At 43.4% G+C, this 72089-nt stretch overlaps 2 protein-coding genes and 1 long non-coding RNA gene across 4 annotated transcripts in view; 1 reads left to right on the top strand and 2 right to left on the bottom strand.

Annotated features, from left to right (window-relative positions):
• Positions 1–24945: 24945 nt before the first annotated feature.
• Positions 24946–48536, bottom strand: zbtb22b (zinc finger and BTB domain containing 22b). Of its 2 annotated transcripts, none has more exons than XM_060904985.1 (4): positions 48117–48536; positions 42842–43068; positions 38255–39136; positions 24946–29228 (listed from the first exon to the last, which is right to left on the bottom strand). In XM_060904985.1, the coding sequence occupies exons 2-4, from the start codon at positions 43064–43066 to the stop codon at positions 28284–28286; spliced, it is 2052 nt and encodes a 683-aa protein (XP_060760968.1). In that variant the 5' UTR covers positions 43067–43068; positions 48117–48536; the 3' UTR covers positions 24946–28283. The 2 variants fall into 2 exon arrangements, with proteins under 2 accessions (XP_060760968.1, XP_060760969.1); XM_060904986.1 differs by having other exon boundaries at positions 48127–48536.
• Positions 48537–49354: 818 nt separating this feature from the next.
• Positions 49355–51095, top strand: LOC132870957 (uncharacterized). Its single transcript, XR_009651235.1, has 2 exons — positions 49355–49664; positions 50078–51095. It is a non-coding gene; the product is annotated as an uncharacterized LOC132870957 (long non-coding RNA).
• A 19528-nt stretch (positions 51096–70623) lies between these two features.
• Positions 70624–72089, bottom strand: part of ctdp1 (CTD (carboxy-terminal domain, RNA polymerase II, polypeptide A) phosphatase, subunit 1) — an 86682-nt gene continuing 85216 nt past the window's right edge. Inside the window, exon 13 of the mRNA XM_060904984.1 lies at positions 70624–71763. Coding sequence (XP_060760967.1) covers positions 71601–71763 — 163 coding nt within the window. The 3' untranslated portion in view covers positions 70624–71600. The remainder of the gene's footprint in view (positions 71764–72089) is intronic.

Here is a 72089-nt window from a genome sequence, read left to right as displayed (position 1 = left end):
CTTCTCCAGTTTTCCTCCAGTCTCAAGGTCACAAGGAAGAAATATCCCTGCACCTGATTCCTTCACCTGAGTTCCCAGTTATTCTAGGCCTTCCTTGGCTTACTCGCCACAACCCTCGCATAGACTGGGTAACAAGCCAGGTTGTGGAATGGGGCCCTGCATGCCATGCCTCTTGTCTGCTCTCTAGCTCTCCTGTGTCTCCTGCCGAGCCCCCTGATCTCACCGAGTTATCTCAAGTTCCCACAGAGTACTGGGATCTCAAGGAGGTATTCAGCAAGAGCAGGGCCGCCGTTCTTCCTCCGCACCGGGCCTACGACTGTGCCATCGACTTGCTCCCTGGGACTACCCCTCCTCGTGGCAGACTGTTTTCACTCTCTCAGCCAGAACGCAAGGCCATGGAGGAATACCTCAAAGATGCCCTGGTCTCTGGGTTTATTCGACCCTCCACTTCACCTGCTGGAGCCGGCTTCTTCTTTGTCGGCAAGAAGGATGGGGGGCTCCGACCATGTATTGATTACAGGGGCCTGAATAAGATCACTGTGCGCAACCGATATCCCCTTCCGCTGATGTCCACAGCTTTCGACCTGCTCCAAGGCGCCACCGTCTTCACCAAGTTGGACCTACGGAACGCATACCACCTCATCCGTATCCGACAGGGAGACGAGTGGAAGACTGCCTTTAACACCCCGTCTGGGCACTACGAATACCAGGTGATGCCCTTCGGACTCACCAACGCACCAGCTGTTTTTCAGGCCCTAATCAACGACGTCTTAAGGGACATGATTAACCTATACGTTTTTGTCTACCTCGACGACATCCTTATCTTTTCCAAGACCGTGCAGGAGCACCGCCACCATGTCCGCCAGGTTCTCCAGAGGCTGCTACAGAACAATCTGTTCGCCAAGGCCCAGAAATGCGAATTTCATGTTCCCGAGGTCTCCTTTCTGGGATTTATTGTACGGACAGGCCAACTCCAAATGGACCCTGCCAAGACCCTGGCCGTCTGGGATTGGCCTACTCCCAAGTCCGTTAAGGAGGTTCAGCGGTTCTTAGGATTCGCTAACTTCTACCGCAAGTTCATCAGGAACTTCAGTTCTGTGGCAGCACCCATGTCAGACCTCACCAAAGGGACAGGTGGATCTTATGGCTGGTCTCCTCAGGCAGAAAAGGCGTTCAAAGACCTCAAGGACCGCTTCTGCACGGCACCCATTCTGGTTCTCCCGGACACCTCCCAACCATTCATCGTGGAGGTGGACGCCTCGGACAGTGGTGTCGGCGCGGTGCTCTCTCAACGTTCGGAAGGAAAGCTGCACCCCTGCGCTTACTTCTCCCACCGCCTGAGTCCTGCTGAGTCCCGGTACGATGTGGGGGATCGAGAACTGCTAGCGGTCAAACTGGCCCTTGAGGAGTGGAGGCACTGGCTGGAGGGAGCACAACATCCATTCCTGGTTTGGACTGACCACAAGAACCTGGAGTACCTCCAGCAAGCCAAGAGACTGAACCCTCGACAGGCTAGGTGGGCCCTGTTTTTCAGTCGGTTTGACTTCACCCTCTCATACCGCCCCGGCTCCAAGAACACCAAACCTGACGCACTGTCCAGACTGTTCTCTGCCACTAACAGGGAGAATGAAGTCGGGCCTATTATCCCTGTGTCCCGGATTGTGGCCCCTGTCCGCTGGGGTATTGAGGAGGCTGTCCGACGAGCCCAACGCCAGGACCCCGGTCCTGGGACGGGGCCACCAGGCCTCTTGTACGTCCCACATCAAGCCCGGGCCAAGGTTCTCCAGTGGGGTCACTCTTCCTCTCTCACCGCCCACCCGGGAGCTCGGAGGACCCTGGACTTCCTGAAAAGACGCTTCTGGTGGCCTAACATGGAGAAGGAAGTAAGGTCATTTGTCCTGTCCTGTGAGGTTTGCACCAGAACCAAGAACCCACGACAGCGTCCCCAGGGTCTCCTGCATCCTCTGACCATTCCCCGGCGTCCCTGGTCCCACGTGGCAGTCGACTTTATCACGGGTCTCCCTGAGTCACAAGGTAACACGGTCATTTTGGTCTTAGTTGACAGATTCTCCAAGGCCTGCCGCTTCATACCACTGTGCAAACTCCCCTCTGCTCTTGAAACTGCGAAACTTTTGTTTAATCATGTCTTCCGAGTCTTTGGTCTTCCACAGGACATCGTCTCAGACCGAGGGCCCCAGTTCTCCTCCCGAGTGTGGCACGGGTTCTGCAAGGTCATCGGAGCCACTGCCAGCCTCTCCTCTGGGTTTCACCCACAGTCCAATGGTCAGACGGAGAGGCTCAACCAGGACCTGGAAACCACCCTGCGAGGCCTGGCTATGGATAACCCGACATCGTGGAGCACCTGGCTGCCATGGGCGGAGTACGCCCACAACACCCTGCAGTCATCGGCCACCAAGCTGTCGCCATTCCAGTGCCAATTCGGGTTCCAGCCACCTCTGTTCCCGGACCAGGAGGAGGACGCGGGGGTGCCCTCGGTCAACCAATATGTGAGACGGTGTCGCAAGACCTGGAGCAAGGTCAGGAAGACCCTCATACAGACCTCCAGAACCAACCAGACTCAGGCCAACCGCCATAGAAGACCTGCACACGCTTTCCGCCCTGGGCAGCGTGTTTGGCTGTCCACTAAGGACCTTCCACTGCGGGTGGAGAACCGCAAGCTTGCTCCTCGCTACATTGGCCCCTTCAAGGTGGTGCGCAGGGTGAACCCTGTCTCCTACCGGCTCCAGTTGCCCCGGACTCTGAGGATCAACCCCACTTTCCATGTTTCCCTGTTACGGCCCGTACTGACGTCTACGTATGCCCCTGCCCCTAGGAACCCCCCACCCCCCCGCATCTTCCAGGGGCAGACTGTGTTCACTGTGAATCGCCTGCTTGACTCCCGCCGGGTCCGCGGCGGGTTGCAATATCTGGTGGACTGGGAGGGCTATGGTCCTGAGGAGCGCTGCTGGGTTCCTGCTCGGGATGTCCTTGATAAAGAACTATGTCGGGACTTCCATTCGGCCCATCCGGATCGCCCTGGGAACGTCAGGAGACGCTCCTAGAGGGGGGGGGTCCTGTTAGGACTAGGACTGTTTTGGCCTCTAGAGGCCGCTGTTATTTCCTTTTCATGTCGTGTTTATTTTGGCCTCTAGAGGCCGCCACTGTTCCTGTGTCTTGTGTTTGTGTTAATTGCCTAATTATCTTCACCTGTGTCCTTAATTAGTTTGTCTATTTATACCCCTGAGTTCAGTCCTCTTGTCACGGAGTCTTTGTGCTGTTATGTTTTTCTCCAGTTTCCTTTGTACTGTGTTTTTTGATCTTCTTAGCTTTTGAATTTTTGCACTTTGCTTTTCTTTTGGATTATACTCTTTGGTTTTTTTTTTGTCTTTTGTTTTGCCCTGTATATAGTGTATATAGTTTAAATAAACCTTTTGATTCTTTTTCTACTTCCGCCTCACGCCTCTGCATTTGAGTCATCCCCCTGGTGGCCTAGTGGGGGTTTGCTGGATTATCACACCAACGAACCAGGTTCGAATCCCAGCAAAACCCTAACACGGCCCACAGGATGAATTGAGACCAGTCCCCATGGTTCCTCATGCAGAAAACCTGCATGAAACAACCAATCCCCTGGTTAGCCCTCTCCACCTGGCCGTTGGACTGGGGGTGATATCCAGACATTAGGCTCACTGAGACTCCTAATCGTTCTATGAAACAAGTCCATAATCTCAAAATGAACTGGGGACCACGGTCGCTGACTATGTCCTCCGGGATGCCAAAGTATCTGAAAACATACTGAAATATCAGTTCAGCAGTCTGGAATGCAGTAGGGATGCCAGGTAGCGGAATGAGTCTCAGTGCCTTGGAAAATCTGTCCATGGTGACCATGATGGTGGTGTTACCTTAAGATGGTGGTAGGTCTGTGATGAAATCAATGGCCAGGTGGGACCAGGGTCTCTGAGGTGTGGGGAGGGGGCAGAGTTTACCAGAAGGAAGGGTTCATGGAACCTTTGCCTGGGCACACTCAGAACAGGAAGCAATGAACTGGTTGACCTCAGTTTGCATGTTCTCCCACCAGTACTTACTCTTTAGCATCTGGTGAGTCCGTTGGCTACTTGGATGGCCCGGGGCAGGAGATGTATGTGCCCATGTGATGAGTCTCCCTCGGAGATGCTTAGGGACATAGAGGAAGCCAGGAGGACAGTTGGCTGGACTCTCCCGAGGTTGGGAGGTTCTTATCTCTTGGTCCAAGTCCCAGGTGATAGTCTGGATGAAACAGTTGGGTGTGATAATCAGGTGAGACTCAGGGTTACGAGGTGACAGGTGAGAGAGTGTCCGCCTTGGAGTTCTTGGAACCTGGACGAAAGGATATTGTGAACTGAAAATGTGTGAAGAAGAGTGCCCATCTGGCTTGGCAAGGATTCAGTCATTGGGCTTTCTTGAGGTATTCTAGGTTCTTATGGTCAGTTAATATCACAAAGGGGTGTGTAGCTCCCTCTAGCCAGTGCCTCCACTCTTCAAGAGCCAGCTTGATGGCTAACAGTTCTCCGTTCCCAATGTCATAGTTTCTTTCTGCAGACGTGAGCTTTCTCGAGAAGAACGCCAGTGGGTGAAGCTTGGGTTTCTCACCAAAACGCTGAGACAAGACACCACTTACCCTGACTTCAGAGGCATCCACTTTGTGAAGGGTTTGGTCGGGTCAGGATGTTTCAGGATTGGGGCTGAAGTGAAGGCGGTCTTGAGTCTATTGAAGGCTTCCTCAGCTGCGAGGTCCCAGTGGAGGCACTTGGGTCCCTTCTTTAACAGGGCCATTAAGGGAGCAGCAATCATACTAAAACCTCTGATGAAGCGATGATAGAAGCTGGCAAACCCTAGGAAACATTGGAGTTCCTTCACTGACATGGGTACAGGCCAAGACATGACGGCAGACACCTTGGAGGAATCCATGCTGACTCCTTCTGCACCGATGACATACCCAAAGAAGGAAATTTGATGTAGATGAAACTTGCACTTCTCGGCTTTCACATAGAGGTGGTTCTCCAATAGACATTGGAGAACAGCTCTGATGTGTCCCAGATGACTCTCCTCATCTGGTGAGTAAATCAGAATATTGTCAATATAAGCAATGACAAATCTTCCCAACATGTCCCGAAGCACATCGCTAATGAGACATTGGAAGACACTGGGCACTGAAGAAAACCCATATGGCATTACCCAGTCCTCAAAATGGCCGGTGGTAGTGCTGAAGGTGGTCTTCCACTCATCTCCTTCCTTGATTCTGACAAGGTTATATATGTTGCGCAGATCCAGCTTAGAAAATATCTTGGCAGTTCAAAGTACAGTAGTTCTAACACAGATGGACTAGTGGAAGAAGATAAGGATACTTGACAGAATGCAGGGCTGAAGGCCTCCTCCCTTCTTTTCCACAAAGAAGAACCCTGCCAAAGCTGGTGACTTGGATGGGCATATGTACCCTTGCTTGAGGGCCTCTTGGATGTGATCCTCCATGGCAGTTTGTTCCTTTTGAGAAAGGGGATAAATACAGCTGCATGGAAGTGATGTACCTGGCAGAAGATCGATGGCACAGTCGTAGGGATGATGTGGTGGTAGGCCACAGGCCTTATCTTTACTAAATACTTCCTTGAGGTCAGAATAGCACTCTGGAACATTCTGTATTGAATCAGGCTGTGGACTCCCCACAGAAGTAGAGCTGAGACAGAGTTTGAGATGTGAAAGACAGTTCTGGAAACATGTGGATGACCATTGGAGGATCTCCTTATTCTGCCAGGAGATTAAAGGGTCATGGAGCTGCAACCATGGATATCCCAGAATGATATCGTGGTTAACAGTGGAAGTGACAGAGAGAGGAGTTCAGAGTGGAGTGCTTCCATCTGAATATGAACGGGAGCAGTTCTAATGGTGACCAGGCCGTCCCCTATTGGTCCTCCATCGATGGTCCTGATGCTGAGTGGACTTTGCAGAGGGATTGTGAGCAGATCAAACTTCTGGACAATTGAGCTATCAATGAAATTTCCTTCTGTCCCAAGTCTATAAAGGCAGACAGCACATGTGTTGAGGATGCCAGTTTCAGCAAAACAGGTACTTTGAAAGACTGAGAGTTAAAGTTTCTGATTGGACTCACCAGATCAGGGGAATTTCAGCAGGGCTGGCATGAGACGGACGAACTGGACACTTAGCGATATGATGATCTGAACTACCGCAATAGAAGCAGAGACCCTCTCTTCTCCTCTTCTCTCATTTGGAGCATTTTAGACAGGTTTGAGAAATTTCCATGAGTGTTGACATATCAGTAGTCTGAACAGGCTTGGTGTCTCCCCTAAGAGAGGGTCGGTTAGAGAGTAGATGATCCAATCGAATTGCTAGGTCAATGAGGGAGTCCAGGGTTAGATGTTCGTCTCGGCACGCCAGTTCACTTAATATCTCTGGGTGAAGACCTTGACAAAACACTGCTTTTAGAGCCAGCTCATTACATTCACTAGCGGCCACCAGAGTTCAAAAATCCAGAACATACTCTATGACTCCCCTGGAACCTTGTGTGATGGTGAGTAAGCTCTCACCAACTTCAATCCCCTCAGGTTCATGATCAAATACTTGCTTGAATAGTTCAACAAAATGTTCATACGATGTTGTGTGCTCCTCTCCCTTCCTCCATACTGCATTAGCCCACTGTAGTGCATTACTGGTGAGAAACAAAAGAAACTTTGCAATCTTGCATTCCTCTGAGATGTTCGGCATGGTCAAGAAGTACATGGAGCACTGAAGTAGAAATCCCTTGCAAGTGAGGGCATCGCGGGCGTATTTCTACAGAATGGGGAGCAGTGGTGCAGGGCTTGGAAAAGCTTCAGGGTGTGTTAGGAGGGCCTGTGATATCACAGCTGCTAGCTGTGCCATCCTGGTGTTGAGGTCTGCAAGCATCTGTTGATGTTCTCCCAAGAGGCGTCCCTGAGCGTTAAGAGCAGTCTGCTTCGCCTCCTCTGCTGCATCCATGTTTCTTTTATTTCTGTCAGGGTGCAGGCACTTATGGATGTAAATGCAGGGGAGAGCAGGATAGCAAACTGAAGACGTAGCCAAATCGTAAAACTAGAAGAGTAGTCAAAGGCAGGCAAGGATCGGTCGATCGGTAAACAAAGCAATATAGAGCAGACTAGAGACGTAGAGGGAAATAGCAATAGTGAGGGTCAAGAAACAGAAAAGCAGGTAGAACAGATAAGGCTTGGTATGACTGGGTAAACTCAGAACGATACTTCCCAGTGAGAGTGAGTGATAGAGGGGTTTAAGTAGTGTGGCTGACTAGATGTGAATGTGAGAGAGCTGACTTCAATAAGCTGGTGATAGGGGCACTGTGCTTCTTGGGCATTGTAGTTCTGAGAAGCCATGTTTGCAGTTTGGTTAGAGCTATTGCTCTTGATGCCATTAGTGACAAAGTACATCAGCCATGTTTGTCATGCAGAGAACATAGCACTGACTAAAATATTACTGTTTGCAAAACCAGAAAGAAAGTACTACTGTAACTCCTGGGTGAAGATATCCAAACACCTTGGAGGTTCCAGTGATCAGGCGAAAAGAATGACCCAGTCACGAAATGGGTTCACTGGCTTGATAAGGAAACATTTCAAGTCGCCTCTGTAATGGCAACGTCCGTTTTGTGGAGGAATCTACAGGTAGGTTGTTTGCTGCATCTTCTTTCTTTTCTGCCCATCATGTTGATTGCAGTTATGGATGAAATCTTGGAGCTCTTTTAAAGAAAAAGTTGAAATTGAAATTTTCAGGATATCATACTCTTGAGACAAATTTGTTGCTTTCTCACCCTGCTTTAGATGGTCCAGGATATGAAGTTTGTCTTTGGAGAGTATCTTACATTTACGAGTGTCATGTAATGGAGGCAGATAATGGATGTAATTGTAGGAAGAGTGTTTATTTAAAAATGGACAGGCAGACAGTTAAAAAAAAATGTAAGACAAAGGCAGGGTCATGGAAGGGGCAATGATCGAGCAAGGCACAAACAGAATATCAGAGGTAATCACAAAAGCAAGTCAAAACCAGCAAAGCAATACACAGCACAAAGGCTTGGTAATGTCAGACACTTGGTACAGCGTGTATAATTCACAAAATCTGTGTTTCGGGGGTCCTTATAAGCACGCTCTGTGATTGTGCTCTAATCCGGAACAGGTGCATGGTAATTAGTCCTAATGGTGCTGTACGCTCAGAGCACGTGGAAATGACGAGTAGCCATGAAAACAGTGCTTACGGAGTACAGACTTGAGTAAAACTGCTTTTAGCTCATACAGTAAAGTCCTTTTAAGGGATTTTTTAAAGGCAATGATTGCCGTTCTTGATAATTGTTAGTGATCGACACCTAAGCGAGGCTTGTTAAGCCTTTATTTTATGGTGTTAACACGTATTGTTAACTTGACTGCAGACTTGATAACTTATTGTTTGTCTCTGGGGGGAAGAGGAGCACATGGCTCAGTAATGTCTTTTGAAGACTCCGACTCATTGTCACTAAAGGTGGGGACATTAACTCAGTTCATTATATGCGAAAGTTCATAGTAAGATAGTTCATTATAGCATGGTTGCAGTGTAGTTCTTTCAGGAATAAGGTCCTAAAATAGTTTTATCTACAGCATTTTTGGTGGCTTTTATATCTTAGTGTATATTATGTAGTAGTCAAGTGCAAAAGTTTGCATAACCTTAGGACAATAGAAAGAAGAAAACAGAACTGAATTTATCTTCTCCTTTCAACTGCTCCTGTTCGTGGTCACCACAGCAGAGCATCATGATCCACACATTTGATTTGGCATAGGTTTTACACCAGATACCCTTCCTGACTCAACCCTCCCCAGTCTATCCAGGTTTGGGACCAGCACTAAGTATGCACTGGCTTGTGCAATCCTAGTGGCTGGGTATTTTACCTAATCTGCATGTCTTTAAACTGTGGGAGGAAACCCACACAGACATGGGGAGAACATGCAAACTCCACACAGAAAGCCCATCGTTGGCCTTGAGGTTCAAACCCAGAACCTTCTTGCTGTGAGGCAACAGTGCTAACCACTGCACCACCATGCTGCTAACAGAACTGAACTGAATTTATAATAAAAACAATTTAATGAATTAGGTTTTACTGATGTTTGTTCACAAGCACAAGAAATGGTCAAATAGTGCAGGTTAATATACTAGTAAAAAAAACAAAGTGACAGCCACTGAAAGGGGGGGCAGCACGGTGGTGTAGTGGTTAGCATTGTCACCTCACAACAAGAAGGTTCTGGGTTTGAGTCCAGTGGCTGACAGGGGCCTTTCTGTGTGGAGTTTGCATGCTCTCCCCGTGTCTGTATGGGTTTCCTCCACAGTCCAAAAACATGCACGTTAGGATAATTGGTGGCTCTAAATTGGCCATAGGTGTGAATGGTTGTTTGTCTCTATGTGTCAGTCCTGTGATGATCTGGGGACTTGTCCAGGGTGTACCCCGCCTCTCACCCATAGTCAGCTGGGATAGATTCCAGCTTGCCTGTGACCCTGCACAGGATAAGCGGTTACGGATAATGGATGGGTGGATCCACTGAAAGGTTCACATCTCTAACAGTAAAAAAAAAATAAAATACAAAGTGACATGGGCGGCATGGTGGTGTAGTGGTTAGCGCTGTCGCCTCACAGCAAGAAGGTCCAGGTTCGAGCCCCGTGGCCGGCAAGGGCCTTTCTGTGCGGAGTTTGCATGTTCTCCCCGTGTCCGCGTGGGTTTCCTCCGGGTGCTCTGGTTTCCCCCACAGTCCAAAGACATGCAGGTTAGGTTAACTGGTGACTCTAAATTGAGCGTAGGTGTGAATGTGAGTGTGAACGGTTGTCTGTGTCTATGTGTCAGCCCTGTGATGACCTGGTGACTTGTCCAGGGTGTACCCCGCCTTTCGCCCGTAGTCAGCTGGGATAGGCTCCAACTTGCCTGCAACCCTGTAGAACAGGATAAAGCGGCTAGAGATAATGAGATGAACATCAAAGAGACAAAGTGACATCACTTCAAAAGTTTGTATCAATAACATGTCTGTCCACTTTTTGCCTCCAATGTCTTTGGAGAGCACCCAGGCCAGTGGTTTAAATCAATGGGCTCCTGCTCCCCTGGTGGAGCATGGTGGTATGTAAAGGGAGCCCACTGTATTTTAGCTATAAAATTATTTCGATAATGATATAAATCCCACACATTCTGAAAGACCTGGATGACATGAAAATATATAAACTACATTTCCAGTCATGGAAAATTAAAAACTGCTAACCGGAGGTGGACAAAGTACCCAACTTCATTACTTAAGTCAAAGTACAGATCCCGCTGGTCAAATGTTACTCCAATACAAGTGAAAGTTGTCCAGTCAAATTTTTACTCAAGTTAAAGCACGGAAGTACTTGCTTTTAAAAATACTTAAGTATTAAAAGTACATTTTCTGTCAACGCATTGTTGTATCATTGCCACAACACTACAAAACCTAACGCCTCTGAAGCAACCGACTGGATTTACTGACTAGCTTGTAGAACCTGTAGAATAAACACTTTTAAACAAATTTTGTAAATTCTGTTTATTTGGCAAGATTATGCTGAAACATATTTCTGAAAGGACTTCAGATAAGAAAACTGAAACATGGGTTCTAGGTATGGCTATGGGTGTCTGCATTTCCCAGAAGAACTGCCTCCTTCCATTCTGCCATCAACTGATCGTGTTCAAATAATACTGCTGAGAAATCACTGAACTTGATTTTATACAGTCTATGGACGTGGCGTGACCCTAGTGATTACTGATTGTTTTTTTCGCAGGTGACACTGAGAAAGCATATCACGTTTTAGAAAAGAAAAAACATCCACTTTCAAAGCTGCTTCATAGTAACGAGTAACAAGGACATTGATAGAAATGTAGTGGAGTAAAAAATACGATATTTGTCTTTCAAATGTAGTGAAGTTAAAGTTATAGGTTTCCAAAAAAAAGATACTCAAGTAAAGTACAGATACTCAAAAAATGTACTCAAGTACAGTAATCAAGTAAATGTACTTCATTACTGTTCACCTCTGCTAACATTAATCAGTGCTAGAAAAGTTGCATGATTAAGGCACTGAGATTGCACATTTGAGCATACACTCGCTGGTCACGAACACCTTGTTGATGAGAGAGATCAGAGGAGAATAACTAGCGTGGTCTGAGCTGACAGGAAGTCTGTAGTAACTCAGTCATACTGTACAACTGTGGTGAGCAGAAAAGCATCTCAGAATACACATCAAAACTTCAGTACAACATTTTTTTTTTCCATATCCCAGCTTCTTTGGAATCTGGAGTCAAAGCACAGGGTCAGCCATGCCACAGTGCCCCTACATTCGAGAGCATTGAGGATCTTGCTCAAGACACCAATAGTGGCAATTTGGCAATGCTGGGGTTTGAACCCATAACCTTCAGTACCCCAGACTTTAACCACTAAACTACCACAATGGTAAGCAATTGCTTACTCTGCAATGGCCAGATATATATACACACACTATATAGCCAAAAGTAGTTGTATATGGACACCTGAGCATCACATGTGGTTGTCTCATCTCATCTCATTATCTCTAGCCGCTTTATCCTTCTACAGGGTCGCAGGCAAGCTGGAGCCTATCCCAGCTGACTATGGGCGAAAGGCGGGGTTCACCCTGGACAAGTCGCCAGGTCATCACAGGGCTGACACATAGACACAGACAACCATTCACACTCACATTCACACCTACGCTCAATTTAGAGTCACCAGTTAACCTAACCTGCATGTCTTTGGACTGTGGGGGAAACCGGAGCACCCGGAGGAAACCCACGCGGACAACATGCAAACTCCGCACAGAAAGGCCCTCGCCGGCCCCGGGGCTCGAACCCGGACCTTCTTGCTGTGAGGCGACAGCGCTAACCACTACACCACCGTGCCGCCCACATGTGGTTGTTTCCCAAACTATTGCCACAAAGCTGTACAGGATGATTTTGTATGCTGTAGCATTAAGAATTTTATTTACTGGCATTAAAGGGCCCAAACAAAGCAAAGTTTGGAAGCATAGTGAGGACTAAATCTTTGTTAAATGTCCATGGTTTTAGAATGAACACACATGGGTGTGATTTTCAGGTGTCCACATATGTTTGGCCATATAATGTATACATCTGTACAAGTCACATGGCTCTTACAAGACTATAGGCTGAGATAATGCCATCCATCACCCAATGGGCCAGTCTTTCTTTGTCTTTCCCCCATGAACAACTGATCTGATGATAGAAACGCTGCCATCTATAAGGTGCACACTGGGCATAGCATGAATCACTCAGTATGTTTCCCTTCAAGGACAATCCACTAATAGGTTTATAAAAGTGGGTGACATAACCTTAGGCATGAGCCTTGGGTTCAACCACGAAGTTATTTCCACATCATCAGGTGGAAATATGGGTTCGAGCCCCATGGCCGACGAGGGCCTTTCTGTGCGGAGTTTGCATGTTCTCCCCATGTCCGCGTGGGTTTCCTCCGGGTGTTCCGGTTTCCCCCACAGTCCAAAGACATGCAGGTTAGGTTAACTGGTGACTCTAAATTGAGCGTAGGTGTGAATGTGAGTGTGAATGGTTGTCTGTGTCTATGTGTCGGCCCTGTGATGACCTGGCAACTTGTCCAGGGTGTACCCCGCCTTTCGCCCGTGTATGTATGGTTGGATTCTTTGACTCTTCTTGTCAAACCTATCAAGAAGGCAACCTTTACAGAAATCCCTTTTGGCTTAGCATCTTGTATGGGCTCATAGGATAAGGATCTCAGGGACACTAAGGGTGAGGTTGCAAGTTGGGCTTTTGGGGAGTGCAGAAGACAAAATCATCTCACTCCCTTCAGGAAGGCTTGAAGTTTGTGCTGAGGGGGAAGCTGTTAAGGCATCATGCCTATCATTGAAGTCAGCAGAGAAAACTGGCTACTTTTAGGCCATAAGCAGGAATCTGTGGTCTTATTGTCAACTGACTCCCAACTCTTCCAAAATCATCCATGTGAATAATTCAACTTGAATTATGTGTCAAGGGCGGCATGGTGGTGTAGTGGTTAGCGCTGTCGCCTCACAGCAAGAAGGTCCGGATTCGAGCCCCGTGGCCGGCGAGGGCCTTTCTGTGTGGAGTTTGCATGTTCTCCCCGTGTCCGCGTGGGTTTCCTCCGGGTGCTCCGGTTTCCCCCACAGTCCAAAGACATGCAGGTTAGGTTAACTGGTGACTCTAAATTGAGCGTAGGTGTGAATGTGAGTGTGAATGGTTGTCTGTGTCTATGTGTCGGCCCTGTGATGACCTGGCAACTTGTCCAGGGTGTACCCCGCCTTTCACCCGTAGTCAGCTGGGATAGGCTCCAGCTTGCCTGTGACCCTGTAGAACAGGATAAAGCGGCTAGAGATAATGAGATGAGATGAGATGAGATTATGTGTCATGGTTGAATTCGCTGAATACACTGCAGGGCTACAACTTTCATCAGCAACTGCACATCACATGATCACAACCCTCATGTCACATTACATCTTGTCATGTTATGTCAGAATACAGTTTACTGACTTCAGTTCAGCATTCAACACAAATCATCCCATAGAAGCTGGTACAGATGTTGGACCTGCTGAATACCTTGCTTTATAATTGGATCCTGGACTTCCTGACTGATAGGGCCCAGTTGGTCTCTATAGGACACAACACCTCCAGGGTCCTGAGACTGAGCACAGGGCCCCCCCAGGGCTGTGTACTCAGCCCGCTGCTGTTTACTCTGCTAACACACAACTGTGCTGCCCCGGCACAGCTCAAATCACATCATCAAGTTTGCAGATGACACAACAATAACGGGTTTCATCAGTAACAATGATGAGTCTGCATACAGAACAGCAGTCAAACACCTGGTGGAATGGTGTCAGGACAACAACCTGATTCTTAATTTTGAGAAGACTAAAGAGATGGTTGTTGACTTCAGGAAGAATCCTAGTGCTTGCTCCCCACTGCACATCAACGGTTCTACTGTTGAAACAATCAACAGTGTGAAGTTCCTGGGAGTGCATATGGAAGACAACCTCTCCTGGACCCTGAACACCACCACCATCACCAAGAAAGCTCAACACCTTCTATACTTTCTGTGAAAGCTGAAGAAGGCCAGCCTCCCTCTTCCCATCCTTCTACCAAGTGACAATTGAGAATGTCCTCTGCTGTTACATCACTGTCTGGTTCGGGAACTGCAACATCGCTGAACAAAAGTCCCTGCAGCCAGTAGTGAGGATGGCAGTGAGGATCATTGGGGTTTCTGTCCCACCCATCTCCCAATTCTATAAGAAACACATTACCTGCAATGCCAACAGCACATTGCAGGACAAGTTCCACCTATTACATGCACTGTTCTCCCTCCTGCTGTCTGGCAGAAGGTACCCTAGCATCTGACACACCACTACCAGACACTGCAACAACTCCTTCCCCCAGTCAGTCAGAGTCAAGTCAAGTCAGTTTATTTAGTTGTCAAAACAATTCCATGGCATTGATCTGGCGACTTGTCCAGGGTGTACCCAGTCTCTCACCTGGGACAGGCTCCAGCTTGCTTGAGACCCTGCACAGGATAAGTGGTTACGGATAATGAATGGATGGATGGATAGACAACATCATGGTGAATACATGCTGTAATAAAAGCTAGAGGCAGTCCAACAAAATATTAGTGTGTATGATTTTTTTTTTTTTGTCCGGCAGTGCATTATCTGGTAAATCAATATTTACCTTGGTTTTTATTCAATAAGTAAGTTTTAATAGCTGTACATGAAAATGTGCATCTCTTCAGTATGAAATATGTGTCCTGCCCTGTTGTCACTATCTATTTCCATAGCAACCACCTAAACAATCTCCCACACAGATTTTTTTTTGGCTGGAAATTACATTTACTGGACAATTACTGAACGGTGAATGACGGTGAAACTGTGTGACAGCTATATTTTCAGTAAAAAAATATTGTTGATAACTCACATTAAACACAAATATTTGATTTGTGCATTACTTTATTCAGGTACATTAGATGTTTTCAGATAAATCATATTTTTAAACTTTATTTTCATTGTTGAAGTTTATTAGTCTGGGTGTGGGACAAAGGCAAAACAGTGATATTGAAGCCTATAAGGATGTTGAAAAGTAAGGGGAAAAAATCATAATACATAGATGGTTAAAAAGTTTCTAAGATAGATTTTTTTGTTAATTTAACAAAGAGAAACGGAATTGTCCAAAATATATAAATATATATATGACCAAAGGACATGAAAGTGCTTGTATTCTAAGAACCACCCACATGTACCTACAGTGCCTGCCATAATTATTGGCACCCCTTGTAACGATTAGTGTGTATTAAAAAAAAAGTTAGAAGAAATCCACCTTTTTGTAAAGTTGCTTCATCTCACTGAAAAAAATGAGAAAAATCAACATTTAATTGAAAAATTTATTCAGACAAAAACAAATCCCTCATCAAGAAATAATTATTTTCAACAAAAACACATGTGCCATTATTATTGACACCCCTGGAAATGATAGTGAACACAATGTACCTGAAGCATGTTTCCCATTTAAATTGTACATGTTTGAGTTGATTGGAGTGTGTTGGAACTTTCAAACTGTAATCCATGACTTCCTGATTAACTGGGGAACAAATATAAAGTGACACAGAGGGCAAATTCCCTTAATCATCCATCAGCATGGGAAAGATAAAAGAACACACAAACCAAATGAGGGAGAAGTGCTGAACTTCATAAGTCAGGGAACGGTTATAAAAAAAAAAAGCGACTCGCCTGAAAATGTCAATTTCTACTGTTAGGGCAATAATAAAGTGGACACCAACTGGAACTGTTACACACTCACCTGGAAGAAGAGCCAATTTTACTTTGCCCCCATGTACAGTGAGGAGGAGGGGAAGAGAGGCAACCCCCCCAAATCCTCAAGGATCACTGTTGGTGAATTACCAAAAAAAAAAAAACAAGGGAAAATCTTGGGGTTTCCAAGTCTCCAAAACCACCATCAGACTCCACCTCCATACCAAGAGATTATTTGGAAGATTACAGAAAAAAGTCTTTTCTCTCATTTAACCACAAACGTAAGCACCTGAAGTTTGTGAAACACTGCTAAAACTTTGACTGGAACCGTGTTCTCTGGTCTGATGGAACAAAAATTAAGCTTTTTGGCAACAAACACTTGCGGTGGGTTTCCGGTTATTTAGCACAAAGGTCTTTTAGCGCAATCCAAAATCTTTTAGCACACGTTCTAAAGTCTCTTAGCACAACTCTATGTTCTTTAGCACAACTCTGGATTATGGTCACAATAATTGAAAAAAATACTCACCTTGATAAAGGAAGGGGTTTATTATAATTGCTTAGGGACTGGAAGCCAGAATTTCTGCTGCTGTGCATGTTAAGGATCAGTTGTTGATCCCTGAAATGTGGATTTAAAATCAGATTCTTTGGTGTCTTTGGATATTTGTAGTTAAGCCATAACAAACGTTGAATTGTGGGCACCTTCATATAACTTCAGTCACTTCTGATCATCTCACAAATTCAACTGACTGTCAATAATTACACATTTGCCGAATTAATTAACCAGGGGATCATGTCTCTTGCCCTGCTTGACAACGTGTTTTGCCAACTAAGAGCGGAATCTACAGTATTCCTAAAAACTTACTCAAATTATTAAAAGTTTACTGTTTTCATATGAATTTTAACGAATAAAGCTACAAAGTCTTTAACCGAAAAAAAAAAAAAACAATTTCAAAGAAACTTCCACTAAAGTATCCTAGAATGAATGGCAATTAAATAAAAGTGCAATATAAACGTTCAGGAATGATTAAAGAACCAAAATTAATATATCAATTATTTATAATATGGCAATCGTGAAGCAAGAAGAAGAAGAAGAAGAAGAGATTATATTAAGATGTAACGGTTGTTTGATCATCAAGACAAGTCTCGAAGCTGTGGCTAGTTTACAGGGAAATTCACTTTGTTGCAGCATGTTTTATTTGATTTCAATATTTCTTTTTTTGTTCAATGCTATCAACTGCTAAAAACGTTACTTAACACTAAATTATCAAATCAATAAACCACAAACACTCATTTGTATATTTGTAACTCATTTGTAAAGCTTGCACTTTATCTGAATAATAATAAAGTATCGTGTTTTTGCATAGTTCTTTAAAACCTGTCACTGAAATAACAATAAGATAGATAGCAAAAATTTTCACTTCTCTAATCCTACTGTTTTCTTTTAATTGAGCACTTGGTGAACAGAAATGGATTTCTATACTATGATATCCACCATAGTGTGGGAATGCATCTATAGCTATGGTCAACACATGTGCAAGCAGAGTAGGGAAATACAATCACTCGTTTTCAATCGGAATCTCGGCAACTTTCATAAAAAAGTCCATCAAACATCTTTAAACATGATCAGTAAGTATTCATAATAAAAGATTAAGGTGTTCTTGGATCTTGTGCTAAAGAACTTAGAGTTGTACTAAGAAACTTTAGAATTTGTACTAAGAGTTGTGCTAAAAGACTTTTGTGTTAACTGTAAACCTCCTGATGTATAGAAAAGCTCTTAGTGCTGCTAGATCAACATCTCTCTCCACCCTAATAGAAGACACCAAAAATAGTCTTAAATTCCCATTTAATACTGTAGCAAAACTAACTCGGAAAAAGTCCACTATAGACACATGCACACCTGCAGTATGTAGTAGCAATGACTTCATGAATTTTTCAATGACAAAATTGAAAATATCTGACAAAAAATTCAAACTACTAATTTAAGGCCAGACAATGTAAGTGACCCTGTAGTTAACAATATAACTGTATCAGATCAGCAATTAGAATGTTTTACTCCCCTTAAAGAAATAAAACTAATTTAATTAATCTCCACATCAAAATCCTCATCTTGTGTACTAGATCCCTTACCTACACGTCTATTCAAACAGATAATACCTGAAGTAATTGAACCGCTTCTACAAATAATAAATTCTTCCCTTAGAATTGGCTATGTACCCAAATCCTTTAAACTAGCAGTTATCAAACCCCTGATTAAAAAACCTGACCTTGATCCCTGTCAGCTGTCCAATTATTGGCTAATATCAAACCTCCCCTTTATCTCCAAGATCCTTGAAAAAGCTGTGGCACAGCAGTTATGCTCATATTTACATAGGAATAATATCCATGAAATGCATCAGTCAGGATTTAGACCTCATCATAGCACAGAGACAGCACTGGTTAAAGTAGTAAATGACCTACTGTTGGCGTCTGATCAGGGCTGTGTCTCGCTGCTTGTGTTGCTTGACCTTAGTGCAGCATTTGATACCACTGATCATTCCATTCTTCTGGATAGACTAGAAAATGTTGTGGGAGTTAAGGGAACAGCCCTCTCCTGGCTCAGGTCTTATTTAACTGATCGCTATCAGTATGTTGATGTAAATAGTGATTTTTCGAGACATACTAAGGTAAAGTTTGCTGTTCCACAAGGTTCTGTATTAGGTCCACTGCTTTTTTCTTTATACATGTTACCTCTGGGTGATATTATATTTGTAAGCTTGGTATTAGTTCCCACTGTTATGCTGATGACACACAGTTGTATGTTTCTGTCAACAGACCTGAACCCCAGTGAAAACCTGTGGGCTGAGCTGAAGAGGAGAGAGAGAGCACAAGAGAGGGTTGAGAACCTTGGATGATCTGGAGAGATTGTGTAAAGAGGAATGGTCTCAGATGCCCTGCTCTTGATCTCCAACCTCATAAAATGTTAGAGGAGAGACTCAGTGCTGTTTTACTGACAAAGGGGGTTGGATAGAGTATTAAATGCAGGGGGGCCAGTAACAGTGGTACATGTGTTTTTGTTGAAAATAATTCTCTTGATTTTTCCCTGAATAAATTTATTTCAGTTAAAGGTTGGATTTTTCTCATTTTTTCCAGTGTGAGATGAAGCGACTTCACCAAAAAGTGGATTTTTTTTTAACCCTTTTTACTAATCTTTGGGGGGGGCAGTAAATGTGGAGGGCACTGTATATTCTGTATATTATAATAAATAGATATTTATTCTCATTACTACAGAAAGGAATAGTAATTTACAACATGATTATAAATTGTTGTATTTCAAAAATAAAACTAAATTTGGTTTATTTCTTGATGTATGTACAGTCATACGAAAAAAATATGTGCACCCTTCAATGCAAGAAAAAAAAGATTAATTTGTAGACTTTTATTATTATTATTATTATTAATCCTGAAAGTTTGGTGTGTTATGGCTCTCTCAGCACCCCTACTTCCTGTGTCTTTGTAAGCAGGTGTACACATGTCCCAGGTGGAGTGCAGGTAGAAATGTCCTTACAAATGTTTGTGAAAATGTATAACACATTTATATAGTGTGTGTATTTGGGTCCGTCTCAGAAACTGCTCTCTCATTTGGGACATTATGGTCAAAAAATACATTTTCTAATTTTACTATTTTTTTTTTTGCATTTACTTAACACTCAACATTTCTTTTGTCATGTTTAATAAGAATAAAGATAGCATCCTGCTTTATCTGGCCTCCTGTAACATGGAACCATGTACGGTATGCATTTAAAAACCCTCTTTAATAACCAAGGAATATCTTTTTCTGTACATATATTTGTTTCTTTAAATGCAATTATTGGACAGAAAAACAAAAACATATTTGTTATCATTATTTTAAAATTTTACTCCTTAGTTTCGAATGTTCATCAGTTATCATACATTTTATTAAACTTAACTTTGTTGTGCCTGCAGGATATCATGTAGATACACCCCTTATTTTGTACTAAATTATTAATTAGCATAATAGTAATACACAGACAAAAGTTTGAAACTGTCACACAATATCCCATTGATTTATTCAATTATTTGCTTTTTTCATCACTAACGTAACATGGAAACATGTTTTTAATTTTTTTTATTACATCATTAATTCCACAATCGCTCACAATTAATATCAATTCTTCTCAGCTCATCCTGTGATTATCATCACTTCTGTTAGGAATTGAAACACTCAGCCACATAGTTAAAAAATATATATATTTTCATTCATTTATAAGTTCACTCTCGTAATAAGGAAGCACGATCTCAGACAGCCGACCACTTCCGTGTTACGAACGTAAGATAAAATCGTTAATTCCACAGTTGCTCACAATTAATATCAATTCTTCTCAGCTATGTGATTATTATCATTTCTGTGAGGAACTGAAACAGTTAGTGACATATTTCAAAAAAATTCTCATTCACGGTTTACAAGTTCATTCTCATAATAAAGAAGCATGATCTCAGACAGCTGAACTTCCATGTTACGAACGTGAGATAAAATCATTAGTTCCGTTATTTCTCACAAATCACATCAACTTTTCTCAGCTCTGTCCATTATCACTTCTGAAAGGAAATGAAATGGTGGGCCACCACATTGTAATAAAATAATTCTTGTTCCCATTTTATGGTTTAAAAGCTCACTATCGTAATAAGGGGGGCCATTTATGACATGTGGCCATTTCCGTATTACAAAAGTGTGAAAAATTTTAAAAATTCTCTAATTCCTCATAAATAATATAAATTCTTCACAGCTAGGCCCGATGGTCATCAAATATTAATGTCAAATAAAGTTATTCAATATGAAATGCCTAGAACTAAGCTGATAATGTGGCCCATTATGACCAAATGTTCAAATGACTGGCGTATAAGATTCTATCAAAAGTTCGATCTAAATTGACCATGGCTGCAAAATATTGGCCAAAAATACGCAAACACGATGAAATATGAGAGTAAGATGAAAAACAAACATTCTATTGCCAAGACTAAAACAAAATAAAACTGTCAAAACTCACCTTTTCAGTGATAACGTCCGAACAGATCACCCGCGTAACAGAAATGGAAGCACGATCAACTTCTAACTGTTGGAGTGGAAAATTCCATTCTACACATGCAAATTGTTAATGTGTGTCCTTCCCCGCACACAAATAACACGCTACGGTAAAAAATAGACCACGACTCATTTCATAGCTCAGAAATTCATACAAGACCAGCTACCATCGTAACATATTCTGTAAGAAACATATTCTATACCTAACTTTCAGCTTTCGTTTTAAAAAACAAAATCGCAGATTTATAACTAAATTTTTATATGGCGTAGTGATTTTAAGTTACTACTTTTGGTGAGGTCGTGACCTTGACCCTGAGGCTTTCCGTTTAGATCAAAACACACGATCGTATTGGTTTTGGTTTTGCGGAAAATGGAGTTACAACGGTGATCAAATATTTTGCATGATGTTTTATTACGGTTATGATTATTCTGTGAGCGCACCAATCCTTAGGTGTATAAAGTTACAACTTAAAATACAAGTAGTGATAACTGTAGACTTTTCAGAGGACTACAACCTTTTTAAGGGAATGCGATGTAGTCAACCATTTATCATGCCGCCATTTTTCCACAAATTTGCAGAATTTTTGCCAAATTCTGAATATTCACATCAAAGATTTAGTTTTATCTGTATTATTTCTTTCATCATTTTATTTCAAATTAAAACCAACATCACCATTCAAAACCGTATAGTTTACTGACTGTGAGTATATTTAGTGGCGGACCCCCACAGTACCCAGTTTCTGAGACAGACCCATAAATTAATGTGTGTGTAATATATTTCTTCATTTCTTTTTTCTCTTTAACGCGTCTTCATGTTCATGGATTTTATTCCCCCCTTCTCTTCTTCACTTTCCCAACTGGTTTTCCTTTCATTTTCTTAATTTAAAAAAAAAAAAAAAAAAAGGTGGTGGGTTTTTTTTCCTCAGTGAATTTTTATTGTTGACAAAAGTGTAACAGGATTTGGTCCATTTAAACTACACTGGTTAAAACCATCCTTGACATGGAGAACAGGCTGAGTGTTATGTCAGCGTACTGAAATGATCCAATTTAACTCATTGTTTTAAACATTTATCAGCTCAGTTTCTACACAATTTCTCATTAAATCCACATTCATTAAACTTCAAAAGTGCTACAAGTCCATTTCAAAACATGGCAAATCAATTCCACGGCCTTCACAGAAGGAAACCTTTCATAAACTAAATTAGTAGTAGTATTTATAGCTCTTCGATTACTCAAGATACCACCTTGTGTCAGTTCTTTATTATTATTATTATTATTATTATACAGCAAACTCCTGTTAAACAGCTCCTCTACTCAGTTAACAGAAACAGGATTTGGAACGGGGCAAATCCCTTAACGTGTACAATACCTTCTGCACTTTCACCTTTTTTTTTTAAAAATTAAATAAAAACTAAATTCACTTCCTAAAGCTCACAAAGTGAGTTTTATGTTTATAAATCACATGAAGATTATTACAGAGAAGAAGTGTTAAGTCTCTGAATGGATATTTATCTTTCCAGTACAAAAAAAGCCAATGGCTTAATACTATACATTGATAACAGATAAAACTTCTCCTGAATTATATAAATGTATGGCCAAGTCCCAGGCTGAAAAATTTCCAAATGAGGTAATTCAAAAGACACGAGTCAGTGGAATGTGGGGATAAGTGAACATCCTGTGTTGAGTGTAATGAAGACTGACGCACAAGGGGCCTCAGGTCAGAAAGCTGATGTGGCAGCAAGGGCGTGGTCAAGGGCAGGCTGTGAAAGGGTACAGGAGTCATGGAGAACATGCAGGGTGATGAATCTCTGAATTCCTTCAATTCCCCAGTCATGTCATTTTTCCATCAGCAGAATACGGATGTGGCCAAAAATATTGGTACCCTTTGACAGTTCTAAGAAAAAGTTGCCTTGAGCCACCCATTCAGATTTAATTAGCAGTACAGGTGTTTCCAATCTTATAATCAGTCATGCAGCCAAGTCAAATGGACGTATTCATCTGGTTACAGAATCATTTCTAAAGAGCTTGATGTTCCTCTAACCACAGCTGTCAATATTGCTATAAACAAGTTAAAAAAAAAAAAAAACTGTGTTAAAGCAACTCACAAAAAGGCCAGACTGGATGCTGACACAATACAGTCTTTCTGGCAAATGGTGATTTAGACAAAACGATGGTTTGGACAAGACAAAACAAAATCAGAGCTTTTTAGAAAATGCCATCAACTGTATGTAAGAGTTGAAACTTGTAGCCGGGAGAGGGCACTCTTCAAACGCAAGACAGCTGGAACAGTTTGCTAAAGAAGAGCGAGTCAAAAGTACCAGCAGATTCCTACGAGTGGAGGACTCTTACTGAGGACTACAGAAAACACTCAACTACATTCGCTGCCTCCAAAGGCTTTGCTACACAATATTAAGGGGACCGATATTTTTGTCCGTACCATAATCCATTTTGCTTATTTTAAATAATGTTAAATCATAAAACAAAATTTAAGCTTTTTATTCTAGTCAATGTAAAATAAATAACAGTGAATACCACACACCTCTGTAAGATTCAACTTCATTTAGAGAAAATTGATAAGTTCTTTTTATTTTGTATGTTGAAGGGTACCAATATTTTTGGCTATGTGTGAAGGTTATACATTTAGAGGAAGCTGGGGCAGATTTCAGTAAAATGGACTTTGAATGAAATATTTAAATGAAATTTTGAGGATGAATTTTCCAGTTTTTGCAGGCTGCCAGACGTACAGTGGGGCAAAAAAGTATTTAGTCAGTCACCAATTGTGCAAGTTCTCCCACTTAAAAAGATGAGAGAGGCCTGTAATTTTCATCATAGGTACACTTCAACTATGAGAGACAGACTGGGGGGAAAGAATCCAGGAAATCATACTGTAGGATTTTTAATGAATTAATTTGCAAATTATGGTGGAAAATAAGTATTTGGTCAATAACAAAAGTTCATCTCAATACTTTGTTATATACCCTTTGTTGGCAACGACAGAGGTCAAACGTTTTCTGTAAGTCTTCACAAGGTTTTCACACACTGTTGCTGGTATTTTGGCCCATTCCTCCATGCAGATCTCCTCTAGAGCAGTGATGTTCTGGGGCCGTCGCTGGGCAACACGGACTTTCAACTCCCTCCAAAGATTTTCTATGGGGTTGAGATCTGGAGACTGGCTAGGCCACTCCAGGACCTTGAAATGCTTCTTACGAAGCCACTCCTTCGTTGCCCGGGCAGTGTGTTTGGGATCATTGTCATGCTGAAAGACCCAGCCACGTTTCATCTTCAATGCCCTTGCTGATGGAAGGAGGTTTTCACTCAAAATCTCACGATACATGGCCCCATTCATTCTTTCCTTTACACGGATCAGTCGGATCAGACTAGCAGGATTGACTTAAGTGCCCTTGGGCAAGGCACCTAACCCCCAACCGCTCCGGCAAGAGTGGTGGCATACCTTGTCTGATTAGCCAAAGAAAAACTGATCAGTTCGGGCACTGAACCCGACCAATTGAACTGATCAGTCGTCCTGGTCCCTTTGCAGAAAAACAGCCCCAAAGCATGATGTTTCCACCCCCATGCTTCACAGTAGGTATGGTGTTCTTTGGATGCAACTCAGCATTCTTTCTCCTCCAAACACGACAAGTTGAGTTTTTACCAAAAAGTTATATTTTGGTTTCATCTGACCATATGACATTCTCCCAATCCTCTTCTGGATCATCCAAATGCTCTCTAGCAAACTTCAGACGGGCCTGGACATGTACTGGCTTAAGCAGGGGGACACGTCTGGCACTGCAGGATTTGAGTCCCTGGCGGCGTAGTGTGTTACTGATGGTAGCCTTTGTTACTTTGGTCCCAGCTCTCTGCAGGTCATTCACTAGGTCCCCCCGTGTGGTTCTGGGATTTTTGCTCACTGTTCTTGTGATCATTTTGACCCCACGGGGTGAGATCTTGCGTGGAGCCCCAGATCGAGGGAGATTATCAGTGGTCTTGTATGTCTTCCATTTTCTAATAATTGCTCCCACAGTTGATTTCTTCACACCAAGCTGCTTACCTATTGCAGATTCAGTCTTCCCAGCCTGGTGCAGGTCTACAATTTTGTTTCTGGTGTCCTTTGACAGCTCTTTGGTCTTGGCCATAGTGGAGTTTGGAGTGTGACCGTTTGAGGTTGTGGACAGGTGTCTTTTATACTGATAATGAGTTCAAACAGGTGCCATTAATACAGGTAACGAGTGGAGGACAGAGGAGCCTCTTAAAGAAGAAGTTGTTACAGGTCTGTGAGAGCCAGAAATCTTGCTTGTTTGTAGGTGACCAAATACTTATTTTACCGAAGAATTTACCAATTAATTCATTAAAAATCCTACAATGTGATTTCCTGGATTCTTTCCCCCCATTCTGTCTCTCATAGTTGAAGTGTACCTATGATGAAAATTACAGGCCTCTCTCATCTTTTTAAGTGGGATAACTTGCACAATTGGTGGCTGACTAAATACTTTTTTGCCCCACTGTACATCATATTAGTTCCCCCCCCAATTCTCTCTCTTATGTTTTACATCACGCTTGTGTTTAAAGGCATTACTAAGAAAGTCCTTGAGGCCGGCTGCACAAAACACCTGAAGTTAAGATTTTCCTTAAAGTCTGAGGTAAGGTTTCCTTAAAATAAAATCAGTTGCACAAAACACCCTTAAGTCTTCTCCTTCAGGTTTCTTTAAAATGTTCGCTGACATATTTACCATTTTCTCCTTATCTTGGTTTCATTAAACCTTTGCATAAAACAGGGATGAGAATGAAAAATATTTAAAAAGTCTGAAAAAAGCCGGGGGTTTGGGGGCCGCAGGCTCCCAGCGGGCCCCAGGGGCAGAGCCCCGGTGGAGGGGGCGGGGGCTAATGATTTTTGGCTTTTTTTTTAACCCCAAAACCATTAATTTTATCAGCAAAAAGTTGCAATGTATTTGGAAATAAATTCCCCTTCTTGGTGACTCCCAGGTGAAAATGATTAATATGGGACAAGAGACTTGTTTTTAATCAATTCACATTAATGATTTAAAAAAATCAATGCACCTTTTAATATAAACGAGCTCTACAGTATTATATTTCTGCATTTTAGCTATTCATGTCTTTGAATACTCTAATCCTTTACAATGAAGTGCAAACTAGAAAAAAGTTCCATCATATAATTCTCTGAAGCTTTCTTCTGATGTTATCATGGTAGCAGGAGGTCTTGCATATTAAGCAGGCAACATTCAACACCACTCATCACTTCCCTTTCAACTGCTGTGTGGACTAACGAGGTTTTATCTGGACAGGATGTTGTGTGATGTAATACAGATACCATACGGGCAACCTGAAGATCGAGATGGTGGGTTTGAATTAAAGAACAGGCGTGTACAATGGGCATTACAGATTGGACTTTTTTTTTTAAATCAAAAACTATAAGTTCATCTCGGCCTAAAAAATTTGGGCAGACGCTCCCGCGCGGCACACGCCAGCAATTCCCCCCCCAGCCGTCCCCCTATGAAATGAGCAATAATTAGGAGAGTTATACACGGCATCATACCTCAAATTTTATCAGAAATATAGATATGATACTATGATTCTCCCCAACATGCTACATTAGATAAGCTAACCCCATTTATAAAAGATACACACTTATATATGACATGTATTTGAGATTATATACACACACACAGCATTGATTCGTGCGATATACATTATAAATATAATGAATCACTGAACAGGCAGAATAATTTTGGCCCTGCCTGTGTGTTTTTGGTGTGTATGTGAAGTTGGATAGTCCTCGCCCCTCTACTAGCGGAGTTTATCATGTCAGAACACAATGAGTAAAGTACTTTTCCTGGGACGTCTAGTTTCCGTACGTGATCGCCGAGCTTCGTTGTGACAGTCTGCTCGTCGATCTCGACATTCAGTGTTCTTTCTAACCAAGCCCATCGAAAACAGTTCTTTATCCCTGCACCTTTATCAATCTCCCTCGCTCGATCCTCTTCTTTCTAATCGAGGACTTTTGCCATTGTCGATACGCTAAAATATCCCGCCTGCGTCTTTCCGATGTTACCAATGCGTACCGTCAAACAGTGTGTACGGTCGGTGAACGGCGATTGCAAGCCACGCGTGGAGAGCATGCGCACTTGTGTTTATACGCTGCACGCGATGCGATTTCCCGAAAATTCTACCGCAAATAAGTCGAACATTGTCGCAAAAGTAGGAATGTTAATTACGACATGTCGAAAGACTCGAGTGTGTTAACCCGGAGCCACCGAGAATCAGGACGTTACAAGGTGAGCACAGATCGTTAACCATACACCCCGAAAATTTCTCAACGGATTTACATCGATCTCAAAAACGATCATTTTGGCGGAAAATTCTCATCCCTGACAAAAGAATTTAACAAGCAAAGTAAGGAAAACAACTGAACGTACCTCTGACTCCATCTTAACTGCAACATGGCCAAGTTCATGAAGTGATTTATGAATTAATTATGAAGCTTATGAATTACTTTTCATTGCAATTTCCTCCCACATTCATTGTGTTCTGTTTGTTATTTGAGAATGAAATTAACTTTTTAGTATGTGCTTTCTTTTATTGTATTCCTCCAGAAGTATAATCTTTTCCTCCAATGACCAAGTTGGTATTCTCGTCTTCTTTTCTTTCTTTTTTTTTTTAAACTACAGGGCCAAAGTCAATCCCTCAATGAAGGAGAACTTAAGCCTCAAGCGCCATACTTAAGATGAAAACCTGAGGTGTTCTGTGCAACCAGTCCCTGTCTCTTCGGTCCATATCTGGCAACCCCAGAGGTGTGAACGACACTCAGGTGACTTGCATAATCTAATCTAAACGTCACAGCCAGAAAATCAGCCATGTGCTTTAAGTATCTGTGAACAGGAGTGACTTTCCTCACGTAAATACTGACGGCTGACTCTGAACACGTCGCTTTGTGTGCACCAAATCAAAGTGCTGCCTGAAGTTAGGATGAAATGATCAGTACGTTGTGGGCTCTTGCACACAAATCATCATCAGATGTGTAAATAAGAGCCCATGTGTTATATCTCCCTCTCTGTGATGTGGTGCCCAAACTGTCCAAAAGATCAATTCTTATTTAATCTTTAAATTATAACAAATCATAACATTCGCTGGACTGTGCACCATTTTACATTAATGCACCAAGGAGAATTTTGGTTTTTAAAAAAAAGTGCTCTAATATCAACATCCTACATATAAATGCTCCAAGACTGATAAATAAACTTTTCCTGTCTCGTTACATGGATCATGCTCACGGACACTATCACAATTGGACAACTGTACACATGGACCCATGTGGCAATATTTAGTTTTCGAAAGGATGCTAACTTAAAAGCGATGCTTAAGTGACACTGTTTTCACCGATACAAACCTCACTTATATCTTCCCCACATTCACTCTGGCTCACCTCCAGCCCGAGAACACCAGAGCCATGGCCATACATTCCACTTTGGGGATTTATCCCTAAAAGAGACCCAGGGACTGCCATGCTCAGACCACTTCTACTGCTACTGCTGCTGCTACTACTACTGGAGTGGTGTGGAGACAAAACTGGGATTCCACTTCTGCCTCCAGCGCTGCCTTGAGTACCTTTGTTGCCTGAAGGCTGGTGCTGAAGAGGATTCTGAGGAGAAACAACTGACCCTTCTGAACCTTGGGCCTCGCTAGTACCACTGATGCCGCCATGCCGATCACAGTGAGAACGATGCCTCATGAAGCTGTCGCGCCACATGAACTTCTTCCCACAGCTAAGGCAGTCGTAGGGCTTCAACCCCGTGTGCGTCTTCATGTGTTCTGTGAGATGGTGCTTCATCTTGAACTTCTTGGAGCAAACTGGACAGTGGAAAGGCCGCAGATCGAGATGCATGTTGATGTGGCGGTCTCGCATGCTCTTGTGAGTAAACCTTTTGCCACAGTGGCACATAAAGACTTTGCCTGTAGCGCCAGCCCCGTTGCCATCTAACCCGTCTAAGCCACTGTCCATTCCACCCTGCCCAGTCAATTGGACTGTCCCATGCTCCGAAGTTCCTTTTAATGACACCCCAGGCAAAGATTCCTGCAGGCCAACTGTAGGAGAAGGCTGGTTATAGAGAACAATCTGGTTCCCTTGCATGTCCAGTGGGAAGAGCTGTGTTCTAGCAGCAGCTGTCTGGACTGAGCTCAGTAATGCACTAACTGCCCGACTGCTACTCTGGCTGGGGTTCTCCAAAGTGTGCTGTGATGACGTTTGGTCCATCAAACCACTTTCAAACTTGAGGTAGTCTTCAGGTGATTGGCAGTAGTCAACCTGAAGAAGTAATAGCAAAACGTGATTAAAATGACTAAATTGTGACAAACCACCAGGCTTGTGCGATATTGTGCACACCCTCGGCACAAGACAGGAAAAAAGCAGTGCGTTTAATCACATCAGAGGCTTATTTAATCTTTTTCACTCTTATAAACATGGTTAATCAATCAATGCTAACTCTACACTAGTGGCGTAAATGAACATTAATGCATCCTAAATTAATATAAATACAGATCCGAACAGTAAGTGAAGGATTCGTTTTCTTTTTTTAAAGAAAGTTTAACAGAAAGCTTCAGAATCGGTGTGTGAACCAGGATCCTGCAGGAATTTAAAAAAAAAAAAAAGCTGTGCGAGATATTTAATGTGGAGATCAGAGAACAGCTCATAGGGAGGGTTGCCAAGTTTCAGCACGGTTTACACCCTAATACAGCTCATAGACCTGCACAAGGAGACATGAAACTGACTCCAAACGTTCAGGGCACAGGAAACAGTACAAATATTTTTCTTCTCTTCTCTTTCTCACTCTCTTCAAACATCAGTTCACATTTCTGATTTAGAGAATCTATCTGCAATACACCCAACCTGGCAACCCTGCTCATAAAATAAAGACCAAGTTCATTAGCATGATACGAACGGAAGACGCACTGTTCAGGTTTTTGCCAGGCTGCCTCACTGAGCTCCAAAACAAAACCATATTTATTACATATTTCTGTACAAACGAACAAACGAAATCTAATTTCATACTATACCGAGCCGTCGCTAACCATATCACTCCAGTCGAGCTGCATAACTCTGCAGAGCTCTCCAAAAAATACAGTTTATTCACGTTTAAAATATTGTAAAACTTCATGTATGTTCATTATGTGCTTTTTGTCATTCTTAACTGATTTTTCTTGATCATTATTAAGAGAAAATCTTCAGAAAAATCATACAATAGTGAAGTGCTGCTTAGGCCAAACAAAATAATACAGTGGTGCTTGAAAGTTTGTGAACCCTTTAGAATTTTCTATATTTCTGCATAAATATGACCTAAAACATCATCAGATTTTCACACAAGTCCTAAAAGTAGATAAAGAGAACCCAGTTAAACAAATGAGACAAAAATATTATACTTGGTCATTTATTTATTGAGGAAAATGATCCAATATTACATATCTGTGAGTGGCAAAAGTATGTGAACCTTTGCTTTCAGTATCTGGTGTGACCCCCTTGTGCAGCAATGACTGCAACTAAACGTTTGCGGTAACTGTTGATCAGTCCTGCACACCGGCTTGGAGGAATTTTAGCCCGTTCCTCCGTACAGAACAGCTTCAACTCTGGGATGTTGGTGGGTCTCCTCACATGAACTGCTCGCTTCAGGTCCTTCCACAACATTTCCATTGGATTAAGGTCAGGACTTTGACTTGGCCATTCCAAAACATTCACTTTATTCTTCTTTAACCATTCTTTGGTAGAACAACTTGTGTGCTTAGGGTCGTTGTCTTGCTGCATGACCCACCTTCTCTTGAGACTCAGTTCATGGACAGATGTCCTGACATTTTCCTTTAGAATTTGCTGGTATAATTCGGAATTCATTGTTCCATCAAAGATGGCAAGCCGTCCTGGCCCAGATGCAGCAAAACAGGCCCAAACCATGATACTACCACCACCATGTTTCACAGATGGGATAAGGTTCTTATGCTGGAATGCAGTGTTTTCCTTTCTCCAAACATAATGCTTCTCATTTAAACCAAAAAGTTCTATTTAGGTCTCATCCGTCCACAAAACATTTTTCCAATAGCCTTCTGGCTTGTCCACGTGATCTTTAGCAAACTGCAGATGAGCAGCAATGTTCTTTTTGGAGAGCAGTGGCTTTCTCCTTGCAACCCTGCCATGCATACCATTGTTGTTCAGTGTTCTCCTGATGGTGGACTCATGAACATTAACATTAGCCAATGCGAGAGAGGCCTTCAGTTGATTAGAAGTTACCCTGGGGTCCTTTGTGACCTTGCTGACTATTACACGCCTTGCTCTTGGAGTGATCTTTGTTGGTTGACCACTCCTGGGGAGGGTAACAATGGTCTTGAATTTCCTCCATTTGTACACAATCTGTCTGACTGTGGATTGGTGGAGTCCAAACTCTTTAGAGATGGTTTTGTAACCTTTTCCAGCCTGATGAGCATCAACAACGCTTTTTCTGGGGTCCTCAGAAATCTCCTTTGTTCGTGCCATGATACACTTCCACAAACATGTGTTGCGAAGATCAGACTTTGATAGATCCCTGTTCTTTAAATAAAACAGGGTGCCCACTCGCACCTGATTGTCATCCCATTGATTGAAAACACCTGACTCTAATTTCACCTTCAAATTAACTGCTAATCCTAGAGGTTCACATACTTTTGCCACTCACAGATATGTAATATTGGATCATTTTCCTCAATAAATAAATGACCAAGTATAATGTTTTGTCTCATTTGTTTAACTGGGTTCTCTTTATCTACTTTTAGGACTTGTGTGAAAATCTGATGATGTTTTAGGTCAAATTTACGCAGAAATATAGAAAATTCTAAAGGGTTCACAAACTTTCAAGCACCACTGTATATGTGTTTCCGGTTACCCGACCGACCCTGTACAACCCCGATTCCAAAAAAGTTGGGACACAGTCTCATCTCTCATCTCATTATCTCTAGCCGCTTTATCCTTCTACAGGGTCGCAGGCAAGCTGGAGCCTATCCCAGCTGACTACGGGCGAAAGGCGGGGTACACCCTGGACAAGTCGCCAGGTCATCACAGGGCTGACACATAGACACAGACAACCATTCACACTCACATTCACACCTACGCTCAATTTAGAGTCACCAGTTAACCTAACCTGCATGTCTTTGGACTGTGGGGGAAACCGGAGCACCCGGAGGAAACCCACGCGGACACGGGGAGAACATGCAAACTCCACACAGAAAGGCCCTCGCCGGCCCCGGGGCTCGAACCCAGGACCTTCTTGCTGTGAGGCGACAGCGCTAACCACTACACCACCGTGCCGCCCGTTGGGACACAGTACAAATTGTAAATAAAAATGGAATGCAATAATTTACAAATCTCAAAAACTGATATTGTATTCACAATAGAACATAGACAACATATCAAATGTCGAAAGTGAGACATTTTGAAATTTCATGCCAAACATTGGCTCATTTGAAATTTCATGACAGCAACACATCTCAAAAAAGTTGGGACAGGGGCAATAAGAGGCTGGAAAAGTTAAAGGTACAAAAAAGGAACAGCTGGAGGACCAAATTGCAACTCATTAGGTCAATTGGCAATAGGTCATTAACATGACTGGGTATAAAAAGAGCATCTTGGAGTGGCAGCGGCTCTCAGAAGTAAAGATGGGAAGAGGATCACCAATCCCCCTAATTCTGCGCCGACAAATAGTGGAGCAATATCAGAAAGGAGTTCGACAGTGTAAAATTGCAAAGAGTTTGAACATATCATCATCTACAGTGCATAATATCATCAAAAGATTCAGAGAATCTGGAAGAATCTTTGTGCGTAAGGGTCAAGGCCGGAAAACCATACTGGGTGCCCGTGATCTTCGGGCCCTTAGACGGCACTGCATCACATACAGGCATGCTTCTGTATTGGAAATCACAAAATGGGCTCAGGAATATTTCCAGAGAACATTATCTGTGAACACAATTCACCGTGCCATCCACCGTTGCCAGCTAAAACTCTATAGTTCAAAGAAGAAGCCGTATCTAAACACGATCCAGAAGCGCAGACGTCTTCTCTGGGCCAAGGCTCATTTAAAATGGACTGTGGCAAAGTGGAAAACTGTTCTGTGGTCAGACGAATCAAAATGTGAAGTTCTTTATGGAAATCAGGGACGCCGTGTCATTCGGACTAAAGAGGAGAAGGACGACCCGAGTTATCAGCGCTCAGTTCAGAAGCCTGCATCTCTGATGGTATGGGGTTGCATTAGTGCGTGTGGCATGGGCAGCTTACACATCTGGAAAGACACCATCAATGCTGAAAGGTATATCCAGGTTCTAGAGCAACATATGCTCCCATCCAGACGACGTCTCTTTCAGGGAAGACCTTGCATTTTCCAACATGACAATGCCAAACCACATACTGCATCAATTACAGCATCATGGCTGCGTAGAAGAAGGGTCCGGGTACTGAACTGGCCAGCCTGCAGTCCAGATCTTTCACCCATAGAAAACATTTGGCGCATCATAAAACGGAAGACACGACAAAAAAGACCTAAGACAGCTGAGTAACTAGAATCCTACATTAGACAAGAATGGGTTAACATTCCTATCGCTAAACTTGAGCAACTTGTCTCCTCAGTCCCCAGACGTTTACAGACTGTTGTAAAGAGAAAAGGGGATGTCTCACAGTGGGAAACATGGCCTTGTCCCAACTTTTTTGAGATGTGGTGTTGTCATGAAATTTAAAATCACCTAATTTTTCTCTTTAAATGATACATTTTCTCAGTTTAAACATTTGATATGTCATCTATGTTCTATTCTGAATAAAATATGGAATTTTGAAACTTCCACATCATTGCATTCCATTTTTATTTACAATTTGTACTTTGTCCCAACTTTTTTGGAATCGGGGTTGTAAAAACACTGCGACCCTTCAACTGTTTATGACCACGATAAACAAACTATTTCTCGCACCCAGCCCTACCTGCTTGGCAGCCACCTGGCGAGTCAAACGAGAACCGCTAGGGCGTGTCATATAAACCACTCGGTATTTGCCGAAAGACACGAGGCCCGTCATTCGCCACCGTGCAAGCGCTGCTCAGCGACTTAAGTTTTGATTTGATCCATGGCTCCAGCCCACCTTTAAACATTTATAACTCGGACACCGAAGGTCGCAGCAAAGCCAAATTTCGTAGGCATTTCTAGACAGGGGTCACCGTTAGATGCAATCGAATACATAGCTGAACAACACTGCGTATTCTTGCTAGTGTTACAATGATGATTATCTTAGATTTTTAAGTAGAAAAACTGGCCACCCTTGTGTTCATGCCTCGAAGGGTCGGATGTAAATGACTGCTTGCACATGCGCAGTATATTTCATCGATTCTTCCGGGTGCCTATAAAATGGAGGCTTGCCTCAGAACAAAAAGCGACACAGTGGACAGAAATGTTTGCTTGTCAAATCAGCCTACTGCAATGCAAAAGATATTCACAACAATTAAAAATATTTCCAAATGAACTATAGAGTAACTACAACATTGTTTCCTACAACAAATCACACAGTTCTGACATTCTGGGATCAGTTGCAAACATTTAACGAGTATTTTGCAAAAAAAAAAAGTTTTCAAAGGAAACTTCTCACTTTTTCCTACCTACCCTAGAAAATTTGTCGTAAACTTTCGGGATAAACAAATTTTTTTTCCCTACCTACCTACCCTATTTTGAAAACCCAGGAAACAGGAAACACATATTTTGTTTGGCCTTAAAGGACCCCATTCTGACTCAGAGAGACACCGCGAGCGTGTCCCAGCTTTACAGTCGAGTCTGACGGTGTGTCCAGCGAACATTTCTGATCTTTCTGGAACGGAACAAATCTAAAAACTGAAGTAAATCTGATAAAATGTTATTAGATGGCTATTGTTATTAACTGTAGCCTAAATAAGAGTTTCTTGACTTGATGTTCTGAAACATAGTCAGCTTCCTTACTCAGTCACATCGGACAAAAAAAAGACAGGAAGCTTTCCAGAAAGTTCCACAGGGTGTCTTGTAGTGTTGTAGTCATGACCAAGACCAGAGTGTATCGAGACCAAGACTTTGAGGGGTTAAAATCAAGTCAAGATCAAGACCAAGGCAGGACGAGACCAAGTCAAGACCGTGACCAGGCCGGTGTGTGAAGAGGGTTGGGGAGGGGTGACAAACATTAACAGGAAGAAACATTTGAAATTAGCAGCGAGTCACGTTATTGGTCACATCTGAAGCAGGAAATTTTACATCCAATCACAGTAACGATGTTAACAAATAAATCAGACAATGCACAGGCAATTTAGTGAAATTCCCACAGTCGTGGTCTTGACTGGTCTTAAAATAAAATCCTGAGTCTCTATGTCTGAGACAAGACTGAGTAAAAATGCAGTCAATTCCCGAGACGAGACGGAGACCTTCAGACAGTGGTCTTGAGACCGATCTCGAGTTCTACAACACAAGTGTTTGGTTGAGGAGCTGAATAATGTTACATTCTGCAAAATATTATAATTTGTGAATGAAAAGTTACTTCTTTTTTGTTTGTTTTTTTAAAAATACACATCCAAATGTTAGCTGAGCCAAACAAGCACCGATGGATTCCATTTCACATTAACAAACTCAAAATATTCTTCATTTACCATGGCAGAAAGCAAGAGTGCATGAGATGGGAGGAAAGGGCGGGGCTTCTAAGGTATCAGTTAATAGCAGAGGTCAAAACACCTGCACAAATCATTCTAGATTCATATGGCTCCTCCCCCATTTCACTGGGGACTGCTCATTTATATAATAATAATATTTCTGAGAGTTAACTATTGTACTAGTGTATGAAGTTAAAACGTGGCGTTCTTACAACATAAAGACTGGCAGGTCTGGTGATGTATTATAATCAGAGGAAAAGGGGCTACGTTCAAAACACAGCTGATTGTGTTAGACAGTGTTTGTATCTTAGTGCTGTTTTGAAGCAGAATGTTTAATTGCCAGGATGTTACCTGACTAGCGTCCAATCAGGAGAGATGGTGCAGATGTAAGTCTAATGTCTCCTTGTCTAAAGTTAACCAAGTCAAACACACGGTACGTTGATAGCCTTTATTTCACATTAATGAACTCAAAACATTCTCCATTTAGCTTTCCAGAAACTGGGGGCGGTGCATCAGCACATCTTTCAAATGCAAACATTTGGAACGGGAGATGGGTGGAAAGGGGCGGGGCTTCCAGTGAATATCGGCGAGAATCATTCCAGATTCACATGCTGACTGGCTCATCTGCAGTTTATTTGGGGTGGGGGAAAGAAAAGACTGCCGTTTTGTGCACTTTGTAGTGATAACGATTTGGACTCCTCCAGACTAGCCAGCTACAGTGGGGCAAAAAAGTATTTAGTCAGCCACCAATTGTGCAAGTTCTCCCACTTAAAAAGATGAGAGAGGCCTGTAAGTTTCATCATAGGTACACTTCAACTATGAGAGACAAAATGAGAAAAATAAATCCAGAAAATCACATTGTCTGATTTTTAAAGAATTTATTTGCAAATTATGGTGGAAAATAAGTATTTGGTCAATAACAAAATTCTCAAATCATCTCAATACTTTGTTATATACCCTTTGTTGGCAATGACAGAGGTCAAACGTTTTCTGTAAGTCTTCACAAGGTTTTCACACACTGTTGCTGGTATTTTGGCCCATTCCTCCATGCAGATCTCCTCTAGAGCAGTGATGTTTTGGGGCTGTCGCTGGGCAACACGGACTTTCAACTCCCTCCAAAGATTTTCTATGGGGTTGAGATCTGGAGACTGGCTAGGCCACTCCAGGACCTTGAAATGCTTCTTACGAAGCCACTCCTTCGTTGCCCGGGCGGTGTGTTTGGGATCATTGTCATGCTGAAAGACCCAGCCACGTTTCATCTTCAATGCCCTTGCTGATAGAAGGAGGTTTTCACTCAAAATCTCACGATACATGACCCCATTCATTCTTTCCTTTACGCGGATCAGTCGTCCTGGTCCCTTTGCAGAAAAACAGCCCCAAAGCATGATGTTTCCACCCCCATGCTTCACAGTAGGTATGGTGTTCTTTGGATGCAACTCAGCATTCTTTCTCCTCCAAACACGACAAGTTGAGTTTTTACCAAAAAGTTCTATTTTGGTTTCATCTGACCATATGACATTCTCCCAATCCTCTTCTGGATCATCCAAATGCTCTCTAGCAAACTTCAGACGGGCCTGGACATGTACTGGCTTAAGCAGGGGGACACGTCTGGCACTGCAGGATTTGAGTCCCTGGTGGCGTAGTGTGTTACTGATGGTAGCCTTTGTTACTTTGGTCCCAGCTCTCTGCAGGTCATTCACTAGGTCCCCCCATGTGGTTCTGGGATTTTTGTTCACCGTTCTTGTGATCATTTTGACCCCACGGGGTGAGATCTTGCGTGGAGCCCCAGATCGAGGGAGATTATCAGTGGTCTTGTATATCTTCCATTTTCTAATAATTGCTCCCACAGTTGATTTCTTCACACCAAGCTGCTTACCTATTGCAGATTCAGTCTTCCCAGCCTGGTGCAGGTCTACAATTTTGTTTCTGGTGTCCTTTGACAGCTCTTTGGTCTTGGCCATAGTGGAGTTTGGAGTGTGACTGTTTGAGGTTGTGGACAGGTGTCTTTTATACTGATAACGAGTTCAAACAGGTGCCATTAATACAGGTAACGAGTGGAGGACAGAGGAGCCTCTTAAAGAAGAAGAAGTTACAGGTCTGTGAGAGCCAGAAATCTTGCTTGTTTGTAGGTGACCAAATACTTATTTTACCGAGGAATTTACCAATTAATTCATTAAAAATCCTACAATGTGATTTCCTGGATTCTTTCCCCCCATTCTGTCTCTCATAGTTGAAGTGTACCTATGATGAAAATTACAGGCCTCTCTCATCTTTTTAAGTGGGAGAACTTGCACAATTGGTGGCTGACTAAATACTTTTTTTGCCCCACTGTAACTGAGGAGTGTTGTACATTTTCCTCCTCAGAACCGTGAACTGATCTAGTGTGCGTATATACACTATAACTCATTTAAAGAGAAGAGGTGCAGCCATGTTGGTTTGACCATTCCAAGTTGAGTGGGTGTTTTTTTTTGGTTTTCCCTCGTCAGAGGTCTCAATTTCCGAGTTACGAGGTTTTGTCGGATGTCGCGTTATGTTACATTAGGCGTTTTAGAAACTTGTATACCAACACACACGTTTTAAACTGTTATTTACCTTGCAGTCTCACACCTACACCAATTCCAACCACTTATGTAACATCCGCTAAATAACAGAATAAATAATGAACAAAACTCCTCACCTGTGCTTCAATTTCCTCCCTGCTGCTGAGGTCTGCAGAAAGAGTCCTAACATTAGAAATATTAAATGTCCTCTCCCTTTCTCTCTCCTTCTCCAAGTCCTGCTCGTCTTCATTTTCACCTCCTTCTTCTCCAGAGACCATGATGAGGTCATCGTCCCTGGAGCGCTCGGTTTTTACCACCACCCACTGCTTCCGAGGCATGATGCTCGGCTGGCTATACATGGGACGCTTCTGCGGTGGAGAGGACTCTATATCTTGGTAGGACGAAACCCCAAAACTGTCACTCACTCCCATTTCTTGATCAGAGGCAGGCGCAGGCTTCTTCCTCCTGCCACTCCCCTGGTCCTGTTTCCTTGGGTACACAAGCTCATCATCCTCTTCTTCCTCCTCATCAATTAGGAAAGCATCTTCTCGACTGGATGACATGCAGTAGTTCGGAGTGGAATGTATGCCTCCATCTCCCACTGTTCCACTACTTGCCATTGCTCCACCAAAACTAGCATCTTTGGGGCTGAAGTAGTTCGTACTGCTGGGAGACTGACTCTCTATCAGTGAGGGACGGTTCAGAGGTTGCACTATAGACTGCGTGTGTCCTTCTCCTCCATAGGAATCCCTGTTAGCAATACTGTTGCATCTAGTGCTCTCTGAGGATGGTGCTGTACCCTGTGGGCCAGAGGAACCTCCTCGGTCCTCTCGGAGTAGCTCTGTGCACTTGTCCACTATGTGCCACATCTGGAGCACACTCCCAATGGTGAGGTAGTTGACGATGTCTTCACGTAGCATTTGCAACTGGCCAGTGTAGGCACAGCTTAGGACCCTCTCAAAAGCCAGTGGGTCCATAACAGCTGGAATGGACACTGTGGACATGTTCTTCAGTAGAACCTAACAGAGACATGCTGTAAGCATTTGGCCTGCAATTCACAGCAAGGCTTATGGTCTACTGTATGTGCACATGAAAAGAATGTCAAATTCCCATTTCCTGATATATTTATATTATATAGATCTGTAAAAGTGCATCATCCATCAATTTTTAAACTTTTTCCCATTTCCCATTCTTCACAGTAAAACAGGAAATATGAAAGAAAAAAACTCTATAAAAGGCACTTTTTTAAAAACTCATCTGAGACGTGAGGATTTGAACAGGGAAGATGTGCATAATATAAATAACAAAGATGGGATCACAGGAGCCGCAAACGGATCTCACAGATGAAAAGCTGGATGATTTGAATGACACACTGGTGTGGTCCAGCAGTCTGTCTCAGACGGGTGTGGAGAAACGCTCGGCGGCCATGAGCATCTACAACCACGAGTTGGCCTAGTGATTAGCGTGTCCGCTTCTCGATCGGGAGATGTAGTTGCGGTTGGGTCATACCATGGCCATTATTAAAAAATGTTCTGTTTCCGGTCCACCGGCCGGGTGAGTGCCGTTTGTGCGGTTGAAATTTTTTTTTAACGCCGGTTTTTCGACATTTTTTTCGGGTTCGTAAATCTAAAATCGAACTTGACATTTCCGCATTCCCAGGGCTTTCCACTAAGGCTCATACTAGCCAGCCATGACAAATAAGTAGCCAGCCGGGGGGAAGTAAACACAAAAACTCCTGTGCACGCAGTTCCCAGGATTAAATGTATTTTCCACAGACCGTTTATTTATTCACTTTACTCAAATACAAAGTAAAATGGCAGTAAATCTTTTCTTTTCTTGCGTATTGCATCATGAGGCGTTCCTGGCTTGTAAATCTCTTATTTTCGGTGCATGACACATTCACGCAGCTGATCATGCTATGAATTAACAACGACAACGGTCTGCAGTGGGGCTACACAATTAGGCCAAGAAAAAATAATTGTTTGTTTCCGGTTACCCGACCGACCGTTTAAAAAATGCCCCGACCCTAGACTTTTTTGTTAGATGTTTAAAAAAAAAATGTATTTTCGCCGACCAACAAATTTTGAAAAAAAAAAATATCTGCATTACGATTTGCATAATATTGTCGATCTGACAAGTGACTAATTCTAAAACGCATATATCGGACAAGAAACACTCATTGATTTCTCACGGCCTCAATCTGACGTCATGACCTCTTTCCGGAAAACTCCGGCTTGTGTTGTACACAACGCTAGGCATCATGGCGGCCAATGAAGTGTTCTCGATTACCGTGATCGGTTGCGACCACACGGAAGATTGTAAGACAATAAGTTCATTTTATAAGTTTTCAACTGTAAAAGAACTCTACGAACATCATCCTCCGCTGGACGAGTCATGCAAACAGTATACACACAGCGCCCAGGCTAACGGCGGTATCCATATCACGATGGATATCACCTAAAATTTATTTAAAAAAAAAAAAAAAACTACCTACCCGGTATTTTGTGTGATAAAAAAATAAATAAAAGAAAATAAAAAGACCTACCTACCTACCCTATTTTTTTTCAAGATGTAATAGGAAACAAACAATTATTTTTTCTTGGCCTTACACACTCAGCCAACATTTCTCCATTTGTGTATGAAAATACACTCCAACCACTCAGTTTGGGTTCATTTACAACCAACGGTGTCTTTTGATGCCAGCACGTAATTGAGCGAGAGAAGACTGGTTTACCGGAGACAAAATAAGCGTCATCTCTGCTTCTGTTCCCTCCGACGGCCCCGACACACTACTGCCTCCGCCGAGTGCACGCGCACACACCGCATGTCGGGGCCGCGGATGAGTTACTCTCCCCTGATCAACAAAGTCGGCAGGGAATTTGTGGTTATTATCGGTACAAACAGCGCAAATCACAACTTAAATGAGTGCGGTTCAGTTTGACATTATTGTCAGTCCGTTAGATAAACATTTAATTTTATTAAAATCGAAAATTAATATTTAGAGCCTGTGGGCTACAAAAATAATAGTCATTAAAGTAGCCGGCTGGACTTAATTGTGTAGTCGGCTGTACAGCCGGCAGCCGGTGCTTGTGGAAAGCCCTGTTGAATCAGCTCTGCGCAAGCGCCGTGCGGCACAAAAAAACAGCAGCCGCCATGAAGGAAGGCGATCCGGAGTTTTCAAACATTTGCTTAAGTGTGAAATCGCAAAATGGTATTCTAGCAAACAACAAAATAGTAAAGATTCAGAAAAACAAATCATTCAGTGATGATTTTAATAGTGTAATTTCATCCGAACTCGGCCTAACGCTCGATTTAGAACTACAAAAAGTCCGTGTGTCGGACATTTTAAGTACCTTTGTAAAAGTTCTGCAAATGTTGCAGTCGGCATTTAAAATGCTAACTTAAAGTTTTTGTACAAGTTTCAGTTGATTAAACTGTCATTTTATTAAATGTGTCTGCTTTTGTAATAAAGTACTGAAAGAAAAAGCAAACACAGCATTGCGATTTCTTATCCATCCATATAAAAATAAAAAATCCCTCCCTCCCTCCTGAAAATTTTTTTGCTCACCCGGTGGACAGGAAACGGATTTTTTTTAAGGATGGCCTTATGACCAGCATAAAAATGGTATCTACTGCTATCTAGTGAGGCATGCCATCAAACTCTAGCAGTTACCAAAGGACCAGCCCCCCCCCACTATAACTATGTAACAGGCGAGAGGCCGAGGGCCATGGAAACGGAGATCGGCGCCACCCAATGCACCTTGTGGCATGGGAAGGACTTCGATTTGATTCGCATCCGCAAGTTTTGGTAAGATTATAAGTGTGTGATTTGAGACACAGTGCTAGTTTGTTTAATGGAGGTAGCTGTATGGGGACATTTGCCCATTTTTATTGCTGAACTGTCTCAGGATAGCGAAAAGACTTTTTTTTTTTTTTTAAAGTACGTACACATTAATTTTATATGCAGCAGGTCTGAATGTGACGCTCAGTAACGTTCAAAATATTTGCACACAAAATACGGTTTTATAGTTAGCAATAGTTATAATATTAATTTGTAAATTAATGAATAAAATGAAAGACAAAAGTTGACACTATTTGTAAGCAAATCACGCAACCCCTAGTTTGAAGCCCTAGGCTATTCAAACAAAACAAAAAATTGTGAATTCATACCCAAATTTAATAGAATTCTATAGAATAATTTCAGAAAGTAAGTCTGTTTGTACCGCGAGTTGGCCTAGTGGTAAGCATGTCTGCCTCTCAAACAGGAGATCGCGAGTTCTACTTGCGGTCGGGTCATACCAAAGACCATTATAAAAATGGTACCTACTACCATCTGGCAAGGCACGCTGCAATACAGACGCGAGTAGGGAAGTCAAACTCTCGTGGTTACCAGAGGACCCGCCCCCCCCACTGTAACCCTAGCTGTAGAGGCCGAGGGCTATCGAAACAGAGATTGGTGCCACACCCATACACCTTAAAAGAGTTGGTTAGTACTGGGACAAGAGACTGCCTGGAAGACCAGATTCTGGCGTGAGAGGGACTTTGACGGAGTCCGTTTGTGGTTTTCCTTATTTCATTAAAAAAAAAAAAGAGTGGAGGGAGGCAGTGGATTGAATGGATGATGCATGGATTGTTCATTGTCTACATATTTAAAATATATAAGTAACAGCAAAAAAGTCCTTATTTCTAAGCAGTCATTGATGTCACCGAGTAAAAAAATGCACCTGGTCATGAAAGTAAGGTGAGGAGGCAGCTAAGACGCAGCGATGGGCTTTAAAAACATGTCCCTGCACATGTATGGAGAGGTCACACAGCTGGCCGTCCTCACGCTGTCGGTTAAGGCTGTCCAGCACAGATGCCTGCACGTTGGGGAAACACACTTGCACCACCGAACCTGTAGGCACACCCGAGGCGCCATCACAACTGTTCTCCTCTGTTGCTGACTGCATCCCTGAAAAACATCACACACACAGAATGATAGTGTTCATGGTTGGGTTGTGAGCGTTCCACTGCAGGCATGCGACACTGACGTCTTAATACATCAACCACAATACAAGCAGACAGAAGCAACTTATTAGTGCAGGGTATTACAGTGCGTATATACAGTACACAGGATCATTACTGATGCAGCAGCTGTGAACCGATAGCTGAACTGCAAACAGTCTGGAAGTGAACCGAACTTAACCCTGGATGCTTTTCTGTTTAGCATGGACGTAAAGAGTGGCTATGTAAGATACCATAGCCTTGAAACAATCCATTTGTTTTTAAACAAAATTTTGCAAGTTATGATTTAAGTCAAGCAAACCATTTTTCTTGTTTTATACAGCTTTGCGCATGTACAGTACCTGACCAGGAGGAGCGTCGCCGATTCCGAGCACAGCTTTAGCTCGTTCTCTAGTAATAAATTTCACCACGTTAGAACAGCGTTTCCCAGTTTTATTCTGATTTTACTACATTAAGGCCTCTACACATAGGAGGAAGTTTTTCGTGTGATTAATTTACATGGTATTATCTTATCTCATCTCATTATCTCTAGCCGGTTTATCCTGTTCTACAGGGTCGCAGGCGAGCTGGAGCCTATCCCAGCTGACTACGGGCGAAAGGCGGGGTACACCCTGGACAAGTCGCCAGGTCATCACAGGGCTGACACATAGACACAGACAACCATTCACACTCACATTCACACCTACGCTCAATTTAGAGTCACCAGTTAACCTAACCTGCATGTCTTTGGACTGTGGGGGAAACCGGAGCACCCGGAGGAAACCCACGCGGACACGGGGAGAACATGCAAACTCCGCACAGAAAGGCCCTCGCCGGCCCCGGGGCTCGAACCCGGACCTTCTTGCTGTGAGGCAACAGCGCTAACCACTACACCACCGTGCCGCCCAAGCCAGAAGGTTATTGGAAAAATGTTTTGTGGACAGATGAGACCATTTTTGGTTTAAATGAGAAGCGTTATGTTTGGAGAATAGGGTGCATCAGTTGCCCCCTAAAAATGAAAAGTTCCTCCGATCATGATGCATTTTTGTTTTTATGTTCCTTTTGGTAAGAAAACACACTGGGTGAAATATTTTGACAAAATTCAAAAGTTTAATGGTGGCACCAGGAGCTCAAAATTATGGAAAAAGCTGCTATTTTATGACTTTTATGACAGTTTCGATCACTTTTCATGAAACATTATGGCACCTTATAGAGTATACCAAATATCTTAGATACACATTTTTAGTACATATTCTAATATCAAGCACAGTTTGAGTTTTAGCTGTTCATTGAATCATTGTTCAACTACTTTTAAACAATACAAATGTATTATGAATCGCATTAATGCTTCTCAATCCCTTGCAAAGGTTCTTAACATGATCTCTGGCTCACAGGAAATCAATAAATGGAGTCCAACATTGTGACTCAAACCTTACATGAAAACATAAAATAAACGTTTTTTGGCAAAAAATGAACCTCATGGTGCCGCCATTAGACTTTTGAATATGGTCAAAAAATTTTACAGGATGTCTTTATTGGTGAAAAGGAACACCCAAACAAAAATGCATCAGATTTTATGAAAGTGAGGGCAACTGATGCAGCCTATTGGGGAAAGGAAAACACTGCATTCCAGCATAAGAACCTTATCCCATCTGTGAAACATGGTGGTGGTAGTATCATGGTTTGGGCCTGTTTTGCTGCATCTGGGCCAGGACGGCTTGCTATCATTGATGGAACAATGAATTCTGAATTATACCAGTGAATTCTAAAGGAAAATGTCAGGACATCTGTCCATGAACTGAATCTCAAGAGAAGGTGGGTCATGCAGCAAGACAACGACCCTAAGCACACAAGTCGTTCTACCAAAGAATGGTTAAAGAAGAATAAAGTGAATGTTTTGGAATGGCCAAGTCAAAGTCCTGACCTTAATCCAATGGAAATGTTGTGGAAGGACCTGAAGCGAGCAGTTCATGTGAGGAAACCCATCAACATCCCAGAGTTGAAGCTGTTCTGTACGGAGGAACGGGCTAAAATTCCTCCAAGCCAGTGTCATGGTCTGATCATGCGCTGGTATAAATTTACCATGCGCAGACCAATTTTTTTCCCTGGTCAACTTCCGGGAAGTCTAAATTTACCATTTCTTGCTGCGATTTTGTACCGAGCATTTCAACACATTTATGGACTAATAGAACGTAAATTGTGACTACAATTGTGAGATTTGATTATCTGTAGACAAGAATGGTTTGGAGTGAATTTTATTAGTATGTAAATGAAGTTAATAAAGTTGTTCAAAACACTTTACATTCTGACTTTGTTCTTTTAAACAAATCAATATTCATGAAGATAAAGTTGATCATTCCTGGCTGCTGGCTGCTCCTGATCAGCCTACTTAGTGCATAAACTGGAACTAAAACACGGGTCATTCATTCATTCATCAAGATAAAGTGAAAATAATTTATTTGTGAATCAAGTATGAATGTAAATCCCATATCATATTGGCCTGGTAAATTCTGACTAGGCCCAATGACAGCAGTCTAATTATAGCAAGTTGTTAAATTTGAGAGAATAACTAAATTATTATAATCAAGAGGAGTCTTACTTAAACAAATCAATATTCATGAAGATAAAGTGTAAATAATTCAACTATGAACATAAATCTCATATTAGGCTGGTAAATTCAGACTAGGCCCAATTACACCAAGTTGGTAAATTTATACCGTGACACCGGTGTGCAGGACTGATCAACACTACCGGAAGCGTTTAGCTGCTGCACAAGGGGGTCACACCGGAAACTGACAGCAAAGGGTCACATACTTTTGCCACTCACAGATATGTAATATTGGATCATTTTCCTCAATAAATAAATGAGCAAGTATAATATTTTTGTCTCATTTGTTTAACTGGGTTCTCTTTATCTACTTTTAGGACTTGTGTGAAAATCTGATGATGTTTTAGGGCATATTTATGCAGAAATATAGAAAATTCTAAAGGGTTCACAAACTTAAAAAAAAAACAGAAGAATCAGCCCGTAATTGATGTCAGGAATAAATAATAATAATAATAATAATAATAATTTCACAGCCTAGCTAGAGAAAGCTTCCGAACTCGTGTGCTGCTGTAACAGAGCGCTCACTCCAAACAAAATGGCGGAGCAACAGCCACAGCACACTGAGAGCACAGCCCAGCCCCGCCCAGCACACTGAGAGCACAGCACACTGACTGAGAGCCCCGCCCAGCCCCGCCCAGCACACTGAGAGCACAGCACACTGACTGAGAGCCCCGCCCAGCCCCGCCCAGCACACTGAGAGCCCCGCCCAGCCCAGCCCAGCTGCAGGGAGCTCAGGGGGGTTTATCACACACTGTTTGGGAAATTCTCTACGAAATAAGGAGCAAATAAACCTCCATCAGTGCAGTAACAGCAGCCCGGGTGTGGTTTAGAACAGGAAGACTGAAGACAGCCATGGAGAGAGACAGAGGGAGAGACAGAGAGGGACAGAGAGAGGGAGAGAGAGAGAGGGAGAGACAGAGAGAGAGAGAGAGAGAGATGGACAGAGGGACAGACAGAGAGAGGGACAGAGAGAGATAGAGAGGGACAGAGAGACAGAGAGAGAGGGACAGACAGAGAGAGACAGAGAGGGAGAGGGACAGAGAGGGAGAGGGACAGACAGAGAGAGAGGGACAGACAGAGAGAGAGAGACAGACAGGGACAGAGACAGAGGGACAGACAGAGAGAGGGACAGAGAGAGATAGAGAGGGACAGAGAGACAGAGAGAGAGGGACAGAGAGAGAGAGGGAGAGGGACAGAGAGGGACAGACAGAGAGAGAGGGACAGACAGAGAGAGAGACAGAGGGACAGACAGAGAGAGAGACAGAGGGACAGAGACAGAGGGACAGACAGAGAGAGGGACAGACAGAGAGACAGAGGGAGAGAGAGAGACAGAGGAGAGAGAGGGACAGAGAGAGAGGGAGAGAGAGGGACACAGAAACAGAGAGAGACAGACAGAGGGAGAGACAGAGAGGGGGACAGACAGAGAGAGAGGGACAGAGAGACAGACACAGAAACAGACAGAGAGACAGACAGAGAGGGGGACAGACAGAGAGAGAGACAGAGAGAGATAGAGAGGGACAGAGGGACAGACAGAGAGAGGGAGAGAGAGAGAGAGAGAGGGACAGACAGAGAGAGGGAGGGAGAGAGAGAGAGATGGACAGAGGGACAGACAGAGAGAGGGACAGAGAGAGATAGAGAGAGACAGAGAGAGGGGGACAGACAGAGAGAGAGACAGAGAGGGAGAGGGACAGACAGAGAGAGAGGGACAGACGGAGAGAGATAGAGAGGGAGAGAGAGAGAGAGACAGAGAGAGGGAGAGAGAGATAGAGAGGGACAGGGAGAGAGAGAGACAGAGGGACAGACAGAGAGAGAGGGACAGACAGAGAGAGATGGAGAGAGAGAGAGAGAGACAGAGAGAGGGAGAGAGAGAGAGAGAGGGACAGAGAGAGGGAGAGAGAGAGACAGAGGGACAGACAGAGAGAGAGGGACAGACAGAGAGAGATGGAGAGAGAGAGAGAGAGAGAGAGAGACAGAGAGAGGGAGAGAGAGAGAGAGAGGGACAGAGAGAGAGAGAGAGAGGGACAGAGGGACAGAGAGAGGGAGAGAGAGAGACAGAGGGACAGACAGAGAGAGAGGGACAGACAGAGAGAGAGGGACAGACAGAGAGAGATGGAGAGAGAGAGAGAGAGAGAGAGGGAGAGAGAGAGACAGAGGGACAGACAGAGAGAGATGGAGAGAGAGAGAGGTGCTGAGGAGCTGCAGCGCAGTAAAATGGCGGCGTGTTGTTGCCACAGACGGACCGCGCTGAGAGCAGCGCGCGCGCACTGCCTGCCTGCCCGCGAGCCCGAGCGCTGCCTTTATCGTGTATTTGCTGAGAGTGCACGCGCGCCGCTCACACCGCGCTAACCGGCTCGAACCGGAGCGGAGCGGACTGAACTCCCAGCGGCCTCAGCTCTCACCGCGCTTACCCTCACACACCTCCTCTCCTCTCCTCTCCTCTCCTCTCAGCGGCCAGCAGCAGCACAGGAGCGGCGCAAAACCTCCATCTTCACCACAGGAGAACGGCTCCCATTCGCAACACAGCGCGCGGCGCGCTCCGGAGCCAGCCAGCTGCACACTGTCCCTTTAAGAGCCCACACAGCCCCGCTGCACACTGTCCCTTTAAGAGCCCACACAGCCCCGCTGCTCACTGTCCCTTTAAGAGCCCACACAGCCCCGCTGCACACTGTCCCTTTAAGAGCCCACACAGCCCCGCTGCACACTGTCCCTTTAAGAGCCCACACAGCCCCGCTGCACACTGTCCCTTTAAGAGCCCACACAGCCCCGCTGCACACTGTCCCTTTAAGAGCCCACACAGCCCCGCTGCACACTGTCCCTTTAAGAGCCCACACAGCCCCGCTGCACACTGTCCCTTTAAGAGCCCAGACAGCCCCGCTGCTCACTGTCCCTTTAAGAGCCCACACAGCCCCGCTGCACACTGTCCCTTTAAGAGCCCACACAGCCCCGCTGCTCACTCGGCCGACCGGAAATACACAGCACAGCTCTGACAAGTCCTCACTTTATACTCAACTATAGCGTTATAACAACAGAGTCCGGGTTATTACTGCATACAAACTTACCACCTTATAAAAATATAATATGTATATTGTTATAACGCGATAAATTATCCTTATAACACACAGTGCTGCTTGAAAGTTTGTGAACCCTTTAGAATTTTCTATATTTCTGCATAAATATGACCTAAAACAACATCAGATTTTCACACAAGTCCTAAAAGTAGATAAAGAGAACCCAGTTAAACAAATGAGACAAAAATATTATACTTGGTCATTTATTTATTGAGGAAAATGATGTAATATTGGGTCGTTCGGGGCCATTTGAGTCCCCATGACATTTTATGGTATCTTTATTTCAAAAATCACATTTTTTAAATGGTCTACAATATGTAAAAAGGATAAAAATTATTTATCTGATTTTATAGCAAATAGGCCAAATTGATGTCCCCATGCATGTTTGCTCAACTACAGAACTGTGGTTGGTAGAAGAGAGCAACTGGACTTGCTTGAAGATTCTTGAAGACGTTTCACCTCTCATCCGAAAGGCTTCCTCAGTTCTGTCTGACTGGTAGGGACTATCAGGTATTTATACTCCCTACTAGTCAGACAGAACTGAAGAAGCCTTTCGGATGAGAGGTGAAACGTCTTCAAGAATCTTCAAGCAAGTCCAGTTGCTCTCTTCAACCAACCACAGTTTACCATGACCTGGATGACTGAGAATCGTCACAGACATCTCAACTACAGAACAAATTCTACATTTTTCATTATTGTTATTTGTCAAATTTATGAATAAATGTTATTTTATATTAATAGATTTTTAATGCTTTAAAACTTCAAAATTATTGATGTCCCTGTGTTGACTGTCCCCCCTGTTACTCTGATGGCTATCCCTTTAAATACAGTCCTCTAGTCACGTGATCCCCAGGAAGTAGCAGAGGGAACTCTTCTGTAAGAGGCAGAGTAAGTGTCTCTCTTCAAGCTACTCTTTATCAGCCTTTTTAAATGGCTCACTGATGCGGCGAAGCATAACACATCCACTCTGTTACACTATTTTATTGTTGAAACTGATTTTTTTTTTTTTGCAAATTTTAAAATATATGTTATAAATCTTCCTCTGTGGTCACCAAGTACTACCATGTTGCTCATCCCATGAGTAGTAATGACTAACTTTAGCCAAAAATGTCCCCCCGTTACCATTTTTGCACAGTAACGGGGTGGACTCATAATAACAGGGTGGACTTAAGAAGCCCATATGAATAAATATTTTCAGCATTTATTGGTATTTTTTCTTTCTTCCTATAATTTATTATACATTTGTTTGTTTTACACACTTTCAAAATGATTGATTAAAACAACACGCATGTTTTTGTCAGTGAATGACGCCACTGTCTGCTGCAGAAAAGCAACGGCGCTACAGGGCACGGCGTGATGCAGACCCTGAAAAACGGGCAAAATACCTAAATAAAGAGAAAGAGAGGTGGAGAAGGGACACAGAAGAAGGAAGAAAAAGGAAAGTGTCAGACCTCAGTGAAAGAGAGAAGAGAGCACAGAGAAAGAAATGGCGAGAAAAGAAGAGAAAGCAGAGGGAAAGCGTAAGATCCAGGACAACCTTTCAGTTAACTCCTTTTTCAAGTCCACAAAGTCCCCCAGAGCCAGAAAATGCTCCCCAACTTTTTTTTTGTAAAAGATGATGTTGAGAGGAAAGTCCAAGAAATGAGAAATGTGCCCCCACTTGTGCCAGTCAAAGGAACAATGAAAATCCACCAAGTCATCAGTTTCTCTCCAGGGAAAATTAAATATCGGGACATAACTTGCCTTTGCCAGGCAGACAAAAGTGTTCTAGACTGTGCGCGCTATGGGCTGAAGGAGGTGAGCCTGGGAGAAGAGGAAAGCCTGTATTGTATTGATGAACCATCACGGCCTGGGTCATCAAGCGAGAAAATATTGGGCAATGGTGCATAGTGAACTATGACGATGAACCTTACCCAGGAATCATCATGGATGTTGAAGAAGATATAAAAGTGAACTGTATGCATAAGAATGGAACCAACAAATTCTACTGGCCAAGTCTGAGACAGGATATTAGCTGGTACAGGGATGACCAGGTTGTGTGCCTCATGAGAGCGCCACAACCTGTAAACAAAAGGTCTGTTGAGTTAGATAAAAAGGTGTGGAATTTCATAGAAAAACAAATGGGTTAAAGGTTCAAATATAAAACTGGTGTGTTCATCAGTGTTCCTGATGTTGATGTTGGGTGTGCATTATGGTGTGGTGTGATAAACTAACTGAATTGCTTTTTAAAAATTAAATGCATTTTTATACTCTGTTGTAATGTCCACCCTGTTACCCCTCTGTTTTTTTATATTAATTAAATAAAATTGAATAATATTTTGCTTGACTTTGTGGTTACTAACACAGTGAATCAATTGAAAAACTCAAATCACTTAAAAATGGGGCACAATTCCATTGAACTTTCTTTTTATTGCAAAAGAAATGTGTTGAAACTACTATTTTGCCTTAAAACAGAACATGACTTTTTTACAAGATAATGCTTATTTATGAATATTTTTTAAATACTTTTACTGAGCAAATAAGGGACATTTTTTATCTTAGAAAACGTAAATATCACAATGACTGTGCATTCAGAACACATATTAATAAAGATGAAAGTGTCCCATAACAGGGTGGACATTTGGCCTATGTTGTATGCCAAGAATTGTCAAAATTATTATAATTCAATATCCTGAGCTCGACCAATATTATTTCTTTGTAGTTTAATAAACCCTCCTTCAGATGAAATGATAAATTCTCGCAAAGTTAACATTTTTTTAAAGGAAGTCACAACACTGAAATGGCACCTAATTGTAGGAATGACCCTATTACATATCTGTGAGTGGCAAAAGTAGGTGAACCTTTGCTTTCAGTATCTGGTGTGACCCCCTTGTGCAGCAATAACTGCAACTAAATGTTTCCATTGAAAAGTTTCATCAATGCAGCTAATTTGGTAATCATAAGTGATTTTTTTTTTTGTTTTAATACTTTGTACTGCATAAAAAGCTTGCTTACCCAAGCTTTCAACTCTATCCAGAGTCTTCATCAGGGGGAAATGACGTCAGTTCAAGCATGCATGCCCGAAAGAATGTTGTCCCAAATATCCAGAAGCTGGTACTGGTCCCCATCTCGGTTCAGGGATGGCTTCTCGTACACCTCGTTTAAACCAGTCTGGCTCCTGGTCTAGAATTTTCACATTGTCTAGCTGTATCCTGTGTCCCATGTGGTGCTTGTGAATATGTTGCGATACCTCCGATGATATCGAACTTGGGCGTCTATGTTCCATGTATTTAGTTCGAAGAGATCGTTCGGTTTCACCCACATAAGAAGCATTACACTACTTCTAGTCACTCCCCTCACACTGAATGAGGTACACAGGTCCACATCGTTCACTAGCAGGAGTAGGGTCCTTAGGTCTCACCAGCAACTGTCAAAGTGCTGGAGGGCTTGAAATGCAGTTGTACCCCATACTCCCGAAATACCCGTCTTAGCTCCTCTGACAAGTTTTTAACATGCAGCAGTGTAACATGAGAAACAGCTCTGGGTCTGGTTATCACACCCTCCTGTGTTTCTACCGTTGGTTTGGGCTTCCTACCAGACTGTTTTAGCGCCCATGTTGGGTAACCATATCTACTAAGGGCCTGATTGATGTGGTGCAGTTCTTTAGGCCTGTCCTCCGGGTCAGAAACCACAGTGTTCGCCCTGTGGAACAGAGTTCTGACCACCCCTAGTTTCTGGTTGAGCAGATGATTTGAAGAGAAAGCTAGATACTGGTCTGTATGGGTTTCGTTACGATACACTGAAGTGAAGATAGTTCCATCAGAAGCACACCTTGACAAAGTGTCCAGGAAAGGCAAACCCCCCCCCCCACAATCTTCCTCCTTCTCTGTAGTGAACGGTATGTCCGGGTCAATGGAGTTTATATGCATGGTAAACTCCTGGGCGTGTTCTTTAGCTAGCTTCATGTACGCGTCATCCACATACCTGAACCACCACCTGGGTGGGCGGGGCGCCGTGGACAGGGCTTTCTGTTCAAAGTCCTCTATGTACAGGTTACATAGGCTCGGAGACACAGGTGACCCCATGGCAGCCCCATGGAGTTGCTGGTAGAATTTACCTTGGAACGTGAAGTACGTGCAACTGACACACAATTAGTGCAGTTTAGTCACTTGCTCTGGAGACATGGTGGTGCGTTCACTCAGGGTAGGGTCCCCTTACAGATGGCCGAGAACAACATGCAGGGCCTTATCTTGTTTTATTTTTATTTATTTATTAATTTATTTGTCAGGGACAATGCAGTGCACATTATTACATACATAATATCACAGTCAATGCCATAACAATATGTGTAGGATGTGTTGCATAAAAGGTTTCTAGCCAGTTTGCAACCCCAGTTCCTGGTCAGGCCTTTCTAAAAAAAAAAAAAAATAGTCCAAATATAATTTTTAAAAGTGCAGCATAGTGTGAGTTACACAGTAGCAGCAGATATATTGGATACCAATAAATTACATCAACATTTCACAGAATCATGACCATATCACAAGAGCAGCACACTGTATGCATGTGTGCAGTTGCCGTTGCTTTTTTCCCTTTTTTTCTTCTTTCTCCTTTCTTAATATATAAACATACAACATTAAGAACATCACAAAACACGACAACATAAACCCCAAACACCCAGCCGCTCACACCTGCCCACCCACACTCAGCCCGACAGTGAGGGGCCCGGGCCGCTATGTATTTAGCTCCCATACCCAGACCCCGCACCACGGGGCGAGCCCTGGCAGCCATGCATGAACAGCCAGGCATCCAGCACAGACAACACAGCACAACAAGAGCAAAAGAGTGTATGCATGCACATGCACGCGCCTCTGCACCCATGGTCCTGACTCCGTGATTACATGTTTGGTTTTCTTTCAGCCAGTATTTCACCTTTCTGTTAAATGTTTTCAGTTCACATTGTGCTTTTATTTCAGTTGGTAAATCATTCCAGAAATGGGCCCCTATCACTGAGGAACATGACTGGCCGAAAATGGTTTTGTGCCTCTCTGCTATGCAGCTGCCACCCACTGCTCCCCTTGTGGCCACTCTCCTTGTATTTGTTTTTGTCACAAAAGGACAGAGTACAGCGGGAGCTAGATTATTTGCACATTTAAAAATCAATTTAAGAAAAGAAAACTTAATAAAACTGTCAAAACTTAAAAGCTTGTATTTCTGTATGTGACAGTTCATGTAGGTGGGTGGAGCACAGAAGGACGACAGGCCAGAACTGAGTTCACAAAACTCTCTTTTATTCAGCTTTTCTAAACACTCTCACACACTCAGACACATACACACACATCAGCCGTCTGGTTTGGGAGAGAGCTCCCTCTTCTCTCGCTCTCTCTCCTTAAATAGGGCGCGGTCACTGGGAAGACACACAAACACATTAACGACAGGTGTAGTGATTCTGCCACTTACCTTCCCTGACTCCGCCCTCCCGTCACAAACCGATGCTTGACCACGCCCCCGCTGCCACATACCCCCACCGCCCGACTCAGGCCGGGTGCCCGTCCGGCCTGCAGCTGACTCCCCCCCCCCCCCCCCCCCCTTGACGGGAGAGGAAGTCCGCCACGACCATCTGCGCCCCGGCCTGTGGATCACCTTGAAATTAAAGGGTTGGAGTGCCAGATACCAACGGGTGATCCGCACGTTGGCATCCTTCATGCGGTGGAGCCACTGGAGGGGCGCGTGGTCCAAACAGAGGGTGAAAGGGCGTCCCAGCAGGTAGTAACGGAGGGCGAGGACCGCTCACTTGATTGCCAGGCACTCTTTCTCAATGGTGCTGTAGCGCCCCTCACGCACCGACAGCTTGCGACTGATGTATAAGACTGGGCGATCCTCCCCCTCCACCTCCTGGGACAAAATGGCCCCCAGCCCTCTGTCCGATGCATCCGTCTGCAACATAAAGGGGAGAGAAAAGTCAGGGGAGTGTAAAAGTGGCCCCCCACACAGTGCAGCCTTTACCTTAGAAAAAGCCCGCTGGCATTGGTCCATCCACTGGACCAGATCTGGTGCCCCCTTTTTAGTCAGATCAGTCAGCGGGCTGGTGACATCCGAATAATTAGGTATAAACCTACGATAATAGCCAGCCAGCCACAGGAACTGTCTAACCCCCTTTTTGGTCTTGGGCCTCGGGCAGGCCGCAATTGCTGCTGTCTTATTAATTTGGGGATGCACCTGCCCGTTGCCCAAGTGGAAGCCCAGATACCGTACTTCCACCCGCCCAATCGCACACTTCTTCGGGTTGGCTGTGAGACCCGCTCGCCTCAGCGACCTAAGGACGGCCTTCAGATGTTCGAGGTGCCTCAGCCAGTCATTACTATAGATGATAATGTCATCGAGGTAGGCGGCTGCATAGGTGGCATGGGGGCGGAGGACCCTATCTATCAGCCGCTGAAACGTAGCGGGCGCCCCAAACAGCCCAAAAGGAAGTGTGACGAATTGGTGTAAGCCGAACGGTGTGGAAAAGGCTGTTTTTTTCCCGGGATAATGGAGTCAAGGGGATCTGCCAATAACCCTTTGTTAAATCCAGTGTCGAGTAAAAACGAGCCGTGCCTTGTCGATCGAGCAACTCATCAATACGAGGCATTGGGTACGCATCGAATTTAGACACCGCGTTGACTTTTCTGTAGTCTACACAGAACCGGACCGACCCGTCGGCCTTGGGTACCAAGACCACTGGGCTGCTCCAGTCACTGTGGGACTCCTCAACGATGCCCATTTCGAGCATGGCCTCAAGTTCTTCCCAAACCACCTTTTTCTTGTGCTCGGGTAACCTGTAAGGGTGGCTACGCACTACCACCCCTGGGGGCATCTCAATGTGGTGCTCTATGAGGGTGGTGTGGCCAGGCAGGGGCGAGAACACGTCCGAAAACTCGGTCTGCAACTGGGCAACCTCCGTGAGTTGTGTCGGGGAGAGGTGGTCTCCACAGGGGACCGGAGAGGTACGTGATGCCAATGTTCCCTTTTGAACCTCCAGCCACAGCTCCGCCTTCTCCGGAACCACCGACACCAACGCCACGGGGACCTCCTCGTTCCAGAGTTTGAGCAGGTTGAGGTGGTAAATCTGTAGCGCCCCACCCCTATCCACTCGCCTCACCTCATAGTCAATGTCCCCGACTCGCCGTGTGACCTCAAAGGGTCCTTGCCACTTGGCAACCAATTTGGAGCTTGATGTGGGCAACAGTATGAGTACTTTATCTCCCGGTGCGAACTCCCTAAGGCACATACCCTTGTCGTACAGGCAGGTCTGTCGTTCTTGGGCCTGCCGCAAATTCTCCTGAGTTAGGTGCGTGAGTGTGTGGAGTTTTGCGCGCAGGTCAATAACGTATTGGATTTCGTTTTTACTTGGTGAAGGTCCCTCCTCCCAATTTCCCCACGGGACATCTAGAATGCCGCGCAGCTTACGCCCGTATAACAATTCAAACGGGGAGAACCCTGTGGAGGCTTGGGGGACCTCTTGCACTGCAAAGAGCAAGGGTTTGAGCCATTTATCCCAATTACGTGCGTCCTCACTTACGAATTTTTTAATTATGTTCTTGAGGGTGCGGTTGAACCGTTCAACTAAACCGTCCGTTTGTGGGTGATGCATGCTGGTGTGGATAGGCTTAATACCCAACAACCCATACAGTTCGTTCAGTGTACGTGGTATAAACGAGGTGCCTTGGTCAGTCAGAATCTCTTTCGGGATTCCAACTTGGGAGATAACGCGGAAGAGTGCCTCCGCAATACTGCGTGCTGAGATATTGCGAAGAGGCACTGCTTCCGGGTATCGCGTTGCATAGTCCACTAGAACTAATATAAAGCGGTACCCTCGTGTTGACCAATCTAATGGCCCGACGAGATCCATCCCAATTCTTTCGAACGGGGTCTCGATTAACAGTAGAGGGCGCAAAGGCGCTTTTGGAATGGCCGCTGGATTTACTAACTGGCATTCGCGGCACACCGTACATCACCTACGGACATCTCCGCGAATCCCTGGCCAATAGAATCGGGCCATTATTCGGGCTAGTGTTTTATCCTGCCCTAAGTGTCCAGCCATGGGATTAAAGTGAGCCGCCTGGAATACCAATTCCCAGCGGCTCTTCGGAATCAAAAGCTGCGTGACTCGCTCTTTAGTTTGAGTGTCCTGCGTCACGCCGTATAATCTATCCTTCATAATCACGAAGTAGGGGAAGGACGGGGTGGCGTTTGGCTGGAGCGTTTGACCATCGATTACTCTCACTTGGTCAAACGCATGCCGCAGAGTCTCGTCTCGCGATTGCTCTAATGGGAAATCCGCGAGGGATTCCCCAACAGAGAGAGGAGGGGCCAACGGCTCCTCACTCCGACGCGGAGATGACGTAGACGGCTCTGTGACAGCTGCTCCTGCCAAAGCGACACCAGGACCTCTCCCTGTTAAATGGCAGGACCCACTCTTCACTAAGTGTGTCATTAAATCCCGAAATCCCAGCCAATCAGTCCCCAAAATCATAGAGTGGGTAAGGCGAGGATTAATCGCCGCCTTCACTATAAATTTTTCCCCTCGGAAAAGAATGTGGACCGACACTAAAGGGTAGTTGTGAACATCCCCGTGCACACACAACACCTTCACCAATTGTGCTCCCCCCAATGCCTCGTCTTGCACCAGGCTTTGGTGGATTGAGGTCTGATTACAGCCAGAATCCACCAACGCCTGATATGTATTCCCTTGGATACTCACCGGTATGCGATATGCTCCGGCCCGATCGGGGGCGGCTCCTGGCGCATTGGAGATCCGAACCACCACACCCACCTCCATTACCGAGCACTGCTGTTGGAGGTGGCCTGGCTCCCCGCAGCACCAGCAAACCGGCCCGGGCTTCCTCTCTGCACTAGTGCTCTGGGGCTCACTCACCTGAGGGGGGGGGGGGGGAGAGACAGACACAGAAGGGAGAAACGGGAGGGCACCGCAGGTGCGGCAGGCCGGCTGGGGTGGTGCCGGACCCCGCCTTCGCGGTGGGGGAATGGGGCGAGGAGGAGAGAGAGAGAGAGAGAGAGAGAGAGAAGAGGTCATCTGCTGTCCTGCCGTCAGGACAGCCACCAAATGGTCCTCCGCCAGCTCGATTGCCTGATCCAGCGACACTGGGCGGTGGCACTGGACCCACTCTGCGGTTCCTGCTGGTAAACGTGCAATGAACTGTTCCAGTACCACCTGGTCGATGAGTCCCTTGGCGGCGCAGCTGTCAGCCCTCAGCCACTGCCAGCAGGCGTCCCGGAGTTGCTGGCCAAATGCGAACGGCCGGCTGACTTCCTCCAAGCGCAAAGCGCGGAAGCGCTGACGCTGCTGCTCGGGGGTGCGCCCCACACGCTGGAGGACGGCCCAGCGAAGGTCCTCGTAGGCCAGCCGGCGGTCGTCGGGGAGCTGTAGCATGGCCAGCTGCGCCTCTCCCGTTAGCAGGGGGAGGAGGCGAGCTGCGCGCTGATCCATCGGCCACCCCGAGGCCTCCGCGACTTACTCAGAGAGCGTGATGAATGCCTCGGGGTCGTCCTGCGGGTCCATCTTTGTTAGGGTGGGAGGGGACGGGCCCGCGGTGGGAGTATTGGTAGACCCCACTGACGCGAGTGGTTTCAGCACCACTGTGACAGTTCATGTAGGTGGGTGGAGCACAGAAGGACGGCAGGCCAGAACCGAGTTCACAAAACTCTCTTTTATTCAGCTTTTCTAAACACTCTCACACACTCAGACACATGCACACACATCAGCCATCTGGTTCGGGAGAGAGCTCCCTCTTCTCTCGCTCTCTCTCCTTAAATAGCGTGCGATCACTGGGAAGACACACAAACACATTAATTAACGACAGGTGTAGGGATTCTGCCACTTACCTTCCCTGACTCCGCCCTCCTGTCACAGACCGATGCTTGACCACGCCCCCGCTGCCACACTGTACAAATCAGACAGTGGTGCCACATTGTTGGTTTCTGATCCATTATTTTCAATGCCTGTTTGTATAATGATAAGATGGGTTTGATTGTTGTCAGATGCTTGGCCCCATACGGTAACACAATAGGATAAGTGAGAAAAGTATTATAACATGAAAAAACAGCAAAGCTGGCTTGACAGGTATGTGATGCCGTATCATTCTGAAACAGTTCAGGTTTGTCCGAACAATCTAACAGAGTTTATTAACATGTTTATTGAATTTGAATTGAGAATCCAAAATTATACCTAAAAATTTTAATTTGTCAACTTCCTCTATGGCCTCTTGGTCTATTTTAATAGTACATTTGGCTTTCCCTCTTATGGAGAAACACATAGATACAGTCTGGTACACTCGTAAACAAGGCACTAACATCACAGCTATGAAGCTCTTCATCCTGGGTCCACCACACATTGGCTGATAGTCTCACAAAACTGTTTGGAGTTCTTAATATGGTGGGGGGTCTTGCCCACTAAAGGTGACGGTATGTCTGCTACATACCTAGCCAAGTTGTAGGAAATGGATCCTATACTGCTCACAATAGGTCGGTGCCACGCTTATGTATCTTAAGTAGGCCATAGAACTTGGGTGGACAGTCAGTGGTTGGACACAGCCAGCGGTGCAGATCACAATTAAAGGCCTTATATTTCAGCAATTCTCCGAGAACCTCTGCAAATTGTTTCTTGTAAAGACTGGTGGGGTCCCTTTTTAATGGCTTGTAAGTTTTCTCATCTTGTAACAAGGCATTACATTTGGATACATACTCAGTGTCCAAGAGGACAGTACACCTGCCTTTGTCAGCTGGCAAAATCTTAGTAGATTCATCATTGGAAAGTTGTTTGATGGCCTTATGTTCCTCTGGGGTAACGTTCTGTTCAATTTTCCATGTCCTTGCACATTTCACCTTCCCCAAAACCCGAGATCTCAGTTCGCTAGCATCCCCTGATTTCAAAGCATGGCTAGCACATTCAGTAGCAACTACCATGTCATGAACCAGCACCTTCCGCGGCATGACCACGAAGTTCAGCCCTTTGCTGAACACAGAAAGTTCAGGATCGCTAAGAATGCCTTGGAACAGTTCTCTACCCATTTGTCAATGCACTCACCCACTAAATTTCTCTTGGAAATTTGGCTTTCCCCAGGAACTTCCTTGGTTTTATCCGCCAAACGTACAAGTTTGTAGGTGCATTTGGTAATTATTAAGTGATCAATCTCATTAAATCAGTCTCATTAAATTTGAAGGTTAATAATTAAATTGAATCAGTCTCATTTGAATCGTTTTCAGTGAATCATTTTCATTGAATCAGTCTCATGTTATCATTAAATCACTCATGGAGTCAGTCTCATTAATCAGTCTCATTAATTAATACCATTAATTTTGGTGCTTAATAATAAATTACCAAACAGCTAAATTATGGTATATTCCAAATTATTATGATCACTTACCATATTACATAAATCATATGCACCTTTTAGAATTCTTTGGAGATTGGGGACTTCAGAGATATTGGAACACAAAAACACAGTTTCAACAATAAATGAATTTATTATAACAAAGATAAAAAATGGATAATGGCAGTTGAAATATATACAAACAGTGAGGTGTGTGTGAGTGAAGACAAAAGATTAGCTTTGTGTGCTAATTAAGACAAAGGAATGCTAGCTAAGACAAAGGAATGTTATCCAAGTAGAACAAAGGATTAGCTCTGTTACTAACTAAGGTGTGTTTGTGGGTGTGAGGCCTTGTGTCCACATGGTGGAGTTGACCACGTGTTGCTAAGTAGAACAAAGAATTAGCACATGTTGCTAATGTGTGCTTGTGTGTGTGGCCTGTGTGTGTGAAAGGCCCTATGGCCTGAGCAGAAGGCTAGCATGGGATGCTAGCTAGGCATGTTCGTGTGTGTCCACGTGGTGTAGGGATCACCACGTGGGATTTGAGGAGAACAAAGGAATTAGCCTTGTGTGGCTAAGCTAAGACAAAGGGAAGCTAGCTAAGGTGTGTTTGTGTGTGGGGAGAGAGAGAGGCCTTGTGTGTGGCCTACAAAAAGGATTAGCTCTGGTAGCTAACTCCACGTGTGTTTGTGGGGGAGGAGTTAACCACGTGGCTAGGCCCATCATAGATATACATAGAAGACTAGATGCCTCACCGCGCATTCCAGAACGTCCGCACAGGGCGGCCATCTTACCACAGACAAGCTTTTCCACAGAATTTGCGGTAAACTGAGGTAAGACCATTGAGGTGCTTAAATGTTTATACTCTTATCTCGCTGAAATTTTGACGTATATACAAATGGTTTGATTTCTTAAAACATTATTAATGTGGTTGTAATTCTGGGTGCTTGAACATGCTAAAATCGTACCTTTTCTCTTCAAAAACGACTTACTGCAGCTTTTAGTCAAAGTTGTGTTTCATGCTAGGCTAGCTCGTAGCACCAAGTAATTTTACACGGAAGGTCATGGGATAATATTTTCAATAACTGAAGTTGCACTTGCACATGGTTTTCATTTTCGGGTTGGTTAATTGAAAACACTGGTTGTGTCCCTATTTTTTAAGCTTAGACGCCACCACATTGCCAAGATGACAACCCTTTCCTTACAGAACAACAGCATGAGACAGAAGCACAACAAAGCAGTACTGTTTAAAGGGCGTTAGCCAAATATACAATGTAAAAATTTTCAAGGGGTATGAAGACTTATGCAAGCACAGCCCAGCACAGCCCAGCACTCACATTATGATTTACAGGAAATCAAAGTACTGACTTTGATGACAAGATGATGTGTGTGTCTGTGTGTGTTTTAATTGTAGATGTTTATATCAGTATGTTTAGTTTTATTTTAACTGCACATTGGAGCCTAGTCAAATGAAATTTCAATCTTCTGTGCTAACATATATTGACTTTGACATGATAATCAGCTTTGAATGTTCTTTTTGTAAATGTAAAGATATCTTTTTATCCTTGGAAGTATAACCACATGTGATTAATTAAGTGCTTTTTTTTGTCACAAACTACCGTGAGTCGCTGTCACTGTTTTATACTATTACTTACTCGGGCAGTGCATTTGTTATTATGCTATGATGTGAGTTTGCATTTGTTATTATGCTATGATGTGAGTTTGCATTTGTTATTATGCTATGATGTGAGTTTACATTTGTTATTATGCTATGCTGTGAGTGCATTAGGTTTTTGAGGTGGATGAAGTATTTCTGAAGTTTCAGAAGTGAGTAAGCTGTTTATTTAACTTTAGCTTCCCCTACGGCCCTATCACATGTAAAAATATTTTCACTAAAAATTGGAAATAAATTGTATGGTTATTTGTCCTAAAGGCCAATTTATGCTGACAACGCAGTCCTCGCTGACGGTGTCGCAGATAGCATCTGCGTAGCCCCCCCACCTTCGCAGATGCTCTGCACGCACCTCCCAAAAATTGTGACCACTGCAGAAGCCTCGCAGACAGCATCGCAGACAAGAGGGCTCTGATTGGTCCACTCTATATCCGCTGTACACGCACTTCCGCTTCCCTACTTTCCTGGTTTGGTTTGTTTTCATGACCGCCATTTTTAAAAACACGAGCGAAGATGGAGCAGCACGAAGAGCGGTTGATCGAGGAAGTGAGGAAGTACATACATCTATACGACTCCAGTTCTAGTCATTATAAGTAACCGGAGGATAAACACTCCACTAACCACACCCACCAACTACTCCTAGCGATTTCGCGCCCCCTTGCGTTGTAGCGGTGAATAACATCGCGCAAGCCTATTACTCCCCGCTCAACGATAAATTACAACTGTCTGCGAAAAGCTGTCTGCGAAAGCCTTGTCGCAAGAGCATGCAGAGGCCTTAAGGCCGCAGTTATCCATAAGTATGCAGTGTTTAGGCTTCTCACAGCATAGGAATTTCAGCATGTATTTTTTTAAAACATAAAATGATTATTCATCATTAATATCATAAATACATACTTCCGTTTGTTTTTTTTATACAACAAACCAAACCGTTTGAATATCGATTGAAATTTGAGGAAGTTACGGTCATCTGAAAAGTACATATCGCTACCAACACAATGTAAGGGGTAAGCCAGCTGTCTGAGGTAAGATGGCCGCCATGTCCGGACGTTCGACTTCATTGACGGGCAACAGGGACGAGGCATCTAGTCTTCTATGTATGAGGCCTATGGCCTAGCAAAAGAAAGAAGCTAGCGTGGGATGCTAACTGAGGTGTGTTTGAGCACGTGGTGAGGCCTAGATTAGCTTTGTGTTGCCAAGTGGACAAAAGAATTAGCCATGTGGCTAGCTAAGGCCCAAGGACCCTACCTCGTGGAGTTAAAACAAAAAGGTGTGTATGTGAGTGGGAGGGAGGACCGCCACATGTTGGAGACAAAAGATTAGCTCTGTGTAGCTAACTCCACGTGGTGGAGGCCTTGTGATCCCTTGAGACAATACAATTAGCCCTGGAGGCTAATGGAACAAAAGAATTAGCGTGTTTAGCTAAGGTGTTTGTGAGGCCTGTTGAGGCCTGTGACCACGTGTTTCTAAGTAACAAAGGACTAGCCGGTAGTTAACCCACTAGCTCATAATATTGAATCCACTGAAATCTTGATGCGGTCAAGATGTATAAGGAAATTAAGTATGTTAGTACGGAATAAAGAGAAGCATGCACAGCCTATTAAAACAATTGAGAGATTAAAACAAATCAATTCAACACGCTGCATGTCTATAGTGTAACAATTAAACATGAGTTTAAATTCACACTACTTCAATAAAAGCTATTTCCTAAGACTAGCCTTTATGCCCAAAATTTGCCAGTCTTACTTAGTATCTTGCCTCTAGCAAGATTATGAAGAGATGTTCCAAGACTTTGGAGTTTTGCCATTGTGGATTACGTGAGTCGATTCCGTGAGGCGCAGAGAACTTCTTGATCCGATGCGTGGTCGCTCGTGATGAAAAGAAGTCTCTGATCAAATAATGTGCACAGCTTTTGAGTTAAAAAGGATTCAATCGCTTCTTAACTTTAAAATAACTGCCTGGGCTGCAGTAGTACATACTTATAAGGAACAAATGAAAAACCAGTTGTAACTCAAGCTGAGTTTAAAATCGCGTGATTCTGGATTTTTACCGTGGCCAAAGGTAAACAAAGAAAAGCGCAAAACTCTGATTCTTGCAAGAAAGAAAAGACGTCTTATTTTGGGTTTGCTTGGGTGGAGCGAGTGATTCCTCCTTGTGTCCGTGTTGAATCACGGCGCCGAAAGAGGAGGAGCTAGGAGTTCCCGGGTTTCTTATGCTTTCATGGAGGATGTGACGTTGGTGATCCCGCCCCCGCGTGACGCAGGTCAACGCGGAAGCTGGTGATGGGAGTTGTAGTCCTTAAAGGGACTGTTGTAGTTCTTAAACGGACTGTTGTAGTTCTTAAACGGACTGTGTATTGTACCTACAAGTTTGTTTACAAAACGGCAATATTTATTTATCGATCTGCCTCATTTTCGTTCTTTCATGTTCTCTGACCTGCAACAAACATACAACGTCCTTAACCTCTTGGAACTGGTCGCCATGGATACGGGTGGTCAAACTTTCCTCTAACCTGTCTTGTTTTTCCTTTAATCCGTTGAGCATACTCACAGTTTTGCCGATCCGAACGTTGAGAAGAGCCTTCTCCGCATGTTTCAGAATCTTCTGCGTTAGACTTCCACGTTCACAGCTCCGTAATTTCAAACTCGGTGTGACGTCTGTATGTTTACAATGGAAATTAAACCAGAGAGGATTCTGAAATCAGGCAACCTTGATTGACGTCTTTTTGTAATCCCTCGCAATATTCAGGCAATGCTGTCCAGGCATCTCAAAGATAAATGTTTCCAGTAACTGCTGATCAGTCCTGCACACTGGCTTGGAGGAATTTTAGCCCGTTCCTCCGTACAGAACAGCTTCAACTCTGGGATGTTGGTGGGTTTCCTCACATGAACTGCTCGCTTCAGGTCCTTCCACAACATTTCCATTGGATTAAGGTCAGGACTTTGACTTGGCCATTCCAGAACATTAACTTTATTCTTCTTTAACCATTCTTTGGTAGAATGACTTGTGTGCTTAGGGTCGTTGTCTTGCTGCATGACCCACCTTCTCTTGAGCTTCAGTTCATGGACAGATGTCCTGACATTTTCCTTTAGAATTCACTGGTATAATTCAGAATTCATTGTTCCATCAATGATGGCAAGCCGTCCTGGCCCAGATGCAGCAAAACAGGCCCAAACCATGATACTACCACCACCATGTTTCACAGATGGGATAAGGTTCTTATGCTGGAATGCAGTGTTTTCCTTTCTCCAAACATAATGCTTCTCATTTAAACCAAAAAGTTGTATTTTGGTCTCATCCATCCACAAAACATATTTTTCCAATAGCCTTCTGGTTTGTCCACATGATCTTTAGCAAACTGCAGATGAGCAGCAATGTTCTTTTTGGAGAGCAGTGGCTTTCTCCTTGCAACACTGCCATGAACACCATTGTTGTTCAGTGTTCTCCTGATGGTGGACTCATGAACATTAGCCAATGTGAGAGAGGCCTTCAGTTGCTTAGAAGTTACCCTGGGGTCCTTTGTGACCTTGCCGACTATTACATGCTTTGCTCTTGGAGTGATCTTTGTTGGTCGACCACTCCTGGGGAGGGTAACAATGGTCTTGAATTTCCTCCATTTGTACACAATCTGTCTGACTGTGGATTGGTGGAGTCCAAACTCTTTAGAGATGGTTTTGTAACCTTTTCCAGCCTGATGTGCATCAACAACGCTTTTTCTGAGGCCCTCAGAAATCTCCTTTGTTCGTGCCATGATACACTTCCACAAACATGTGTTGTGAAGATCAGACTTTGACAGATCCCTGTTCTTTAAATAAAACAGGGTGCCCACTCACACCTGATTGTCATCCCATTGATTGAAAACACCTGAGTCTAAGTTCACCTTCAAATTAACTGCTAATCCTAGAGGTTCACATACTTTTGCCACTCACAGATGTAATATTGGATCATTTTTCTCAATAAATAAATGACCAAGTATAATATTTTTGTCTCATTTGTTTAACTGGGTTCTCTTCATCTACTTTTAGGACTTGTGTGAAAATCTGATGATGTTTTAGGTCATATTTATGCAGAAATATAGAAAATTCTAAAGGGTTCACAAACTTTCAAGCACCACTGTAAACCCAGTCATGGTAGTCCTCATCAACTTCTAGAAACATAATATATAGATTTAGTCACTGCCTAAAAGAGCTCCCATCTGTTTCTGGGCTGTAGAATTTTCTTGTGTCATAACCAGCCTCTTTTATTTTATTTCTTTACCATTATAGTTACTGTTTCCTTATGTTGTACAAAACATACACAGAAAGAGAATAGCTCTGGCCTGATGAGTAGAGTCAGGGCAGTGATTTTATTTACAAATTTGATTTCAGTATTGCTGAGACAAGAATACAAAAAAAAAAAAAAAATTGGAAAAATAATATAGTGAAAACAAAATGTAATACAGTGAATACGGTGCCCGGGATAAAAACCCAGTGGGATTAAAAACTCCCGGGAACGTACTCCTTGATTGAATGCACCGCATGCAGCTCCGAGGATTAGAGCTTTGACTTTGAAAAGACGATAGAGGTTTTGTTAAAAAAAGTGCAGTTGAGGAAATATTTAAAACACTCAGCATCGGCATTATCAACATACTGATATAAAGAAATTGTGTTATGAAACTAGAAAGACCATTAAAGAGTTTTCTAGAGTTATAGTTTGTTTGTAAATGATCAACTTTTTTTTTAGTGTGCACGTTTTGCACAAAGGTCTGAGGTCCTTATTACACGGTTATCAAAATGAATACCTGGTGATACAGTGGTGTAAGTGGTTAGCACGGTTGCATCACAGCAAGAAGGCTCTGGGTTCGAGCCCAGCGGCCGGCGGGGGCCTTTCTGTGTGGGTTTCCACCGGGTGCTCTGGTTTCCCCCACAATTTAAAGACACGCCGTTAGGTTAAACTGGGACGACCTCAGGCTGAGGTGCCCTTGAGCGAGGCACCTAACTCCCAACTGCTCCCCAGGCGCTGTTACCCAGAGCAGTGGGCAGCCATGCTGTGTGTGTTCACTGCTTCAGATGGGTTAAATGCGGAGGGGAATTCCACAAACGTGTGATGAATAAAGTTGTTCTTTCTTGAATAATGCACATAATACAGTACGTTGAGACAGAATTAACTCCAGTGATCAGCCATCTGGCCGTATTTTCAGACAATTTCTGCAGGCTGGAATCTTTAGGCTTCGTTTCATCCAAAAGAGAAAGTTGCTGGTTAGCTGAAAGAAAATCATATATGTAAATAAGCATACAGTTCTTTAAATGATAAAATTACGCTTGTCAGTAAGAGGTACAATGAAATGCATCATGGCAAGAAATGCTCCCTAAGAGTGGTCAACCTCTGGTAGGAAACTCAGTTCGCTCAGCAAAACTCGAGAAAAGAGCAAATTTATCGCTATCTGTCGTAGCTCACCTTGCTATTGGTTGGGGGGGGGGCGTTTGTTCATTCAGCCAATCACATGCATGTACAAAAATGATGTAGAAAATAAAAATAAATAAATAAAAACATGTACAAGAACTGGGGTTACAAACAAGTGCTACGAGGGCATTAGCTAATTTAAATGGATGCTATCTGGTCCGGCTTATTGTGATGTTTTAATAATGAAAAGGGCATCTATATTATATTAATTATTCTTACTTGATGCTGAAGAAAGTCTTTCTCTCCGCAGTTGTTCGCCTGTTGTCGTGTGGGTTTCTTTTCTCCTTTTTTGTGGTTCATAGTCTTCCTGTACAAAACTATCAGCAGCTGCTCGCTTGAGTAGACAACAGTTTGTTGCACTCACCACGTCACATTGGTTTCTCCTTCTTCCTCACCTTCTCTCCCTTTCTTCCTCCGACATGTTTCTCCATCTTTCCTTCCTCTCCTCTTCCAACATGTTCTTCTTCTTTCCTTTTCGAAGAAGAAGAAACCTTTAATTTGTCACATGCACACTCAGGCACAGAGAAATTCATCCTCTGCATTTAAACCCATCTGAAGCAGTGAACACACACACACACACACACACACACACACACACACACACCCAGAGCAGTGGGCAGCCACACTACAGCGCCCGGGGAGCAGTCAGGGGTTCGGTACCTTGCTCAAGGCCGCACCACGTTAACCTAACTGCATGTCTTTGGACTTTTCTTTCTTTGTCTCACCTTCTCTTCCGACATGTTTCTTCTTCTTTCTCTCGCCCTCACATTCTTTTTTCCTCTGATAAACTCGAGTTTATCCTCCTTTCTGTCCATCTTCCTCTGACAAGCTGGACTTGACCGTCTCCCATGGCCTTTTCTCCTTCTCTCGTCGTCTTTCTTTTTGTGTTCGTCAACAACTTCTTGCAATTATTCGGTTGGCTTTCTTTTTCATCGTCACCCTTTTTTAACATGTACAATTTACGTTATGATTAAAAAAAGAAGTACATATTTTATCGACTTTTATCCAAAAAGTAGAAAGAAGAAGAATGAGTCGGATTTTTTTTTAATCGAGAACCACCAAAAAAATTAAAAATTCAGGTGGAGGTTTTCCCACCATGATTGAGCTGCCTGTGATGGCAGGCACACAGCAACAAGTTACTCACTACTATACTGCTCCGACTACTACTCTACTTCACTAGTTGTTGGGTTTCCTGTGGTGGCAGGCGCGCGCACACACACACACGAGCAAAACCATCAGAAAACAACTCGATGGATTTCTTTATGTACCCACACTATGCCTATGGGGCTCCGCTCGCACAAGATTAGTTAATAGTGGAACACTCAGGTGTGTGTCTACAGTATCAGGATGTACACTCGCCAGGCACTTTATCAGGAACACCCACAGACCTGCTGTTAATGTTCACTTCAAACATCAGAATGAGAAAAAATCGTGATCTCAAAGTGTGACTTTCTTTCACTGTGGTATGGGTGTTGGTTTGAGCCAGATGGACTGGTAGTTTGAGTATTTCAGAAGCTGCTGATCTCCTGGGGTTTTCACACACAGCAGTCTCTAGAGTTTACACAGAATGGTGCAGAAAACAAAAAACACTGAGTGAGTGAGCGACAGTTCTGTGGGTGGAAACAAACGCCTTGTTGATAAGAGAGGGTCAGAGGGAAATGGACAGATTGGTTTGAGCTTTTTTGCCGGGAAGGATATAGTAACTCATATGTCACTCCATACAACCGTGGTGAGCAGAAAAGCATCTCAGCATGCAACAGCTTAGACCACATTGGGTTCCACTCCTGCAGCCAAGAACAGGGATCTTACCGTAGCATCAACAACAAGTTCCTATTAAAGTGGCCAGGGAGTGTACTTGACTTCATCAGCAAACATCACAGTAACGTGGAAAACAATTTCTCCAAACTCCTAAACATCAATAAAAATTACAGAAAAAGGTTTTTTTTTTTTAAATTGTTCTTAAAGATGGTCCGACATGTGCTGAATTATAGGCTGTACTTATTTTTCCCCACCTTGTTTCTGATCGTTAGCTTTTTTAAAGGAAAAAAGAAATCCGTTTACAATCTGGTGTGTGGGTTTTATTGTTAACAAAATCACACAATTGTTAAATAAAAACAGAATTGAAGGACGATGTACTTTTTCCCCCATTAGGCAAATTTTTTTGCATTTGCTATATAGACATTTGTGTTGGAGACTAAAAGATGCATGACACAGTAGATCAGAATTTCAGTTTTCATTTCCTGATATTTACTTCTAGACGTATTAAACAACTTAAAACAACACTTTTGGTGTAGAACATCCTATTTTTATGCGAGCAAAGCTATCGTATCAGATTAAATTCAAGTAAATAACACTTAGTATTTGGTCGTATATCCCTTGCTTGCCATAAGTGCATCAAGTCAGTGACCATCATTTCCTGATATTCACAGCTGTGTGTTCAACAACTCAGAACCATTCTTACTGCTGATTAATGGATTGAATCTTGTGGTATTGCCTCCATATTTCTGCTCCTGATGTCTTATTCGGATGGTGGATTCTGTTACCTTCACCCGCTCTGTGGAAATTGATGTCGTCATGGACTGTTGTTTTTGGGTTTTTCTTCACAGCTCTCACGCGTTTCCATCACCAGCTGCTGCTGTTTTCCTCGGCCAACCTGTTCTTTGTCTGGTTATGAATACGCAAGTGCTTTCTTTCTTTTTCAGGACAAATTGTTGTATTGGCTATGTCCAGTGCTTGTGGAATGGCTCCGATTGATCCCCCCCCCCTTTTCTCAGCTCCAAAATAGCTTTTCTCCCACAGACAGCTCTCAGGTCTTCATGTTGGTTTATCCTTTTTAACAACAAATGCAGTCTTCATGGTTTGAACCCTGGGTTTCACCTGAGAGTAGACATTCAGAGCTATGAATTGTTTAGACAATTAATCTAACCGGCCATGCCTGGGCACCAAGAGTCACATGTTCCAATATTTTTGATCACTTGAAATAGAGGTGAGCTCAAACAAAGTGTGTTCTGTTCCAAGTTGTTTAACACATCTAGATGTAAAGATCAAGAAATGAAAGCTGAAATTCTGGATTTATTAGTTACATATTCATCTTTTGATCTTAAACCCAAACTTCTTCAGTATACAGCAAAAACAGAAGAACTGACCTCGCTGTTCCAATACTTTCAGAGGGCACTGCAACACCAGAGGTTTGGACAAACTTGTATCCCACTGCCTAAGTTTCAGTTGTATCTTTGCTCCCCAGGTGATTGAGTCGCTGGCCATGGGGTCTGCAGGGATTACTCCAAGGCCCTGTCCACACGGATACTGTTGAGAAAACTTTTTTTTTGTGTGTGTGTTTTGGCTTCCTGTCCACATGAAAATGAGGGGTTTGGTCAATAAAATGAAATATTTTCAAATGCCTTTTTATTAGGTCATTTAAACATCTTAAAACTTCTTAAAACGTCTGCACAGAATGATTTTAGACATCTTTGGGTAAACAGTGAATTCAGCACTGTGTTCAACTCCTTACAAATCATCTTTGCAGGCACAAAGCCAAGCAATCTTTCAAAAAAAAATAATTTTTGTATTTTCTTTCATAATTTCAGAAACATTCTATTGTGGTCAAAGCCCTGATTCTACCCCCCCAAGAATTTAGCTGAAGAAACTACCAGCAGGTTTTCAAATCATGAACAATCTCTAAAACCTTTTTTTTTTTTTTTTACATTTTGTTTAGTAAGGAAAGGTAGTTAGTAAGGAAACAGTATGAAACAGAATATACAATCATAATATCATACATCAACTTTTAAATGAACATAAAAATAAAAGCACAAGAAACCCAAAATATTGTAAAGGAAGCTAATTTTAAGTTAAATGTATACAGTGATGCCACAGAAGAACATAGAAATGATAAATGAACACCCAGTTTGGCAAAGTATTCAGTCCAATATGTCTCCTTGGAAAACACTAATGTGCCAAAATATTTTTTTTATGCATAGACAAAAAGTGGGGGAGAGGAAGAAAAAAAAAAACAAAACAGAAACCTATGAAAAAATATAGCTGCCTGTCATAGTCTTTGGCAGTTATCACAAATTCTTTTTCTTTATTTATTTATTAATTTGTAAAAACCTTCAAAGTGAAGAAAAAATATCTAACCATCCACTGTCCAAGATGATGCGATAAAATGTTTAACAGGTTGGTCGATCACGCCTTAATAATTCACTTTGTAAATATTTATCCACCTTTTGTTCCACGTACAATAAAACACACGCGTACGTTAACGCACGCGAGTTTATTGATATAGTAGAAGTGACATGCACGATTCGGGCCGTAGAAGCGTAACTGTTGGAAACGAAAAGGTCAGTTCATTGTCATTTGTCTCACTGGTCACATGAAGTCGTTTAACTCTGCCTCCAGGGCAGCAGCCATCTCATCTGCTTCGGAGCTACTGCCATCCTCGTTCGACTCCTTACTGGACTGGCTGGTCACATCTCCGTCTTTGTCGTCATCATCATCATCTCTGGTGTCCTGCAGTTTTCTCTTGTGGCTTCTGGAAAACAATGGCGACGGTTCGTGTTATTTGTGATTAAAAATGGTGTTGGTTAAATGTGTAGGTTTTCCAGAGTGACTGCTTAACTGTGAACAGTCTACACAGCTGTAATCTTCAATAACAGAACACAAATATTTCCGCAATCAATAAACACAGACCAAAAGTTTGTGCACCCCGATCATCATACCCATGTGTGTTTCTTCCCCAAACTGTATCCGCAAAGTTATAGAAGCACACAATGTCTCTGTACAGCGGAGCTTTACTTTCACTTCACTTTAACTAACGGCACTTTTCCACTGCGTGGTACCAACTCGACTCACTTTTGG

The sequence above is a fragment of the Neoarius graeffei genome, chromosome 22 (genome assembly GCF_027579695.1).
Source record: "Neoarius graeffei isolate fNeoGra1 chromosome 22, fNeoGra1.pri, whole genome shotgun sequence".
NCBI lineage: Eukaryota > Metazoa > Chordata > Actinopteri > Siluriformes > Ariidae > Neoarius > Neoarius graeffei.
Note: the sequence above shows the minus strand (reverse complement) of the source record. Positions and strands in the feature narration are given on the sequence as shown.

Bases quoted from the DNA above. Each gene is read 5' to 3' on its own strand.
- zbtb22b (XM_060904985.1), bottom strand. From the start codon at position 43,066: ATGCAGTCAGCAACAGAGGAGAACAGTTGTGATGGCGCCTCGGGTGTG. The intron at 39,137-42,841 runs GTGCATTTTTTT...TGTCTCTGTTAG, and splicing joins CACCTTACTTTCATGACCAG to GTTCTACTGAAGAACATGTC. The intron at 29,229-38,254 runs GTGAGGAGTTTT...TTACTTCTTCAG, and splicing joins GGGAGGAAATTGAAGCACAG to GTTGACTACTGCCAATCACC.